This window comes from Copadichromis virginalis, linkage group LG17, assembly GCF_057382275.1.
Source record: "Copadichromis virginalis isolate Kocher_CV1m ecotype Utaka linkage group LG17, C_Virginalis_male_GT1.1, whole genome shotgun sequence".
Taxonomy (NCBI): Eukaryota; Metazoa; Chordata; class Actinopteri; order Cichliformes; family Cichlidae; genus Copadichromis; species Copadichromis virginalis.
This window is the reverse complement of record NC_140634.1, coordinates 9,260,892-9,332,980: the sequence shown is the minus strand read 5'-3', so window position 1 is coordinate 9,332,980 and position 72,089 is coordinate 9,260,892. Positions and strand designations below refer to the sequence as shown.

Genomic DNA, 72,089 nt, shown 5'->3' with positions numbered 1-72,089 from the left:
TAAAAACTCACTGAAAAGCCTTCAGCTAATCCAAAATGCTGCAGCAAGAGTACTGACAGGGACTAGAAAGAGACAGCATATTTCTCCTGTTTTGGCTTCCCTTCATTGGCTTCCTGTGAAATCCAGAATTGAATTCAAAATCCTGCTCCTCACATACAAGGTCTTAAATAATCAGGCCCCATCTTATCTCAATGACCTTGTAGTACCATATCACCCTATTAGAGCACTTCGCTCTTGCTCTGCAGGCCTACTTGTTGTTCCTAGAGTATTTAAAAGTAGAATGGGAGGCAGAGCCTTCAGTTTTCAGGCCCCTCTTCTGTGGAACCAGCTTCCAGTTTGGATTCGGGAGACAGACACTATCTCTACTTTTAAGATTAGGCTTAAAACTTTCCTTTTTGCTAAAGCATATAGTTAGGGCTGGACCAGGTGACCCTGAATCCTCCCTTAGTTATGCTGCAATAGACGTAGGCTGCCGGGGCATTGAGTTTTTCCTTTCCAGTCACCTTTCTCACTCACTATGTATTAATAGACCTCTCTGCATTGAATCATATCTGTTATTAACCTCTGTCTCTCTTCCACAGCATGTCTTTTATCCTGTCTTCCTTCTCTCACCCCAACCGGTCGCAGCAGATGGCCCCGCCCCTCCCTGAGCCTGGTTCTGCCGGAGGTTTCTTCCTGTTAAAAGGGAGTTTTTCCTTCCCACTGTTGCCAAAGTGCTTGCTCATAGGGGGTCATATGATTGTTGGGTTTTTCTCTGTATCTATGAAGCGCCTTGAGGCGACTTATGTTGTGATTTGGCGCTATATAAATAAAATTGAATTGAATTGAATTGAATTAAATACTTGCTCTGTTTATATTTAAATTTTTCAGTCTTAATAGAAACTGCATATTTCAGGTTTTAATTGTATTTCCAATGTAAATTACGTTATTTTTGCTTGTTAAGAGTTAAGAATGATAAACGTCACTGTCATTTTAAATCGATTATTACTTTTTAAACTCTTTATGTTCTTTATTGTGACATAATTGTGGTAAAATCATTTGTAAACTGTAAACACTGCAATAGTTACACCCTTGTTGCACACACTCCTTTCTACCCAGTAATGTTGTTGTCAATATTCTTGATATTTATTTATAATCACCTTTGTCAATCCTTGATATTTATTATTGAGTGATTTGTATATATTAGTGCTTTTTTCTTTTATAAATCTGTAGCATACTATGTTTTTAAATATTATAGTCTGTTTCTGTCACTGTTACTGTACTGGAGCAACTGTAACCCACATAATTTGCTTAGTGATTAATAAAGTATTCAGATTCTGATTCTGAAATACTGTAAGCTGTATCCTTCAAATTATTCAGCTATTTAAAATTAGTTCATACCACCTGTTTGAGCGGTGTGTTATTACTTGACAAATACAAAAATATAATACGTTTAAAGTAGTGCTGTCAATAGATTAAAAAAATTAACTAATTAATCTCACAATTTTCTGATCAATAGCCTGGTCACGATTACATTTTTTCAACTTTATATTTAACCTTGTAACTGACATTTATGCAATATAATGAAGTAAATGCACGATAAACACAAAGGATGTATGCTTAAATTCAAAGAGAATTTGAATTGTTTTCAATCTTTTTGCACAGATTTTCTCCTGTAAAATCCAACTTAAAAAAAAAAACAAACCTATATACTAATAGGTAAAAAAAAACACTAATATATAATATAAATTAGTGCTGTCAAACAATTAAAATGTTTAATCAGACTCATCACAGGGTTACTGTGGATTAATTCTGATTAATCACAATTAAATATCATTCATTTTTGTTCTATATTAATCGCATTTCATTTTGCATGAGCAAAAAGACTCGTGAAATAAAGGAAAATATATGCACACTTAACATGTTTATTGAACATTCATGTTAACAAAAAACTCTGTAAACACTTATCTCCTCTCTCTGTCACTCTTGGGGGGGCACTTCAACTCCTTGAAAAGAGGAACCAAAGCTATGTAAAGCGCGTGTTCTAAACAATATTAATAGGTCTGCAGTTTGTTGCAATCCACTTGACATTGTGTCAGTGAATATTTCCGAGGTAGACTTACTGAGTCCCCAATGCTCCGTGAGTGGTTTGTCGCAAGCTGGGTGACGCGTTAGCCAAAGTCCTAGCAGCATACCTGACTAACGTATGCTTCACATCAATGTGATATTTTAAGCTGGAAGTGCTTCGGTGAAAAGGAAATTCCTTCTTGCACAATACTTTATGTCGGTCGACTGTTCCGTCTTGTTATTTTTTTAATACTCAAATTTTCCATCGAGGGGGCCAATGTGCATTTATCATCTTCCATATTGAGTTGATTGGTTCAGCTGCCCGTCACTACCAGATCAACTCCCCATTTGCCCATGTGCGAAAGTAACTACTTGGACAAACTGCCTGAAATATGTTGACAGAAACATTTCAGGGATTTTGAGTCATTCTGCACTCCAGATGCGTTAATTGCATTAAAAATTTTGATCACATTGATTATGATGCCAGATTAATGTGTGTTACCGTGTTAATTTTGACAACACTAGTTTAAAGTCAAAATGTGTGTAAAGCACTTTATATACAATTCAATTCAGTTTTATTTATACAGCGCCAAATCACAACAACAGTCGCCTCAAGGCACTTTATATTGTACAGTAGATCCTACAATAATACATACAGAGAAAAACCCAACAATCATATGACCCCCTATGATCAAGCACTTTGGCAACAGTGGGCAGGAAAAACTGAAGGCTCTCCCTCCCATTCTACTTTTAAATACTCTAGGAACAACAAGTAAGTCTGCACTGCAAGAGTAAAGTGCTCTAATAGGGTTATATGGTACTACAAGGTCGTTAAGATAAGATGGGGCCTGATTATTTAAGACCTTGTATGTGAGGAGCAGGATTTTGAATTCAATTCTGAATTTAACAGGAAGCCAATGAAGGGAAGCCAAAACAGGAGAAATATGCTCTTTCTTTCTAGTCCCTGTCAGGACTCTTGCTGCAGCATTTTGGATTAACTGAGGCTTTTCAGGGAGTTTTTGGGACGTCCTGATAATAATGAATTACAGTAGTCCAGCCTGGAAGTAATAAATGCATGAACTAGTTTTTCAGCGTCACTCTGAGACAGGATATTTCTAATTTTAGAGATGTTTCCCAAATGGAAGAAAACAGTCCTACATATTTGTTTAATATTTGCATTGTAGGACATATGTTGCTCAGAGAGGGGCAGCCATCTGTTATGAGCGGTTGTGGTTGAGGGGAAAAATTCTTTGAATTTGATATTTTAATCGTTGTGTTTTAATTAGCTGTAACCTCCCCTGTGAGTGTTAGTCTCTTGTCTCTGTGTGTAATTAGTTCCGTTTTTATTTTGAATTTTTTGTCTCTTGTACTTTGCCTTTAGTTTTATTTTCATGTGCTCTATTATTTAGATTGAGCTCAGCTGTGTCTTCTTGCACTTATTCAATTCAATGTCAATCACAAAATCACAACAACGGTTGCCTCAAGGCACTTTATATTGAAAGGTAAAGACCTAACAATAATGCAAAGGAAAGAATGAAAAAGAAAGAGAAAGAAAGAGAAAGAAAGAAAGAAAGAAAGAAAGAAAGAAAGAAAGAAAGAAAAGCCCATGTCACAAACTGGAAATGAGCGTGCAGGTGGACCTAAGAGCAGACTCGATCGCTTGAAGTATTTACAAGATTTATTCATGAGAGGAATCAACTTAAACTAGAAAAATTTGCATTTCCTGCGAAAATGCAGTGTGGATGCCTTAACGGCTGAAGATATCTGCTGAAAAAAGCTGAAAAAGTTGGAAAAAAAAAAAAAAAATGCCCTGAGCAGGATTCGAACCTGGCCCACCTGGTCAAAGGACAGCTATTTAGCTCACTGAGCCAAACACTTTCTCACAAAGAAAAGGTGGGGAGATTGACAATTGTGCTAGCAGAATTTGGGCAAAAAAAAGGGGGTGAAAATTCTGCTGAAAAGAGTTCAATCAGCAGAATTTCTGCTGAAAAGAGGTGAATGAGCAGAATTCTGCTGAAAAGAGTTTTTTTCTGAAAACAGCAGAAAAAACTGAAAATTTTGCTGAAAAGAGTTGAATGAGCAGAATTCTGCTGAAAAGAGGTTTTTGCTGAAAAAGAGCTGAAAAAGTTTGGATTTGTGCTGAAAAGGGGTTAAAAAAACTGAAAATTTTGCTGAAAAGGGGTGAAAAAAATGAAATTTGTGTTGAAAAGAGTTTAAAAAAAGTTTAACTGTTAAGTGAAAGAAATGTTGCCATAAGCTGGATTTGAACCCAGGCCTCCCAGTCTGAGAACGGATGCTTATCTCACTGAGGTAAAACACAGCTCAGCCCATCATGCAAAATCAGTGACCACATTGATAATGTGTTCCATTCATTTCAATGGTCAAAAGTCATAACACACATCAGCAGAAATAGCAGAATTTTTTAAAGTTTAAACATAGCATTTCTGCTAAAACTTAGTATTTATACTAAATAATATTTTTTTCCTGCCAAATCATAGCATTTGTGCTGGAACACAGAAAGTTCCACCAAATCATACAATTTGTACTAAAACATTATTTATGATTTAGCAGAAACATTGGGACTTGGTAGAAATACTATGATTTACATGAAATACTTTGACTTAGCAGAAGTACTACAATCTAGGAAAAAAGTACTAAAGCATAGCAGAAATTCTATCATTGAGCAGAATTACTAGGATTTAGAAGAAATACTAAGATTTGGCACAAACACTGATGTGGCTCAAGAACCTTTATTGTGCAGTTATACTATGATTTGGAAGAAATACTATACTTTGGCACAAATACTATGATTTGGAAGAAATACTATGTTTTAGCACAAATACTATGATTTGGCTCAAATACTATAACTATCCTCGGTCAGAAGGAGAGGCTGACATCCAGGGATTAGATTACCACAGGTGGAGTTTATTGCGGTCAGATGGATGGTACAGGGAGGTATGGCATACAGTAGGAGGATGTGGAGAGGTGATATGGTGTGGTTTCTATGATTAAGAACAGGGTATGCATTACAACATGCATACAGATTAAAGATTAAGAAAACTGGTAACAAATTCCTCCACTACAAATCAGTCTGATGCCACTTTTTACAGGGTTCCCGTTTACTAAGGCACTACCCAAAAGGCGCCACAAGAGGGCACTCCAACACAAGAGATGACCTATTTACACTGATGCACTTAGTAAACAGCCCCTACTTAGCCACTACATAATACAGTGATATTACAGTATACAAATTCACACGAATACTATGATTTGGCAGAAATACTATGACTGAGTAGTAATACTATAACATAACAGATTTCCTAAAAAAAACTATTAAATTGCAGTAATTCTATGACTTGGCAGAGATACTACGTTTTAGCACAAATACTATAACAACGCAGAAATACTATGACTTAGTAGTAATACTATAACATAACAGTTCAATGTTCTTGCACAAATACCACAATATGGCAGAAATACTATGTTTTGGCACAAATACTGTGATTTGGTATAAATACTATGATTTGGCACACATACTATATTCCGCAGATACACTATAACATAACAGATATTCTACAACTTAGTACTAATACTATAACATAACAGAATTATTATTTGGGCACAAATACCACGATTTGGCAAAAATACTATGATTGGGTACAAATACTATGATTTGGCAATAATACTGCATTTTAACACAACTACTGAGATTTAATTGAAATACTATGATTTAGAAGAAATACTATTACTCCATACAAATACGATACTTTGGGATAAATACTATGTTTTGGTTCTAATACTATGATGTGCAACAAATACTATGATTTGGCACAAGTACTATGATTTAGTACAAATACTATGATTTGGCAGAAATACTATGACTTAGTAGTAATACTATAACATAACAGATTTCCTAAAAAAAAACTATGAAATTGCATTAATTCTATGACTTGGCAGAGATACTACGTTTTAGCACAAATACTATAACAACGCAGAAATACTATGACTTAGTAGTAATACTATAACATAACAGTTCAATGTTCTTGCACAAATACCACAATATGGCAGAAATACTATGTTTTAGCAAAAATACTGTGATTTGGTGTAAATACTACGATTTGGCACACATACTATATTCCGCAGATACACTATAACATAACAGATATTCTACGACTTAGTAGTAATACTATAACATAACAGAATTATTAATTGGGCACAAATACCACAATTTGGCAAAAATACTATGATTGGGTACAAATACTATGATTTGGCAATAATACTGCATTTTAACACAACTACTGAGATTTGATTGAAATACTATGATTTAGAAGAAATACTATTACTCCATACAAATACGATGCTTTGGGACAAATACTATGTTTTGGTTCCAATACTATGATGTTCAACAAATACTATGATTTGGCACAAGTACTATGATTTAGTACAAATACTATGATTTGGCAGAAATACTATGCCTTAGTAGTAATACTATGACATAAAAGATATACTATGGTTTTGTAGACATACTATGATTTTGCACAAATACCATGATTTGGCACAAATGCTATGATTTAGCAGAAATACTATGATTGGGTACAAATACTATGATTTGGCAATAATACTGCGTTTTAACAACAACTACTGAGATTTGATTGAAATACTATGATTTAGAAGAAATACTATGACTCCATACAAATACGATGCTTTGGCACAAATACTATGATTTGGCACAAGTACTATGATTTAGTACAAATACTATGATTTGGCAGGAATACTCTGATTTGGCAGAAATACTCTGATTTAGCAGAAGTACTATCTTTTGGTAGAAATTCCTGCTAAAAGATACTATTTCTGCGTTTTAGCAGAAATAATGTAATTTGGCATAAATACTATGATTTGGCATAAATACTATGCCTTAGTAGTAATACTATAACATAACAGAATTATTAATTGGGCACAAATACCACGATTTGGCAAAAATGCCATGATTCAGCACAAATATGATGACATGGCAAAAATACTATGATTGGGTACAAATACTATGATTTGGCAATAATACTGCATTTTAACACAACTACTGAGATTTGATTGAAATACTATGATTTTGAAGAAATACTATTACTCCATACAAATACGATGCTTTGGGACAAATACTATGTTTTGGTTCCAATACTATGATGTGCAACAAATACTATGATTTGGCACAAGTACTATGATTTAGTACAAATACTATGATTTGGCAGAAATACTATGCCTTAGTAGTAATACTATAACATAAGGGATATACTATGGTTTTGCAGACATACTATGTTTTTGCACAAATACCATGATTTGGCACAAATGCTATGATTTAGCAGAAATACTATGAATGGGTACAAATACTATGATTTTGCAATAATACTGCGTTTTAACAACAACTACTGAGATTTGATTGAAATACTATGATTTAGAAGAAATACTATGACTCCATACAAATACGATGCTTTGGCACAAATACTATGATTTGGCACAAGTACTATCATTTAGTACAAATAATGTGATTGGGCAGAAGTACTATGTTTCAGTACAAATACTATGATTTGGCAGGAATACTCTGATTTAGCAGAAATACTATGTTTTAACATAAATACTATCTTTTGGCAGAAATTCCTGCTAAAAAGGACTATTTCTGCTTTTTAGCAGAAATACTGTAATTTGGCATAAATACTATAATTTGGTATAAATACTGTGATTTGGCACATATAATATATTCAGCACATATACTATAACATAACAGAAATATTATGATTTGGCCCCAAAACCATGATTTTGCACAAATACCATGATTTGGCAAATATACTATGATTTTTCAAAAAATACTATGATTTAGCAGAAGTACTAAGATGTAGTAGAAGTACTTTGCTTTAGCAGAAATACTATGATTGAGGAGTAATACCTAAACATAGGAGAAATATTGATACACAGACACACATACACAGACAGTAAAGGGAACAGGAGTTGTTGAGAGTCTGGGCTTGGTATATGTAGGTCAGTTAAATTAGCTGCACCTGCTGTAGTCAGCCCTTACACACGCAGACACAGAGAGAGGTGTGAGTTTTCTTCAGTGTATTTCTGACATTCAGGATTCCCCTCGAACAAATGGCCATAATTTCCTAACCGTAGAGGCTAGAACGGTCATTCAGACATTGTTTTGTTCAGAAGAGATGGGGGAATCTTCAGGTCTTCATAATTCAGAGATAAAATATAAATTATTAAAGATATATGACTTGTAATACACTGTAACTGAGTAGAGGCGAAGCAAAAACTGCCTTGACTTGCTCTCAAACAACCTTTGGTAACTCTAAATCTATATGGAGCATCAAAATCATTCTTTCACCGTAAGAAACAGCAGGCTTTGGTGAACAGTCATGGAAATTTTCAGGGCTCTGTGGAAATCCATCAAAAAGATATGATGAGAGAAAAAAGTGACTCATTTCCAGAATTTGAAATCTGATGAAATCTGAGCGAGGGACAAATTTCCTACCCTCAAACAAGTCTAACTCATCTCAGAACGGTAATAGGTGAGAAAATAATTCTTGAATTGTGAGCATCAGGAGTGTCTGAAGATATACCGGGACAAGCCTCATGTCTTAACTTCGCTTCGTTAAGGAGATATGACAATTTGAAAATGCCTCTCATTAGAGAAATCCAGCGGTGATTTTGAACAAACTCTCCATTGAGTTTATATGGAGAGTTTTCTGACTTTGTGTTACTCTGAGGAGATTTGCAAAATAACTATGAGTCCCACAACAATGATAGGGACATTTTCTGAAAGCCAAGAAAAAACACCTACGTTTTGGTGTATAATCTGTGGGGCTTGAGTGGAAATTGAGCGAGTAGCAAGAAGTTGTTTGGACATGAAGAGAAAATTCACACAGTTTCACTGTCCCCTCTGAGTTAATTGCATAGCAACCATAGCAACGCATGTATTTTCTGAAAAATCACAATTTTGCAACTGAAGACTTAAAGAGAGATAAGATGAAAACAGTAGAAGATCTGAAAAAGCTGAATCATACAGGAATGGCCCAATCATTTGAGAACGTTTTAAAGTTTGAATGGAGTTTCTAGGTGAAAGTATGAGGCAGTAGTTAAGTTTCAAAGACAAGAAAGTTTTAGCAGAATTGTGGAAGTTTCCCATTCATTTCAATGGGACAAATTAAAGGAAAAAAGTGTAATATTTTAAAAAGTATAATAGTAATAAACACCAAAAGTCATAGCCGGCATAAGCAGAAAGAGCAGAACAGTTTAGAGTTTGAACGGTGAAAATAGCACAAAAATTGTGGAAGTAGATCCACGGCAAAAAGTGTACGGAAACACCCGGAATAATAAAGAATAAAGAGAAACAGGAACTCAATAGTGTGGATGCCTATTAAGGCATCCACACAACAAGAGCACGGTCATAAACATAAACTCAGCACAGGTGCTGTGGGAAACCAGGGGACAGAGAAACGGTCGAGCACGCGGAACACAAGAAGAGCACGGGCTGGAACTTCTGCAACAGAGGAGAGAGGTGTCACTGGACTGGGAAACGAGTGAGAGAGACAAGGCCAACTTTTACAGACAGGTAAGAGAGCGCAGGCTGTCATTAGCATCACAGTGGATTCTTTTGTCACACATTAGGTGATCAGTCAAACAGCTCTATTTATGGAATTCACATTGAGTATAGATGGATATTAAGAAATATAAAATTTCCACTACTGAATGGACATTAAGGATTAAATTCAACCGTAACTGTAGCAACAAATCACATCTGTTGTCTAGAGGCACTTCACATTGGAAGGCAGAGACCCTATACTATACATGAATCCCACCAATCAGAGAGCCCACTATGAGTAAAACAATCAACAACAGTGGGAAAGAAAAACTGTTGCAACCTGTGGTAGAACCAGGAAATCTGTTGACACGCATTAGGTGTTAGGGCAACAGGTGCAAGTCTTCAGAGCAGTGACAGTGTGACTTTCTTTGTGCATACTTTAAACTGATTTAGTTTTCAGTTTTCTTGTCAAAATGTATCATGAGTAAAAACCAATCCTTGAAATGGTAATGAAAGAGTATTGTCAGCAAAGTTGAATTAAACAAGTTTTATTTTGATGGAAGTTTAAGTTAATTGTTCTGATTTTTACTAATTTTTATTATTTTATTATTTATTTAAGCCAATTCAAAGAGAGATCCCCTTTCCTGGGATGGCTGGGGAGGTTACAGGAATTCTAGAATAGCAAACTTTAGAATAGGCCAAAAAAAAAAAAAAAAAACAATCTTTTCCTGTTAAAAAAAAAATGTAAAAAGACAAAAAAAAAGAAAGTTAGGTAATGTATCACATTTATATGATAGGTCCCCCAGCATTGGGTGCTTCTCTGGGACATTGGTTAAACATGTGTCCAAGACGTTCCGGCAGTGCGGAAGGAAAGAAAGAAAGGAGAAAAAAGATGAAGATGATAGTTCCAGTGATCCAAGCCATCAGTGAATCTTGAAGTGTGATGTGTTTTTTACGTGGGGATAGATGCTTGTTGAATTCCAGTTCCTTTTGGAGGAATGTCATGGTATTAAAGTCCCCCACATGAAGCACTTCATACAGCACCACTCCCATTTGCCACACCGTGGTGGGTCCAGGCCTGTATTTTTTGCGCCCGTAACATTCGGGAGGGGGTGTGAATAGGTGTACCTGATAAACAGACACAATTAACAACAACAAACAGCACAAATTGCTACATCTGTGAAGAGCAGGAGCTAAATATGTTACCATGGAAGATGCGGTACAACGATCGCTTCTTAGCAAAGCAGCTCAGTCCAAAGTCGATGATACGAACACGAGGCACATCTGAGCCGGTCTCAATCAGAATGTTTGAGGCCGTTTTGTGGTTCCCATTTGCCTGTGGGATCCCCAGGTACTTGTAGCTATCCTCCATGTCTGTAATGTTGCCTTCTGGTAGTTCGATCCCCTCATTTCTGACTACCTTCCCTCTCTTTGTTATCATACGACTACATTTCTCCAGTCCGAACGACATTCTGATGTCATTGCTGTATATCCTGGTGGTGTGGGTCAGTGAATCAATGTCTCGTTCGATCATGGCATACAGCTTGATGTCATCCATGTACAGGAGGTGGCTGACAACTGCTCCATTCAGTATCTTTAGCCAGTCCTGTGTGCGGCTTTTTGTCATTTACGCACACATAACATCCCCCAGGAATCAGTGCACCCCCTCCGGACCAACACTGCTCATCCAACATAAACCTGCCCACCTTATTAACCGGATGATGTCACTAGAAGGTGGGCTGGCCCAAATTTACAGAAGACTGAATATTAAATGAACTTATATAAACTTATAAACACCAATAAAACTATTCTATGAACTTTGGGGCCTTTTATACAGCCACCTCCAAATGTATGTAAGACATTTGCTCATCAATAAGGCAACAAAGTTCTAGGGTTGTGGTGAGTTCGATGCAGAGCTGTCCTCATCTTCCCCAGAGGGCAGCGCAGGGAGGACAACCAGTCTGGCAACTGGCTGAGTGTAGACTCTCTCCTTCACCTTCACGTCAGCTGACCTGATGCGTCCATCAGGGCTAGGATGAGTTTTAATCACCCTCCCCACAGGCCAGAGAGCCCTGGGAAGCTGTGGATCAGCGATAATCACCACAGAGTCCTCAGCCAAATCAGCTGCTGTCGATTGCCACTTCTGGTGAGTCTGCAGACTGGGAATGTACTAACGGATGAAACGTGACCAGAAATGGTCAGCCAAAACCTGGGAGTGCTTCCAGCGACAGCGGCTGAGGAGCTCATTCTCTGGGTATACTATCAGAGGTAGCGATCCATCCGGCCACCCCATCAGAAGAACATTGGTGTTAAGAACATCCAAGTGGACTGCCCTGGTGGTAAGGCACTTGAATATGATTCCCCATCTCTTCTTAATACGCTGACCAACCTTGACCTCAAACGGCCCAAAGCAGTCCATTCCCGTAGAGTAGAAAGACGGTTCAAATAGACGTAGCCGGGCTGCTGGCAGGTCTGCCATCCTTGGCACTGTAGGTCTAGCTTTCCACCTTTGACAATCAGCACAGAGGTGTTGGTAGCGCCGGACAGCTTCACGCCCTCGCAGAATCCAGTAGAGCGCCAAAGTTCTGCGAACACCCGTGAGCTCCTTCAGCTTCTTCCCACGTGTCACATTGTCGGCTGGATTCCTTCCAGAGTCGACATATCTCCAGGAGTGCCTGTCTGTCAGCTCTTGTATCTCGGCTACACAAGTGCCAACGAAGACCTTAAATCGGCAGGATTCAGACCTCAGCCAGGTCAGCACTGTCGTAGAATCAGACCACAGGAATGTCTGGTCGATTCTAAGGGTGAGCTCCCTTTCCAGCACTTGTGAGAGCTGTGCCCCACTGAGTGCAGCACAGAGCTCCAATCGGGGCATGGAGTGGAACCGCTTAGGGGCAACCCTGGAACGTCCCACCAAGAATGACAGATGCACTTCACCATTTCTGCCAGTGTCCGGAGGTAAGCTACTGAGCAATAAGCCGCTTCAGAGGCATCACAAAATATGTGTACCTCTCTCTGACAGCCGAAGGGGTCCACTTCCTTAGGCACATATGGTCGGGGAAGAGTAATTTCAGGTAGAAATTGCAGCTCTTCCTCCCAGGCTGTCCACTGCTGCATAAGCTCCTGAGGTAGGTGTGGGTCATCCCAACCCCTTTGCTCGTCCCAAAGATGGCAGATGATTACCTTCGCTCTGGTTGTGTAGGGTAAGATGAACCCTAGGGGGTCGTACTGGCTGACCAGGACCTTGTAGATATTGCGCATCGTGGTGACTGCATATGGAACTTGACGATGCTTGTAGCCTAGGACATCTGTGTGGAATAGCCAGCTCAAACCAAGGGTAGATTCTGGGGTATCTACCTTGTTCTGGGCCAGCCATAGCGCCACACTAGCAGAGCAGCTCTCTTCTGGTAAATGACTGATGACGTCACGTTCATTGCTGGCCCACTGTCGTAGGTCAAACCCTGCTGAGGCTAGGATGGCCCGTAACCTGTCGACAAGGTTCCTTGCCTCTTCCACGGTGGGGAAACTCTGAAGGCAGTTGTCCACATAAAAACACCTTTCGACTGAGAGTCTCACATCATCATCTGGCTGGCTGTTATCCATGACATGACGCTGCAGGGCGAATGTGGCACAGCAGGGGCTACACGTGGTTCCAAACGGGAGCACCTGCCACTCGTAGACTGCTGGAGGGCTCTCGTCGCCGATGTCTCACCAGACAAATCTGAGCAGGGCACGATCTTCTGGTAAGAGACGAACCTGGTGGAACATGCCTTTAACGTCCCCACTCACTGCAACTGCATGCTCTCGGAAGCGTAATAGAACTCCCAGAAGCGACGCACCTAAGGTGGGCCCAGGCAGCAGGTAGTCGTTCAAGTTCTGTCCTCTGTACTGAAATGAGCAGTTGAAAACCAATCGGTTCTTGCCATTATGGCTCACCATGTGATGAGGGGTGTACCACGCCTCCTGACCTTCTGTCACAGGTGTCCCAGAGCCACACTTAATGATGGAGCCAACCTTGATAAACTTCTCCATCTCCTCCTTGTAGGCTTCAGCTTGTTCTGGGTCTTTGGCCAGCCTTCTCTCCACACCCCGTAGACTTGACATGACAGCGTCTTTAGTAGCCTCCAGTAGAGGCATCCCCTCCCGGCGAAGCAGTGGGGTGGCATAGCGGAGTATGCCTTCAACCTCTATTCGGACAGTTCTGGTGTCCAGAATGCGTATGGCCTCTTGGTCTTGCCTTGAACGAGTAACAAGCTTCTCGTTTTGGAATGGAATGACGTTGACTTGCCATAGTTTCTCCACATGTTTCATTAACTCACTGACCTGAGGTGCCACAGTTGTCAGCAAGCACTGCTGTGGTTGGGCAAGCTGGCCAACTATACTTGCTGGCCCTTGTAGCGCCCAACCTAGCCTGGTACGAATAGCAGCAGGCCCTCCCGGAGGTCCCAGCCTGACTGGTTCAACGGGGGTAACCAGATGGGGATGATCACTGCCAATGAGTAGCAAAGGTTTCACATTTATCAAGGTGTGGATCGGAAGGCCAATCAGGTGTTTATACCTTTCTCTGAGTTGCTCCATAGGATAAGTGTGGCCTGCAAGTCCGATGCGTGCAGCAGTGAAGGCCCCAGCAATCTTGAACCTGGTCCTCGGCCTTGAGGGAGAGGAAACAGAGAACGACACTGACTCACCTCTGACAGTCTGCACGTCCTGCCTAATCGTGCGCAGTGGGACGTCCTCTGTGATCCCTTGCATGCCTAACTTCTCGGCAGCCTCTGGCAGAAGCATTGTCCTCTCTGACCCGTCATCCAGTACGGCATAAGTGCTGATTGTTCACTTGCCATAATGAATGCAGACTTTGACGATCTTTAGAAGGACTCTGCAGCCTTCAGTGGGTCTGTCTAGATACAGGATGTTGGTCGCCGCCTTCGAGTCACAGCTCACCACCGCTGTTGTTGGTGACCCTTTAAGTGTTCTAACATTGACATCATGCAGTACCTGCAGGTGCTTCCCTTGGCAGAGGCTGCACGTCTTTCTGAGATTGCACTGGGCCGCCTGGTGTGACCGTGCGCAGCGCCAGCACCTCTTGTTACTCTTTATCCAATCTGTTAGCTGGTACTTTGTCAACTTGGATACCATTGTGCACTGACTGAGGTAGTGCTCTTCCATGTTACAGAATGGACAGTATGGCTTGTTCTTACTGGCCACACAACCTGGCCTCACAGCCTGTGGCTTTGTCGTTACCTCCTCAGGAGAGAGTATGAGCGTGCAGCGTTTAAAGCGTGGAAGTAATGACCTTTGATTGCATAAAAAGTGACAAAAACATTAGTGTCCGTTGTGCGTGGGAAGAAAACTTCTTTTTACAGCGAAAAAAAACCCCTAAACTTCCAAGCAAGCACCGAGTGCGCCACGACGTAATGGGAAACTCACAGAGAAACTCGCGGATTCTTCCACTGACCGCTGCAGCACACCTGCACCAGGGTAAACCTCCGCCTACCCTACTCCTGCTTTACAGGTGAAAATAGAGCAAAAGGACCGCTAGTCTTTGACTTTATTTATTTTCTGCTGTGTTTTACTTGCATCTATTTGAAAGAGTGAGTGTAAACACACACAAAAAAAAATTCTTCCAGTCAGAGAATGCATATAATTAAATTTTTGCTTGATGCATAAAGTTAAAAGATTAAAACTAATAAAATAAGTTTTAAAAAGGGACTTTTCCATTTGATTACATTTTGTATGATGGATTATGTAGAAAAAGTAGAATTGGGCTGAAAGATCTAACGCTTTATCACCCATTCAGGTTGTAAATCGTGTTTTTTAAAAGTAACTAAGTAACTACGTAATTAATTACTTTTGAACATAAGTAATCAGTAAAGTAATGTGATTACTTTTTTGGGGAAGTAATCAGTAATTAGTTACTGATTACTTTTTTCAAGTAACTTGACCAACACTGCTAGGCAGTGGTGTTTCCTCAATTGGATCTGGCCACGGTGGTGGGGCAGGCCAGTCATCATCCTCCTCAATCTCTGGTGTATCACCCGGTAGCGGTGACTGCATTAACTTACTGGTTTGGAGAGAAGATGGGCCCTGTAGGCTCTGGACAGCTTCCACTAACTGTCTCATTTCTGCTCGCAGCGCCTTGAGTTCGACCAGATCTGATGACATACGTTGCTGGGTCTGCTGGATGAGGTGGCGCTCCTGATGGATATCCTCTAACTCTGCACTTATTTCCTTATTTGGATGTGTATAGGGGAGCACGAAGGGTAGAGGAGTAGAGGGATCATAGGCTTGTTCCCCATGCCTTCTCTCTGGATACAGCTGAAGGACCAATTAAATGTAGTGGAGATATCAAAGATGGCTGTGGCACTGATTCAGTCTTTGAGCACTACGGTCACCCCGGTGTGTCGGCCAGAACACCACTTAAGGCCAAACTGTCCCAGAGTATGAAAGAAGAAGGGAGCTTGAGGTTCCGTTTGAGGCACTTTATTGTCACCACTCAATTTCTGGGGCTGTAAACACAGCGGGTGTACATAGGTGTGTGTGTGTATGTGGCTTTTTGTCATTTACGCACACAGGCTGGAGAAACTGATCAGGAGGGCTAGCTCTGTGGTCGGCATGAAGCTGGACACTCTGGTGACAGTGGCAGAGAAAAGGACATTAAAGAAACTGATGGACATTATGGACAATGCCAGGCATCCTCTGCACACGGCCATTAACAACCAGAAGAGTCTGTTCAGTGACAGGTTGCTTCTCCCCAAGACAAGAACTAACAGACTTAAAAACTCCTTTGTCCCACACGCCATCAGACTGTTTAACTCCTCTCTGGAGGGGAGAGGGAGGGGAAACAGGAGGACAAAGGAGGGGGGAACAACTAAGCTGCAGTGCCTCTTCACCTCACTGTGCAATACCTTGTGCAATACTTTTGTAAATAGTCAACAGTGCAATAGACCTCAATACTTGAAATGTGCAATTCACTTGTATTTTTATTTTTTATTCCTATTTATTCTATTTATCCCCTTCGTATATTTTATTTATATTGTCTCTGTATTTATATATATGTGTGTGTGTGTGTGTGTGTGTGTGTGTGTGTGTGTGTGTGTGTGTGTGTGTGTGTGTGTGTGTGTGTGTGTGTGTATATATATATAATATTCTGTAACTCTGTAACTTCCGTCGGTGCTGTGCTTTTTTGGAAATCGAATTTCCCAGAGGAACCCACCCGAGGGATTAATAAAGTTCTATCTTATCTCTTATCTTATCTTACATAACATCCCCCAGGAATCAGTGCACCCCCTCCGGACCAACACTGCTCATCCGACATTAAACTGCCCACCTTACTAACCGGATGATGTCACTAGAAGGTGGGCTGACAGAAGACTGAATATTAAATGAACTTACAAACACCAATAAAACTATTCCATGAACTTTTGGGCCTTTTATACAGACCCTCTGCAGGTAATTGGTGGTCGCAGCTTTCCTAGGGGGATGGATGTATATATCCATCCATCCATCCATTCGCTTCCGCTTATCCTTTTCAGGGTCGCGGGGGGTGCTGGAGCCTATCCCAGCTGTCATAGGGTGAGAGGCGGGGTACACCCTGGGCAGATCGCCAGTCTGTCGCAGGGCTAACACACAGGAACAGACAACCATTCGCACTCACATTGACTCCCGCATTCAGACCTATGGGCAATTTAGAGTTTTCAATTAACCTATCCCCACAAAGTGCATGTCTTTGGACTGTGGGAGGAAGCCAGAGTACCCGGGGAGAACCCACACAAACACAGAGAGAACATGCACAACTCCACACAGAAAGACCCTGCTGGCGGAATTGAACTCAGGACTATCTTGCTGTGAGGCAACAGTGCTAACAACCATGCCACCATAGATGGATAGATATAGAGAGAGAGAGAGATATATAGAGAGATATAAATATATACATAGGTATATATATATATATAAACCGCCCGCAAGGGCGTGCTGGGTGTTTTTTTTTTTATATATATATATATATATAAAAACACCCAGCACGCCCCTGCGGGCGGTTTATCCTTCAAGCTCGGGTCCTCTACCAGAGGCCTGGGAGCTTGAGGGTCCTGCGCAGTATCTTAGCTGTTCCCAGGACTGCGCTCTTCTGGACAGAGATCTCCGATGTTATTCCCGGGATCTGCTGGAGCCACTCGCCTAGCTTGGGAGTCACTGCACCTAGTGCTCCGATTACCACGGGGACCACCATTACCTTCACCCTCCACACATCCTCTCGAGCTCTTCTCTGAGCCCTTGGTATTTCTCCAGCTTCTCGTGTTCCTTCTTCCTGATATTGCTGTCATTCGGAACCGCTACATCGATCACTATGGCCGTCTTCTTCTGTTTGTCTACCACCACTATGTCCGGTTGGTTAGCCACCACCATTTTGTCCGTCTGTATCTGGAAGTCCCACAGGATCTTAGCTCGGTCATTCTCCACCACCCTTGGGGGCATCTCCCATTTTGACCTCGGGACTTCCAGGTTATACTCGGCACAGATGTTCCTGTACACTATGCCGGCCACTTGGTTATGGCGTTCCATGTATGCCTTGCCTGCTAGCATCTTGCACCCTGCTGTTATGTGCTGGATTGTCTCTGGGGCATCTTTACACAGCCTGCACCTGGGGTCTTGCCTGGTGTGATAGACCCCAGCCTCTATGGATCTTGTGCTCAGAGCTTGTTCTTGTGCTGCCATGATTAGTGCCTCTGTGCTGTCTTTCAGTCCAGCTTTGTCCAGCCACTGGTAGGATTTCTGGATATCAGCCACCTCCTCTATCTGCCGGTGGTACATACCGTGCAGGGGCCTGTCCTTCCATGATGGTTCCTCGTCTCCCTCCTCTTTCTTGGGTTTCTGCTGCCTGAGGTATTCACTGAGCACTCGGTCAGTTGGGGCCATCTTCCCAATGTATTCTTGGATGTTCGTTGTCTCATCCTGGACTGTGGTGCTGACACTCACCAGTCCCCGGCCCCCTTCCTTCCGCTTAGCGTACAGCCTCAGGGTGCTGGATTTGGGGTGAAACCCTCCATGCATGGTAAGGAGCTTTCTTGTCTTTATGTCAGTGGCTTCTATCTCCTCCTTTGGCCAGCCTATTACCCCAGCAGGGTACCTGATCACGGGCAGGGCGTACGTGTTGATGGCCCGGATCTTGTTCTTACCATTCAGCTGACTCCTCAGGACTTGCCTGACCCTCTGCAGGTACTTGGTGGTTGCAGCCTTTCTCTTTTCAGCCTATGCAGCTGTGGGGCATTGAGTCATAGGCCTTCTTGTAATCAATCCAGGCAGTGCACAGGTTGGTCAGCCTGGTCTTGCAGTCTCGGCTGATTGTTCTGTCTACCAGTAGCTGGTGTTTTGCGCCTCTGGTATTCTTGCCAATTCCTTTCTGTGTCCCGCTCATGTATTGACCCATGTGCCTGTTCATCTTAGCCGATATGATGCCTGACAGGAGCTTCCATGTAGTACTGAGGCAGGTTATTGGTCGGTAGTATATATATACATATATATATATATATATATATATATATATATATATATATATATATATATATATATATATATATATATATATACATCCTGTATTTACTTATAGAAGTTGCAGTTTCACATCTCCAACATAGTCATAAGTACATAAGTAAACTAAGTTCTATAATAAAAATGAAGAGCTTTAAGACTCTTCTGGAACCTGATCTTAGGATCTTCTTGGCCTCTCACATTGTTTGCAACCATTGTTGGTTTAACCACACCTTTGCTAGCTGCACACTCTGAAGTGCCGTAAAATGGTAAATGGCCTGTATTTGTATAGCGCATTACTTAGGACCACACCAAGGACCCCAAAGCGCTTTACACTACATTCATTCAGTCATTCACCCAGTCACACACACATTCACACACTGCCGTATATCATATAAATGACATCAGTATGCCTGTGTGTGTTATTTTAATATACGTGCTGTAGTTCAGTTTAACTTCCACCTCCTGTGGCTTCATTTATGCATCACAAAGTTTGTCACTGTGGAAAAGATGTCTTCCAGTGAGTAAAAGGGGCTTAAAGTTTTTTCTCAAAAAGCCGAATGATTCAGTAAATTAGAAAAGTAAATTAGTAAAATTCAGGTTTTGGGCCTTAGAATGAGATTATGGCTTTGGTACTTTAGAACAACTGTAGTGTCTGTTTTAAAGTTTACTGAACTGCTGTTTTATATTTGCAACACCTTCTTTTGTCCTCAAGAGGGAGACTTATACCACATGTTAGATCTCCCCCACAGCTCTTTCCTTTGGATAGATGATTTAAAAACCTCCCACCAGTGACTATCAACTAACTTTTTCCCCCACTGCTGCCTCTCTCGAGGACCAGTGTCCAGCATTGAGAAAACTAAATTAAACCATTTCCCTTTTTTTCACGCCAGTATTCATTCTGAAAGCAATGTTTTATTTATTTATATTTTCAAGACTAATGGCCATTTGGTATTGATTCAGCCATCCACTTTAAAAGCCAGTCCATTCATTTTCTATCTCCCTAAGAGGCATAACGACCAATGTTAGGCTCCCCTGAGTCCATTATTCATTTTTTTTCTCTCACAGTAAGACATTTATTCATGCTAACGCAACAAGACAAATGCTAATATACCCACATATAAAGTGGTAACCGAAACTTGAGCAAGTAAGCTGGACTTGGAGGGAGCAGAGTCTGAGCTGATAGTGAGTTCTTGTCCTAAGCCTATTAGTACTGCTGGGGATACGTGGTGGTAATGATTGAAAGCCACTTAGCGCTGGTGTATTTACCAAGAGGATCATCCAGGGCATGGTTAAACAGGCCTGATGAATTAATTCAGTTTAATGTACATTGACAAGGAAAGGAAAGGAAAGGAAAGGAAAGGAAAGGAAAGGAAAGGAAAGGAAGTTTTTAAGTTGTCCTACTAATTCAGGCTCTCATTGCCTCAAGTCATTTCGAAACAAAACAGGGTGTGCCTCACGCAAATGTAAGGCAAATCCAGAGGTCAAACACCCGTGCTTTCTTTCCTTGCACAGTTTACATGACAGCCTTTTTAGTTTAGTTTTGTCCATTTTTGATTTATTGCTTAAATGGATTATGAAGACCTCGTACCTGTATCCACATATCTACTTTTAACAAAGAACTCATGCAGTATTTCCTTTTAATGGAGTAAACGTACACCACAACACGTGGTGCTGGATCCCCCTCTAAAATAATGTGTGTCTAGAAACACTGCCACATGTTATGCAGACATAAAGATGCCATCTTTTCTACAGTGTAGCCCAGCCATGGTTGGAACATGTCTCACATGACACATGTAAAACATGTGTGGCCCAACAGTGTGTGAGGAGGCACACATGCAGGTAACTGACTTGTTTCTTGAACGGTGCAGTATGGTGAGTAATATTAACCTGTTAGACCACAGTACTGTGTTGCAAGCGAGATTGCAGTATAAGTTGAATTCAATACAAAGCTGGGCAGGCAGCCAAGCAATGTCTGGTGCCTTGCCATCCATTTCCATGACAGACATAGAGGGCATTATGAATCACTGGCCAGTCATCTCATGTCTCAGGTACAACACACACATTTCAACTGGCAGTTTCTATGTCTATGATCACTATGCAGCTGACCATAAAACTTAAGGTAAAAAAAGTACACTTAGATTACACAAGACATTTTCCTGAGAGTAAATGATTCAAATCAAAATAAAGGATTGGTTCTTTTCTCTTTCATGTGTAGGATGAGCTTGAATCACTATTTTTAGTTGCTTTGCAACCTCGGCAAACAACAGATTAACTGGAAAAAGAATTTCTCTGACACATTTTAGAAATGTAATGTTTTCATCTCAACAGCTGAAATATGCACAGCCCTGGCAGCCTCTCACATTAAAAACTGACATACTGTTTCCAGTCCAGCTGTCAGGTAGGAGCACCCAGATGTTGCTGCTGCAGTGGCGTTATGTAAGCCAATGTAAACCAGAGATTTCCCTTGCAGTCACATGGGCAGAAACACTGAGCTTCAGTCTCACACACACATGCAGACAGATAGCAGATTATCTGCAGGATTTGCAGAGTAAATCTGCTCTTTTAAAAAGTGACATTTCTGTTTTTACTGGATGCAGAGCAGAAACACAAAGCACACAATGGGGCTTGTGTCACTGGTTACTCTGTACGTGATAGATGACGAGGCCTTAAAGGCAAGACGTTGCGCACACAGTCACTCTCGCCTGCTGCTGACCTAAAGCAGTCTTAATCCCGGGTAAATGCATATCGGTGGCTTTTGGCTTAGTTTGTCTGTTTTTTGTTTTTTTGTAAGACTGCCATCATGAAAAGTCCAGCAGAAATCAGATAAACTGTGTGCTGTAGACATTAGACTCACTCTGGCCACTTAAGGAGCAAAGGTGAAGGTACTGGGGATGATGCAAAAGCATGCAAATACATGGGCGTCTTTCCTTTTGACAGCAGGCCAGAAACAGAGGAGAGGAAATGCTTGGGCAGCTGCAGCTGTTCTGGTCCAAATATAGCTGCTCGAACACATTGATTACACAGGATCATTATCACTTGCCATTTGCTCTTCTTCACTCTTCATCAATAGAAGTATCATGTTGGTGCTTTCGATCACGTACAAAGAGCATGGTGCAGTCCTGAAACTTACAGATACATAAATTCTCAAGCATTCCACGTTAGGTATCATTTTCTCTCTATACATTATCGACTGACTGGGATGCAGCCAAGTATTCAAGGAGGGAGGGGAAGTAATGGATGGACTAAGATGACCTCACTTTATGTGAGATGCCTTACAAGAGAAAATCTGGAACAACTGGTAGTTGGGCAATTTTAGAAGAAAGAGATAAAGGATAAAAGATAAACCGACCAGTTTTTCCAGCTCATAGGTAGTTAGGTTTTACTTCAGGAGATGATAAATAAACAGTCTATTAAGATATTTAAGATACACTAGAATAAAACAAATGCACCTAAACACAATTTCCAGCTCCAATTCATACAAGATTCGCTAGCTGCCTAGTAAGCTACCTGGAGAACCTTGCACGATCCCTATTATACCATACATCTGCACTTTAATAGCACAGCTGAAATTCTTATATACACTATGAACTATGTGGAGTGAGGTCTATCCCGCACAGTATGGAAAATATCTATCCGGCTACTGTATCTGTCAGTCTATCTAGCTATCATTTTTAATTGCAGACAGGCAGGGGGCGTGCAAAGGCCACCGGAGAGCAGCCAGAGCTGTATCTGCACAGGCTGAGGCTGCTGGCAGAGGAAAAGTGATCGTGGCAGAGGAGAGATGTAGCAGCGCTGCTCGGTGGGACTCTGTGGCCAGCCGTCTGTCACTTCTTTTAAAACCAGAAATTGTTTTTGTCGGACATTACCGTGAATGGGAAAGATTGAATGCATCTTATAGCACAGTGGCGCCGTGTGAATGTGTCGTGTAATGCACCGAGAAGGATTGCCTCTCGGGGGAAATATTTATGTTTCGGGACGGTTTTGTTGGAGTAGCTAGTTGCTAGCGCTGGGCTAGCGACTGTGCTGGCTACTTGGAACGTATTCTGCAAGGATGATTCGGTGGATACGACAGCAGCTGGTAAATGAAACCGCACGTTCCATCTTCTTCATACATACCGCTTTCCTCTTATTAGTTCGCCACAGCAGCCAGTCTCCTTACGTATTGTAAGGCTTAGCCCGCGGAAAGCAGAATAAACTTTATTTAGAGAGCAAGCTAACATAGCCAATTGGCTGTTGCTGATGTGTTCAAAACATTCCATTTCCCCTTAGTGACAGTCAGGTGTAGGTTACGTTAGCTAACAATTACCTTATCTGCTAGCTGTCAGTAATAAAGAGTTTAGACCTCAACAAGAGACATTGGTTGAGTTCAAATTTGAGCTTGAGGTATAAGTTTGGTTCGAACTTTGATAGCATTTTAACAACTGTCGGGTGATTTCCGTTACTAAATGCACCTGAGAGTTAACTACCTTAACACTAGCTAGCTGGCTAACAACGTCAAACTTGGCAAAGTTATAAAGCGTCTCTGGCTTGCTTTTATCTAGTGTTAACGCACAACTTTCGCTTAGACTGAGCTCAGTTTCAAATGTTCTATTTAAATTTTGTTCAGGGGACTAATAAACTATCTTTAACTGAGCTAGTTAAGACGTAAGCCTCAACACTCGAGGGTAATAATTGACGTTAGCTTGTGTTATTTTAACTTTATTTCGGCCCACTTCTTTGTTCCCTGCTTTCCTTACATGATCTATATCTGTATGTATTATTTGAAATTGAACTGATTTGATTCGTCACACCGCATCCTGTTTCTGCTGTAATCACCTGTTGTTTGTCTGCAAACATGACGGTCGCATTGACGGGCGAAGGCATCAGTTAAACCACAATAGTGGCCCGTTTTGGTACAGTAGAAAGAACGAGTTCTGAATTATGGCTGAAGAAAGCTACAGTGTCACGGTGCTTGTGGCTGTAATCATGAAGGTCTGTGTGGTTATTTCACTATGTTTAAGCAGAGTTGGGATAAGAAGCACATTCAGTGATCGGCAAATGAGAGTGGCGTGACCAGTGGTGAAGAGCCATGTGAATGAGTGATTGCATATTATGAGATTAGCCACACACAAACGGTTGATGTCACCATGTCTACTGAGTTTAATCAGTGTTGGGGGTGTTTTTGACCTCTCCCCGCTCACTGTGCACTCTCTGTAGTTAAGGTTAAGTTAAAGTGACACTTATTAAATTTTATGAGTCATGCTCAGCTTCAAGTTTGCCTGTTTAAAAAAAATCATTTTTGCTTTTGGAGATTAAGAGCACCACAGAGAGTTAGGGGTCTATTTAGAAATGGTACATAGTCTCCTCCTAATTTAAGATAGCTCAGCTCATTTGACCCATCCCGCCTAATTGACCTGGCTGCTTAATTAAAAGTGTAATTAAAATGCACCTTATACAGCTGGCCTAATGAAAACGTTTGTTGAGGGGCATTAGTCTGACCCAAATATCAGCTGGACGGTAGAATGGGGATGTTTGTTCACTCATACTATTTATCAGCTCTTTCTGGTGGAATGAAAAGGGAGAGGGGGGAGAGAGATGTGACAGGTTTTCATTGTCAGTCTTGGTTCAGTTACACTATAAAACAAACCAGAAATTAAAGCATGAAGAATGGTAGCAAAAAAGCAAAGTCTTTGACATACTAGTTTGCAAGCCTGGGAACTGGGTTTTCTAGATGTCTTTATGGAGACTTAAAGTCTGTATGTTATTGCTGACAGATATTAAAAAGACTGGTATAAGTCTTCCTGAGGTTTTGTATATAGTTTAAGTGCACTATGAGAGAAGTATTTAATGAATTACCCTTGCTTTACCAAGTCACGTTAATCATGATATAATCATGAAAAATAGAGCAACTATCAAGAGCGCAAATGAGCAAAAGGAAAAAAAAACATCTGTCTATAGTACTCATCTGTAGTCCATTGAGCAAATGGGAGTTTCCTACATTTTTTTGAGTCTCATTCAGGCTCTTTCCTGGATATTGCTGCAGCAGCCCTTGTAATAATCCACTGACACGCAGCAATAAAACATCCTTATGTCACCCATGATAAAATATCATTCCTTACTCTCTAGCCCTGCTCTGACTACTCTGTTGCTGTGGGTTGTACAACAATATTTTTTTTTATAATATTTTATATTTGGTGATGTAGTCCATCAGTTTAGCTTATATGCAGTTTATTTTATTGTATTGCTGTTGTCATCAGTCTTATGTTTAAAACTAGTACCCACTGTACATGAGTACATACTGTTTATTGCCCCCCCCTTTCTTTTTTCTTTTTACAACCACCTCACTTTTTTGTTAACATTTCCATTTACCGGTAGCTCATCGCGTTTGATTAAGTGCCACTTAATCTGTAATATGACCCCTTGGTTGTGTTGCGTTGCCATTATTCAGGGCTGTTCCCCCAAGGCATTGTGGGACTTGTAGGCTTTATGTGGGGACTAATTACCTGTCAGCCTTCAAATTGATGGGGGTATAGAGTCAATGGATGAAAACAAGCTGATTTCAGCTTTATAGTTTTTAGTTATAAGCCTACTTTTATCTTCATTTTCAGTGGTATAATGTTCATTTTTCATACAATGTTCAAAATATATTTAATGCATATATGGTTACGTGAAGGTGTTTAACTCAAAATTGTGAGGTACACCTGGTAGTGGTGTTAAAAATTGAGTAAACCCAGCAGGAGTAAAAGTATCTGTTACTCATCTGTTACTTGTATCCATCCACTCTCAGATTGGCAAGCAGTTTTCAGACATTTGTGCTATAGAAATAGAATGTCATAAATTACTGCACTTTTCACTCTAGACTTTACCTTATGTGTTCGGCTTATTACCGCTGGTCCTCAAAACAACAAACCATGTTCAACTGTTTAGGAATATTTTATTTTAAAATAAGTCAACCTCTTCATGTTATGTCTATCCAAACAAATGTCTGCAGAGCCTTCATTAGATAAACTTCCTGCTGCACTGCAGAAATCTGTAATCTTATATAGCAGAGCTGCATCGGATCCACAAAATGCTTTGGCAGCTACCTTGTGAATTGAATTAGCATAAAATTAGTCATTTTTAAGCACAAATGCCAAGTTTGTGCTTTGTGCCAAATGTCAAAATTGTAACTTTTTCTGTATCATATACAAAAATACAGAATATCTTTTAGTCCTTGGACTGTTGATCAGGTAAATAATCCAAAATATTTCCATAGCCATAGTCACACTAGTGGTTGCAGACTGCAGCGCGACTAAAATTGTAGGGCGGTGAGTTGTATCTATTTAACTTTGGTATGTGTCAAGATGGCTAAAAGATGGTGTCGGTCTGTTGTTAGGTTGCAACTGAATGGGGGAAGTCGACAATTACGTGCAGTTTGTTTGAAGTGTCATTAGCTTAACGCTGAACTATAGAGAAAACGGATCCTGTTAAAGCCGTAATGCTGGACTTGCAGAAGCATCGACTGAGGTGCTTCTCTCAATGTTCTCTTTAACATGAGAACATGTTTGTTAGAGCTACGCAGGTTTTTGTGCATTTGGCCATCAGTCATTTTAACTGTAGTTATTGTTCACCAAGATATTAATGATTGGGTAACTTAAATGTTAGTTCCGTGTCGTGCTCAGGCAATTTCCACAGTTGCCTGAAAAACTGGGTGACAAATAGGAACAGAATAAATCTCCAGTAACTGTTGTCTGGATTGCTCACAGCAGTTGCGTAAAGGTGTGTTAAGCATGATGTTTGCACTGTTAAAATTTGTAACTGCTTTAAGCTCTCTGTAAGGATTGACTAATTTTAGTGACTCATCTGTTGCTTTTCTGCCTGTGGGGAATTTTTTGGCTTACAAAAGTTACTTCTTGGCCCCTCACCATCTGCAGTTTCATTTTCTTTAAAAAGAGAACATTAAAATATCCCTGGTTAAGAATTCACAGTGAGCTGTTGCTTGCCATTACTAATAAGACTAGAAAAGTTGCAATATACATATTGCATTTTTATACTACTACAAATAACACTTGTGCAGTAAGCCATTAAGTTAATGGTTTACTGGTTTAATTTAATCATTAAACATTTGTCTACTTTTTCATTCCAATCCAAGACATTTATTAATGCAGTGCTACTGGGACAAACAAGAAAACAAAATGCTTAATTCTACATACTTTCCAATCTCCAGTTGCCCATTAACTTGAAGTAAAGGACAAATATCTCACTAAGACAAATCCACCTTTTAGCTGATATATATATATTCATTCATTCATGAATGATCCGGTCAAATAGACCTTTGTTTTGTTTTTTAAACTGCTGCTCAGCCGTCAGTAAATGAGTGTTTGCAGACAAGTTGGTGTCTTCCCTTCAAACTACAGACTACTTAAATAATCTACTGTGGATTTCGTTAAGCCAATGGGAAATGCACTCCCTGTCTTGTGATCGGAGGATGCCAGGGGCTCAGGATATTTATGTTACTGAGCCCCAACATGTTTTACATGTGTAAACACACACACGTAAAACATCTTGGGGCTCAGTGCCTGTGTGCCCTTTCCTTAATTCTGCAACCACTTCTTCAAAATCCTAATTGGTCATGGTGTTACTACAATGCAGAATTCAGCTTCTTCGTGTACTTTCAACAATGCCTACTGAGCTGTGTATATCAAATAACTGTTGAACAACAGTTTCTTAAAGTTGCTGCAGTGGTTAATTGACCAATGTTTATATAATTTTATAAATGTAAATGCAGAAAAAGAGAGAGAGAAAATTTTCCCTCTTTTTTTCTCTGCCCATTTTTTTAAAGCTGTGAGCTAGGGGTTGGTGGTATAAATGGTATACGGTAGAAACAATATAAATTTGGCCAACGGTAGAGATTTTTACTATACGCTACCACAATAGCGCATGTTGATGGTGTCATCATCAAGCTGCGCCTGTTTTGGTCGAAAGCATTGCAGCGGCTGCAAACAACATCATCTGCAAATTATGCTGGGCGACAGTAATAGCAAAGAGACTAAGCACTTTTGGAATAAGAGGAAAGCCAAAAACTGCGCTTCCTCCACTTCCGTACCATTGATTCAATAATGCCGAATTCTCTAGCACCCGCTCTATTCCCGTGCTGTTGCAGTATATCAATGACTAACCTCATATTGTGGCTGGATCTCAGTTGTTCTCCTGACTGAAGTTTGGTCCGTGTATAGCATCCTGCTATGCAATTGCATTTGTCCCTAACCAGGAGAAACCCTCACGTTAATTTTTATCGAGTGGGAAAAAAGCGTTCATCCTTCAGCTTCACTGTGCTAATGTTATGCTAACGTAGCTGTTTTGCTAGCGATTACGTAGGACATCATTATATACCAGCTAGTCCATCTTTCGTAACCCTACAAACGTCACTGCTTAGTTTTCTGTCTTCATTTATGTTGGAAGTGATAGCAGAGCTGTACGTTTTAATTTTTTCAGATATCTCAGTCAGAACATGGCATATCATGTTTAGGTGGAAGCTAGCGAGCTAACTTCCTGCTAACTTCTAACTCCGTTGAATTTAATAAATTCTGTTTTCATGGATGCCTGAATGTTAAACTTAATTGTTACACCTGGTAAAGCAGCAATTCTGATCATTTTAATAAAGATGAAAGAATTTAGACAGTTTTTAACTCTCAGTGATGCCGCAATGTTCGTTTGACTTTGGGACCTGAAGCAGACAGAGGTTTTGGACCCAGATTACTCCACAAGGCTCCTGACTACGGTAGCCGTAATGCTCCGACAATCTATCAGGCGGTGCGGCTTCATAGCTTATCAAAGTCGTACTAAAACATTTTTGAGTGCCGTGTACTACATAAAATCTGTTTTGAGGTCAATAAGCACAACCAGAATTCATACATAAGGCGCACTGTCGATTTTTGAGAAAAATTAAAGGATTTTAAGTTTGCCTTTATAGTGTGTAAAATACGTTATACAGAAGAAAAGAATATATCGCGATATACAGTATATCATTACCGCACATGCTTCAAATTATACCGTGATATAGATTTTAGGCCATATCGCCCAGCCCTACTGTGAGCAAATAATACAAAAAGAATAAATGAAGAATACTGAAAATATTGTTTCCACAAGTGGATAACTGATTTGATGCCATCACCTGCATTGCCCATTGGCTGAGTTACTGTATGACAAAGTCATATGAGCTAAAGGCTAACAGGTGTTCTGTTATTCAGTCATTGAACTGCATGTGCTGCATTCATTTTCACGACGGTCAGATGGGAGAAAGATGAAGAGACTGAGAACATTACAAAGTGCTAATGGTTTACATGTGTCCCTGAAAAGAGGTTGATCTTTCTGGGAGTGTAGTGACGTAACCCAGATACATTCCTTTTTGTGTGGTCGGGTGTGCATATTGCGTCACTTACATTTGTGAATAATAGGAAACGCCTCCTTTAGTCATCTGTGTACAGCAGTTGGGTGGGGTTTGTCAGACCAGTCAGCGCCAGAAAATCTTAGAAATGTCACTTGTTGAAAAGTTCACCTTGTTTGTCATTGGTGTTATTTTTCTTACATGTTGAGGGTGTAGTGACTATCAAAGACCTGCCAGAATATGCTGGAGATTTGAATTGCTCAATCTGAATGTAAATATGTTAGAGGTACGTTTTAAGTTGCATGTTTATGAAATATTTGCAAGTGACTTTAAACAAAAAGTGCTGCTTTAAAAAGAAATGGAATGCTTTAAATGTGAAATTTTAATATGCAAGTAAAACATGAAAGGTTGTTATGTAATTATATACAGTTCAACCAGAGTATTTAAGTATGGAAGTTAGCTTTGGACAGATTTATGTTGGAGACAGATTGCAATTAGAACATGGCCTCAAATGCAGATGTCCTGCAGTTTGTTTATGCAACAGAGGGAATTATGAATGTATGGTGCACAATTGTTGCAGTATTATAACAATGTGTCTGAAATATATCAAAAACTGTCTAATCATATCCTCCACTTATATCACAAACAATGAGCAGACTAGCCGAGAGTCCAAACACAGCACTGTCCTGAACACAACACAGCAAACCCTGAAGCAGATGAGGTACAGCACGATACCTCATCGTTCTCACCTGAACGATATGTGTCGCCACTCATACAATACTGCCACGTAAGTGCCAATGTAGGAAGACAAGAAGTCAAAAGTGGAAGCAAAGACTTTCAAGCTTTTTGAACTGTTGCAACATCTCCCTCTGTATATCTGAGGGAGATATCTCTGAGCTTCTGTACTGAAATATTATTATGGCAGTAAAAACCAACATGATCATACCCTCGTGTCTTCAACCCAGATGCAGCAGCCATGGTAGAATACAGCAGGTCAGAAAAATTGAGGTGCACAATATGAACGTGTTTGTGTAGTTCTCAGTTAACAACAACATGGAAGTCTAAAGAGCTTGAAAAGCAGGTTGTTTTTTAAAAAAAAAGATGTTTTTCCTCATATTTAAGAGGCTTCTTCATTTCTAAGTCCAAGGTATTTATCTCTAGTTGAGGTTGTCGCTTAGGAAGTGGTTGTTGACCAACTATTAGTTGTGTCATCACATAAGCCAAGATGTGAAAAAAGGCATCGGCCATTACCATCATGATTTCGGGTCAAACCACTGTGACACCTTGCCCCACCCTATCGTGTGACCTATTGAGGTCACCTGATGTGAGTGGGGGTTAAGGCACCTGAGAATAGATCTCAAGACTTATCAGTCCAAAAACCGAGAAGATATATGGTTTGTAAGAGGAATAAAATAAACCATCTATGCCACTCACTGAACAGAGTTTGTGGCTTACGATACCAATGGTCAGTGACCTACAATCCAGTCTTGAGATCCCTTCCCATGTCCCTCAACCCCCACTCACTGATGACTATATCTTTATGGTAAGTGGGATTTACACCAGCTGTTTCTGATCTAGTTATTCATGCCTTACCACATTGTTTGCAATAAGGCTTGTCTGCATTCAAGTTGATGGCATTGCTTGTAAAGTTGTTTTGCTTTCATAAATGTGTTATGTTGTCTAACTGTCTGAAAAAGTGAAAATGATTTGACTCTAGAGCTGTGCGATATGACCAAAATTTCATGTCCCGATAACGATATAAATCACAAGAATGTAACATTTTCTGTAAATTCTGTGAATCTCGGGCAGCTCGACTTGCGCGAAGTGTTTCCAGCTGAGCGTCATGAACGTGGAGTTGAGTGTTTTAACTGATGCATGAAACGATACATTTTTTAGACATAAGTTGTAACGGACGCCTTTTTTTTTTTTCTTTTTTTTTTTTTTTTTTTTTGGGAAGTATTTATTACACAGCGTGCTGCGGGGAAAAGCCTGTTCTAACGTTTGAGTCTAAGGTATATTTTTAGCACCTGATGGCTCTTTTTTGCTTCTCATCCGTAAACATTCTGCAAACTCTTTCACGCGATTCAGTTTATTTTGAAAAGTCTCAACAGGATCTTGAGCTTTATTGTGAAAGGTTTACGTGGAAAAAAAACAAGCGGACACGCGATGGTTTTACTGTCGTGCATAAAAACAGGCACTTGTCCATCTGTAGTGTGGTTATCTTAAATATAAGAGAAAGAGAGAACTTAAATTAATATAGCCACTACAGTGACCATCAGAACGATGAAAAAATATTGCCGTAAACAGTTTATTTTGCGACACCACGAAATAAACAATAGCGTAAAATGAAACGATGGACGTTTTTATATCGTCATCCGATATATATCGTTATATCGAACAGCCCTATTTGACTCTATACTAAAACTAAAACTTTTACCAAGTTTGTTGCATATGGCTGGCTTTTCAGAAATTTGCTTTTAAATGGAAACATACAGTCATCATAAAACAAGGAATGCCACATTGCCATATTCTCACTCTTGATATGTGTATTTACATTCTGTAACAGTAGCGTCGTGTCTGGTATTGCTTCTCTTTCTGTCTCTTACTGTAAAATCTATCAAGCCCCAAACTAAGCTGTGCTGCACTCAACAAAATAACAGCCCACAGAGAAATCACTTTACACTCCCAACTATACAGCAGCTGAAACCACAATGAATAGAAGAACAAAACGTTGCCCCAGGTGGACTTTAGTGCGGTGTAGACTTGCAGTGGTTTATCACACCACCAACAGTATTAAATAACTTGGTTTAAAATAAGATCATAATATTGCAATGACATCATTAACTGCAATTTTATAGTTAGTGTGGTGTTGAAGTGATGATGTTTTAAATCTGGGTAGCTATACAGTTTTGTTTTTGTTTTTTTTAACCTTTCCTTACACTTGTCTGGTGTTTCTGCCTCACCCTTTTCTCCCTCAGGGCTTTGACCCCCCTCATCAGAGTGATACCAGGACAGTGTACGTAGCTAACCGTTTCCCCCAGAATGGCCACTACATACCACAACGCTTTGCCGACAACAGAATCATCTCATCCAAGGTATGTTACAATTATGATCTTAAAATTTGTGTCAAAAGTGCAAGGGGAAAAAAAACCCCCTCTTGATATGAACGCTAACATTTTGCAGTCACAGCAACTATGGCTACAGAAAAATTGTCATTCAGAGAAACTCTAAACTCAGTCTGGTTTCGGACACCAGTGTTGACCAGTGCTAAATACATTAGTGTGTATCTCTGGTGTGGTAGGAGAGAGATAAGCTTAAAGTGTGATTTGTTGATAACAGGATTAGCACAGACAGAAAACTTGTGTGTTGGTGAGAGGCTAGGTAGGTCAGCTAGAACACTGGCAAGACAAAAGGATAACAAAGAAAAGGAGCTAGGGCCTGCCTCCAGCAATCATGACTGTCATTGATTAGCTGGTAGATTAAATGATTGACGGGAGGGTTAAAGCACCTGCTTTAGTCAGGCATTGATTTGAAACTGATTTTGGATAAGGTAAATTCTGCCATTCGTGTGTACTCATACAGTTAGGTCCATATGTGTTTTATATTTTTCCTCTTTACACAGCAATAGAATTTCTTTCAATTAAGATTAGCTCGAAATGCAGAGCTTTGATTCAAAGGGTTTAACAAAAACATTGCATTAACTGCTTAGTAATCACATTTTAATATATGGTCCCCATTTTCAGCTGCTCAAAAGTTATTGGACAAGCAACTGACAACCAGTTTCAGGCGAGGCTTCATTATTTTATGTTAAATGGGGGTGACCTATATTGGCTGTTGACTCCAAATATTCAACTTGTATAATATAGCTTGTCAATGGAACTCCTAAAATGAGCTTGTGAGGTATGCGACACACACAAACAAACACACACCGTTTTTGCTCACGATCACGTTTTATTTATAATAACAATGCGTCGTGACAGCTCGTCCCAGTCCAGCCCTTTCAGGAGATGAGAAGAACTTCAGGAGGGGCCACATCTACAATCTAGTACAATAACCCAGGCACTAGCACAGGCATGTATGGGTGATAGTGGAACTGGGCTGCTAGTGTTTACTGATGATGTGACTGCTGATAGAAGCAGCAAGATGAATTGTGAAGTGTACAGGGCTATACTCTCTGCTCAGAGAGTATCTTAACACAGCATTGATGATGTCCATAGGATCCAGAAGTCATTGACAGCAAAGGATTTTCATTCAAGTATTAAAAATTCCTGTAATTTAAAATGATGCTTCTTTACTTCTGAGCCTATGGAAATTTGGGACTTGATTCAAGTCTTGATTGTTGGATTTTAAAATCCATTGTGGGTGGTGCACAGAGGTAAAGCTTTCATTCTTCAGAAACTTATGGACCTAACTGTCTGTAGCATTTTATCTTAATAAAGTAAGAGAAAGACTTAAACGGCACATTTATTGAGTAAATAAATGTGCAAATGAGCAACCAGTAATCAGTTTATCTGAAGAACACTTTAGCTCAGCACAGCTGCTGTACTCCTTTATCTCAAGCTCCAATTTGGAAATGTCAGTGAACACTCTAGCCATAGACAAGATATTTTACAGGGGTAATCAGAATATCATTTAACTATATTATTGTATTCATGTAAGGTCTTAAATATGGCCAGTATAAATACGACACAGTAAAAGTGTTTTTTTTTTCTGCTCTAATAAACAGTTGCTAGTACAGTAGTTTGAATACCTCCAATACACCATCTATGTATTTGCAATTCAATTCCTCTGTTTTACTTAGTAAAAAAGAACCTTTAGTAGCAATTATTCTGTCCCAGTAAACCCTGAAAGATGTTTTCTTTTTTTTTTATTTCAGTATACAGTTTGGAATTTTGTCCCCAAGAATCTGTTTGAGCAATTCAGAAGGATAGCAAACTTCTACTTCCTCATTATCTTCCTTGTACAGGTAACGATACACAAATGCATGTGAACACTCCTTGACGTATTTCCTCCTCTTAATACAAATGCCTGTGCTCGTTCTTGTGCTTCCGAGCATTGAGTGACTCATCGACTTCTAGGTACCAGAGCAGAGACTGGTCTGCCTCTGTATGAAAGCGACACACTTACTCACTTAGTAATATGTGTGTCTTTGCAGCCAGCCCTAAGCATTAGGCCTTCACTGTGCATCAGTCATTTTATGCTGAAGTAGGATTTGGCTTTCAAATTTTTAGCCTTCTGATTTATTCTGCACTGTGTAGTGAAGCCAAAGCAATCGCCTTGACTCTATTTCACCCACTCAACATGTCAGTGAGGCTGAAGTCACCTTAGCCTCAAATCACTGAGAGAGGGGCCTCTTTTCATCTAAGATGGCCAATTTGACCATTTAAAGATTGCTTTAGATGGGTTTCTAGATGACTGGTGAATTCTTCTGTTAGTGTAGCCATTTACAGAAAGTGTTTGTTAAAGTGTTAAGATATCTTTGATCTTTTCCTTGAGGCGTCTTCCTTTTAAGCAAAGTTTCACTTTACATTCAGTGTTGCTTGCCTAAAGCCTTTGTGGTTACGCTTGAAGCCTAACAAATGTTGCACATTTTCCTCACATGAAAAGTTTGCAGTGCAGTTGTTTTTTATGAACATGCATTGTTTACATTCATGAGTAATTATTTACTTTTTTATTTATTTATTGGATGACTACTTCCACCTGTAGATTAGTGCAACATAGGGCTGCTCAATTAATCGAATTTTAATCTAAATTACGATCTGGGCTTTCAACGATCATTAAAAATGACTGAGCCGATTATTAGCACCTCCCTCGTGCTTTACTCTCGCGCTGCTCCGTGTGGCAAATCGAGCGCACCTCTCTGCATGTCGAACACGCGTCACAACAATTAAGAGGACCCGAGGGAAGCTCGGAAAGCTAAGCAGAAGTTATTTGGAGAGGAGAGTGACTGCCGTTGGTTGAAAAGAGAGGTAAAAAAAACTTCAGTGGTTGGAAACATTATGGGCTCGCAGAGTCAGACGTGGATCAAGTAGACATAGTGTGTAAACTTTGCTACAGTGTCGTAGCTGCACCACAGAGCAACACTGCAAAGTTCACTAAACATAGATGTTTACATTTTTCATTTATTTCTTATATTGCAAACATTTGCACTGTTATCAGTATTTGCACACTATTTTATATTATTTTTTGACAATCTTTAAAGCCATTATTCAATACATTGTTATTGTTAAATAAATATCATCAAATAATTGAGATCTCAATTTCAGTGAAAATAATCGTGATTATCATTTTTGCCATAATCGAGCAGCCCTAGTGCAACAGTGTGAAAGAGTTGCCAGAAACCTGCTTATGAAACACCCCCCAATCCAAAACTAATATCCACTAATAAAAGCACTGCTCAATGGCACTAAATCATTTTAGCTTGGTCTTCAGTTTCACACACTTTGCTCAGCATTTCGTTGTGATTATTAAGACCAGGATATGGGGTGAGGAAATATAATATCCCAGTGACCCTGCTTACAAAGACAGTAATTCAAAAGTGTATGTGAGACTTGTTCTTATCTGATCGTTGACCTTTAAGGGAAGTTATACGGGTTTCCTGTTTATGCACATTGGCCACTACTTCTGTCGTATTTTTCAAGTTGCTCGTTGTTGCAAAAACCACTACCACTTTTACAGTCCCTTTTTTTTAGTTTGGCATCATCTCTAAACTCTGTTTTGTATTTTTCTTTGAAGTTAATGATAGATACGCCAACTTCCCCAGTAACCAGCGGCCTGCCTCTGTTCTTTGTGATCACAGTAACTGCCATAAAACAGGTGAGAACATAACCACATAGCGGCTTCCTCTTCCTCATGAAAATGTGGAACAAACATGCATGCGTCATCAATGATTATTGTCTATTTGTAGGCAAAGCTCAAAGCTTTTGTTGTTGTACAGAGCACATTTGAAATTATAAAGTATTGATTGAGAACATTTGAAGCATTCCTGTTTCTGACATTAAACACGTTTGTTTAGAATAACTTGCTAAATTTGGCCACTTCTGTTGATCAGTTTCTAGTAGTGCCACACATGCCACACACACAACCATAGTGGGTAAATAAGATTATTTTAACCACCTGCCATCTGCAGTTTGTAACTGGTTGTGTTTCACAGGGCTATGAGGATTGGCTGAGACACAAGGCTGACAATGAGGTGAATGGGGCTCCAGTGTTTGTGGTTCGCAGTGGAAGTCTGGTGCAGACGAGATCCAAGAATATCAGGGTAAGATCATCAAAGTTGTAAAGGACCTTAATCACGCCAGTTATTCCAGTTTAGAAAGAATTTCTTTGGTCCAAGAAAATTATGGTATCAAAAAAAGCTTTTTGCAACTCCTAACGACTCGTAACTAACTTTAGCTTGGATGTTAAAGTGTCATTTCTTTAAATTTGTTCCCATCTAAAGCTTATAAATTCACTCTAACACCTAATTTCCCATGGTACAGTATGCAAACACTCAGAGACCTGTTCAAATAAACCCTGAAACGGTGATATGATTCTGTTCTATGTATAATTGTATTTGTATAACTAGCTGCAGCATTTGCCCTTCAAACACTGTGTCATTTTATACCTCGGCTTGTCTGGTAATGGTGGTTGTGTGATGATTATAGGTTTTTCCTGATCTTATCTGACACTATGGAAACACTGTGGGTTGCATGTCTGGGGTCATCACTAAAGACATCACTAAATGTGTACTTTAGTAAAAGAATAAATGAATCACTTGAGGGGTTTTTTCCTCACAGGAAACTAAGTGCCAACAGGAGTGAAATTGTTTAATCTAATACAAAGGATGACTAGTTGCTTTGTGTTTGGTGACCTTTCAGAGTTAATTGTCCTCAGTCTATGGAGAACTACATCTACTTCTAACCTGCTACTCACAAACAACATCTAACTGCATAGCTTCTATTAAATAAGTAACATATGTAGTGTTGTATTACTCTGAAAAGACAAAAAGCTAAAAATTACAAACTGTAATCAAAGGAGCTTGCAAAGAAAAGCGTCTGGACTTCTTTAAGTTGCTTGAAGACGTTTCACCTCTCATCCGAGAAGCTTCTTCAGTTCTAAGGTCAAATGGTGGAGAGTCCCAGATATAAACCTAGTGGGAGTGACCCCCTACAGAGGGACAAAAGGACCCCCTGATGATCCTCTACTCGCCTGAGCCAAGGTGTGAAACTGGGCGTGGGTGATTGGGACCCACGCCCAGTTTCAGAGGTCCTTTTGTCCCTCTGTGGGGGGTCACTCCCACTAGGTTTATATCTGGGACTCTCCACCATTTGACCTTAGAACTGAAGAAGCTTCTCGGATGAGAGGTGAAACATCTTCAAGCAACTTAAAGAAGTCCAGACGCTTTTCTTTGCAAGCTCCTTTGACAACGATGACCTGGATGACTGAGAACCTTCACAGACATACAAACTGTAATATAACAATTAAACATATTGTCTAGAGTGTGAACAATACAGAGTTTTTGTTTGATTTCTGTTCCCACACAAAACATTTGAAACACTCCCAGCGAACTAAAATGCTTCACAACACTTCACTAACCAGTGAGAACGCTCAGTACACTTCTTGGCCAGGCTCTGGAGTAGTAAATAACGTGGAGAATGTACCTCTAACATTTCCATTTACCTAGGCAAATGTTCAGGCAAAACTGTATTCTTTACGTCTTTATGTGGTACTCTACCACATCCTCAAAGCACACCTGACTACAGGACGGCGTGTAGATCTTGCAGCGTGCGCCTAGTACCTGGGTCACATTGACATCAGAACACATTGTCACAATACAAAAACGGCTCTGGAGCTTGTTTAGAAGCAGAGTGAGCCAACATCCTCCAAAGGGTCCAACTGTGGGTGTTTTCATGTACGCTAAAGAGCACAGAGGTCAAAAACAACCAAAAATAAACACATTTGCAAATTTCGATAATAGTTGCACCCCAATCATTTTTAACTTGCCTACAATATATATTTCTTAACAAAGTCATTTAGCTATTTAGTTTTAAACATTTTTAGATTTCTAAAATATTTGTTTGTGTGTGTGTGTGTACTTAGGAGAAAAACTATCTGTCTGAAAACGTGTGATAATATTGCCTAAGTGATGCTAAACGTATTTTAACTCAATTAAACATCACCGTAAATGTGTGAATACAATTATTTGACAATCCAACTGAAATATAGTGAAAAACTGAACAGACTTTACCCTGTGCCTGCTTCTGTCTATCCATCTAGGTGGGAGACATCGTCCGTGTGGCTAAAGATGAAACGTTCCCAGCAGACCTGGTGTTACTGTCATCAGATCGTCCAGATGGCACCTGTCACATCACCACAGCCAGTCTTGACGGAGAGACCAATCTCAAGGTCTGACAATAATATGAGTGGTGCTGTTAAACATACTTGGAGGTGTTTAAATCTCTTTAGCTTTGTCACTGAGTTTTCAGAAGCTATTTTCACCTTCTTTTCTTTATCGCAGCTCAAGCAAATACTAGATTTTTGCTTTGTTGAAGTGACACTTATATATTTCACTGTATATTTCTGTTTGGGTCATTTAAAGTATTATTTACATAAAAAACAATATTGAATTTCAGTTGTTGCAAACGTGCTGACATGAATGCATGGCTAATAACCTAGTCAGGAAAATGTGAAACCAATTTTATAAATCGTCTGTGATCTGAGTCACTGCAGTGAGTAATTTTTTTGTTTTGTTTTTTTTTTTTTGTTTTTTTTTTTGCTTTTCCTCTCATTTTATCCGTGAGTTTTCACTGTTTTTTCTGTTATAATTTTCCCATTGCTCATTCAGAAAACCACATTTGTCCCACTTGAAGCAATGCTTCCCAGCCATCACTAATTAACCTGGTGTGTGTGTGTGTGTGTGTGTGTGTGTGTGTCTGTCTTGTCTGTCTTGTCTGTCTGTCTAGACCCATTACTCAGTGGCGGAGACATCAGTCTGCCAGTCAGTCTCCCAGCTGGAGGCATTGCAGGCTGTGGTGGAGTGTCAGCAACCAGAACCTGACCTATACAGGTAATCGTCAATTAAGTGTACAGATCCTTCAAGATAAATCTAAGGGTATATTGTGTGGATTCAGACAACAGATGTTTAAAAAAGGTACTTAGTCCCATTAAACCACATAAGAAAAAAAAGCAACAGCAACTTTTTCTGGGTAACTAAAGCAGTCAGAGGGTTATGTAACAATTTGAAAAAGCTGCTCAGAAAAAAACATGTTTACCAAACGTCTGAAGAAAATCTCGTAATACATGAACAAGGCATCTCTCCATATGTGCAGGTGCAAAAGTAAAAAATATAAATGGTTGCAAGTGCAGGTGGATACTTAAATCTGAGGAAGAATTGGCAAAAATCCAGAGGTATGAGGGCAGATGCACCAGCTTGGGTTGTGTTTGGGTGGAGAAACCTGATTGAGTATACAGTCTTAAAAATTCCACTATGATAGCAACCTTTCCTGTCTGTTTGAGAAACTAAAATCTGAACTGTTACCATTTTTTTTTTTTTTTTTTTTTTAAACTATTAGAGAGGAATGCACATTGTGTCTGAAAACCTTTTCAATGTGGGATCCTATTTGATAAAGTAGCTCAAGAATTGCCTGCGAGTTAATGTTCAACTTGAGGTTGGTGGATGAAAAAAAACCAAAAACAAAATCTAGCCAGGAAATTATTGTCACAAGACCACAGCTGAACTTTAAATGTAGGATGAAGATTACAATAGACATTCAGACTAATCGGTATTTATCAGTCATAAGATGTAAAATGTTTTGTCATGCTTGGACAAATGGCTTCATTATGTAACTCTCCATAGGCCTAATTTATATTCACAAAGCACTGATTTATGTTGACTGTCCATTAGGGTGTTTTTTAGATCTTTATTGTAACTTGTCTTTTTTTTTGTGGCATCTTGAATGTAGAATATATAGATGCAGTATTAGAGGTCCATTACATTTGCTGCTCATTATCACAAAATGCATAACAATAAAAAAGAGAGCTTTTTTGTTGTCTTTTTGGGAAAATGCATTTGTTTCTTTATTATTTTTATTGTTATTATATATTATTAAAATTGCATCTGTCACACATTGGGTCGATATAGTCTGACCAAAATTTAATCTCTGAATGTCAGCTTTCTCTGGCATTTCTATTTGTCATTTCTTCTAAGTGCTCTATGAGTCACAAAGCTTCCTTAAGCTGCAGAGGCATTAATCCAATTACTTAAATATGTCAGAGAATGGTGGATGAATAAAAATATAAACATAGGCTTTAAAGTAATTTGGTCATCACAGTGCATGTAAGTCTCAGGTTTTCTGTCCTTTCCTGAATTTTTCCTTTTACTTTGTGCATACGAACAGAGTATCCTGTTTGGTTTATCAATCCACTTAACTCTGTTTTTTCTTTCTTTCTTCTTTTTCCCAGATTTGTTGGTCGTATGACGGTGACTCAGCATGGGGAGGAGATAGTTAGGTGAGATGAGTTTTCTGTCTATTATAGTACCAGCTATAAGCACAAGAGCTAAGGATACAGCACCATTAAAAGAGAGTGAACATAAAAAAATAAATGAAAATTGTTACTTAAATATGGAGACTGTGCATTCATTGTAAGATGCATAATGTCATTGGATACAGATACAGATGTATTTTTCTCTTGTTTGTATTTGTCAGACCGCTGGGTCCAGAGAATTTGCTGCTGCGAGGGGCCAGGTTGAAAAATACTAAAGAAATCTTTGGTGAGTCAAAATAAAAGGAACAAAAATAAATGGTTCAGCAAAGCACAAACTTCACGTAAGAATGAGGCCGATTAAGAATTCACATTTTTCGCTACATTTGGAAGTATGATTTACCTTTTTGTGCTGTTGCAGGAGTGGCTGTTTATACAGGCATGGAGTCCAAGATGGCACTCAACTATAAATGCAAGTCCCAGAAACGCTCTGCCGTAGAGAAGTAAGCTATTTTATTATTGCTTTTTAAGATGTGCTTAATGAAGTCTCCAACTTAATATTTCCCAATGTTCACGATGTCAGGTCCATGAATACCTTCCTCATCATCTACCTGATCATCTTGCTGTCCGAGGCCATTCTCAGCACCATCCTAAAGTACGCCTGGCAGGCTGAGATCAAATGGGACGAACCTTTCTACAACCAAAAGACAGAAGCGGAGAGAAACAGCAGTCCGGTTAGTCTGCTTTGTTTTCACGACCAGAGGAATGCATTCTTATTGATCTGTTTTTGTGAAGACTGCAGGCTATCGGCTCCAGAGATTAGATGAGTTGAGATTTTAGTTGACATTCCACTTCTTCTCTCTGTTTACATTTGCACCCTGCGCTGTCCTTCACTTTCTGATCCCCGTAAAAAGGGGCCTATAATGTAATGTAGATGTAAGTTAATTAATGGTAAAGATTCTTTGAATTGACATGCACAGTACGTCTACAAAACTACTTGTGTTAGTGTTTCTAGATTTTGTGACAAGACACTAGAAAGGAAATGCCTGTCACTGGGCCAGCCTATCAGCCAACCTGCCAGCAGTAATCAGTCACGGGGAACAATAGCCCTTATGTATTGAGACAGCAAGAGATTAAAAAATAAAAATAAAAATCATAGTTGTGCACAAGCCGTCCTGCTTCCTGGACACCCAGGAAAAAAACCTAGGAAATAATAAAGCTCTTGTAAAGTCTGAACTCTTTCTAATATCCCGGTCCAAGGATAGCTAAACTTATATTTGTAATATTAAATCACACATTTCTGAGAGTCCTTCTTGTGTCTATAATGCAGACAAACGTATATCTAAGTCATTAATTATAATTTCTTTATTTTAATTAGCATGTTAGTCAGGCTCACATAAAGGCTTATACAGTGCAAACATGGCTTTTAATAGCTGCTCATATGTTCAGTCTGTGCTCCTTATCCTTTCCTGTCAGTTAAATAATCAGTCCCTTAATGTCAGTGAATTACCTCGCCTACTTTGGTTTCATTATTCTGTATATGGCTGAGATATATGTAAGCGAATTTATTGAAAGACAGTCTTAATATTCTCCTGCATTTTTTTGTAATGCTTCTCTCATACAGTTTATATAATTTCTCTTTCTTGCAGCAGTGCAAACGACTTGCATGTATATAAATTTACTTTATACTTTTCATTGTACTGCTCTCTTGTCCTCTCTTTAAATAAAAAAGAATCTGTCATGTTCTTTCAGATCTTAAAGTTCATCTCAGACTTTTTGGCTTTTCTGGTGCTCTATAACTTCATCATCCCTATCTCGCTCTATGTTACTGTGGAGATGCAAAAGTTCCTTGGCTCTTTTTTCATTGGCTGGGATTTGGACCTTTACCATGAGGAAAGTGACCAGAAAGCTCAAGTCAATACCTCTGACCTCAATGAAGAGTTGGGACAGGTATGAAAGAGGAATGAAGATGCCTATGTATGCATATTACAAAGCACACCCTGAACATGGATATGCATGGATGTCCTGCTGTATCATCGGAGTTTTAGTGTTGTATATAAAAATAGCATATACTGTAAAATATTTTACATTTATATGAAATATCATGAATTTTTAGTAATTTAGAAATATGAACCGGTTTGAATCGGTGAATTACGTTTATGTACATATTCAGTATACAGCATACAACTATGCCGACTTTAATGGTTAGTGTACTTCTGTGAGCATCTGTGTGTTTCTGTTTTTCAGGTGGAATATGTGTTTACTGATAAGACGGGCACACTAACAGAAAATGAAATGCAGTTCCGCGAGTGTTCGATTAATGGAACCAAGTACCGGGAAGTTAATGGCAAACTTTTACCAGAGGGAATGACAGACGACTCGCCAGATGGTTCTATGCCTCCCCTGGTATTGCATATATATATTGCAGGCTTGGTTCTTTTCTTTTTCTGTTTTTTTTTTTTTTAAATAACATGCTGTGTTTGTATCCATCAAGAAAAGAGAGAGAGAGAAAATAAAAATTTATGTCTCATCTTTCCTTCCAGATGGGTGACGAATTGTTATTTCTCAAGGCAGTGTCACTTTGTCACACAGTTCAGATCAGCTACGACCAGTCAGACTGCCTGGCTGTGGGAGGAGACCCATTCTCCCATGCCAACGGGGTCTCTTCCAGTCCCATGGAGTACTACGCCTCTTCACCGGATGAGAAAGCTTTAGTAGAGGCAACAAAAAGGTAAGGTGACACTTGAGCTTCCTCTTCTGCAAGTTTTAGGTTCACAGGTTAAAATTTATGCACAAAAAACAGACTGACGAAGTTGTTGCTGTGCGTTGTGATGTTAGACATTAAGAGCTGGTGGTTGCACCGGACTGCAGAGGTTGCGACACAGGAAATGTGTAAATTGTAGTCTGCATCCCAGTAATGCCACAACAAAACGTCTTAAAGGTCTTTATTAATTTAAGGATTCCTCAAATCTTAGTCTTCTTTAAACTTTAAAGATGAGTTTGGTTTTGTCTGTGCCTTTCTAGATGGGTCAGTGATTGGCACTGGCAACTCACAGCAAGGTTTGTTCAAACCCCAGCTGGGGTCCTTTCGTGTGGAGTAAACACGTTTTCCCTGTGGCAGTGTCACTTTCCTCCAGATACCAGTGACATGCATGTTAGGTTAATTGGTGATATCCTAAATTTGCTGTGGATGTGATGTAGAATAGGTGCAGTCTAAAGTGCTGAGAACTGGAAATATGCTATATAAATGAAAGTGTATAAGAATCCTTGCTTTGACATGATTCATACTGTACTGATTGTGTTAGCTGCAAAGGGAAATTTGGTGGGGGGGGGGACACTGAGGTTGGGCTGCTGACCACTTGTTCCTTTCAGTGTTGCAATAATACTATATGGGCAGCAATTCAATATCCAGGAAGCGATTCAAAAACCCAAGCTGACCACTGTGGGAATATGTCCTGAAAGGGCAAACGCAGTATTGTGAGCACATTCTGCTTTGCTGCTTAAACATTAGGCAGCTAAAGAAACTGGAATCAAAACACCACCTCTAGATCTACAAGAAAACCTTGATAAATTGATCATTTCTGCATGTAGCTGTTTAGGACCAAGCTATGGTTTGCTTGTCCACGAGTGTTTTAAGGTCTACTTGGGTCAGACTGACGTTAAGTTCATCGTTGGACGTTTAGCATAAGGCTCTGTTTGGATGTGTGTGTTTCTGCCCATTTTTATGAGAGCTATGTGAGTTCGTCCAAAGAGAACTGCAGTGCATCAATTGCACATGCGCCGGTCTGGCAGACTTCCAAGTGGGCTTAAAGGAAGCATAACCGGAATGACTGCCTGTCTGTGCTGTCTGTGTCGTCATCCATTGTAAATTATAATTTGTACCTTAAAGTAAATCCACCCATTGATTCAGGATCCTGTTTTGCAGGATCACCCTATGAAACTGGAAGTCCAGACAGTAGAGTTCAGTGCTTAGAGTGTTTTGTTTTTTCTGCTGCAAAACAGCTTTTAAAAAGTTTCTAATGCTGTGTAAATTTCAAATAAAGACAGAAAGCAGTCATTTAGACTTAAATTCCATTTATTCAAAGTACAGAGAGAATGGATGGATAACTGAATGAATTATGTATTGATTCGGTGTCCTGAGAAAAATGCTACAGCTTGCAGTTATAGGTAGTTGTTGTAAGATGTTAATATAAGTGCTGGGGTTTGTTTTATTTTATATTTTTTCTCTCTCAGGATTGGAGTGGCCTTCTCTTGCAGCAACGGAGATACCATGGAAATCAAAACTTTTGGCAAGTTAGAAAAGTATGTCACCTTGTGCATTTTTAAAATCACAAATAAGATTACAGTGGATTGTTGTTTTTCTTAATCTCACTCAGGAGATATTCCATGCTCTCATAGTTTTTAAAGTAAAATAATAAAAAACCTGCAGCCAAAAAATAAATCGCCCCTGTTCAAAACGAGTAACTAATCAATGTCTGACGGGTCTTTGTTTGGACACTCAGGTATAAACTGCTCCATGTACTCGAGTTTGATCCTAACCGCAGGAGGATGAGTGTCATACTGCAAACTCCCTCAGGTAATACCACGTTCTTCAGCTGAGCTGTACGTTTGTTGCAAGTGAAAAAAATGAAATTAACCATTAACAATAAAAACAGAAACATTGAGGAGTTGATAATATTCTAAAATAAGCGAAAAATGGAACGCTTATGTTTACAAGTATAATATAGTAAGTTTTTTTGTATTTTATTTTATATTTTTATTGAAAATTGACATTTTAATGCATATTTAGCGTATATGTTCTTGCTGTGTTGCTTTTCAAGGAGGCAAAGTGCTGTTCACCAAGGGGGCGGAGTCTGCCATTTTGCCTTTCGCGACTAGTGGTGAGATCGAAAAGACAAGGCTGCACGTTGATGAGTTTGCCATGGTAAGATTTTTGTTATTTATTTATTTGTTTGTTTGTTTTCCTCTCTAAATATTAACCAGATGCTTATATTTTCACAATCATGATACAGATTCATCACCCCTTAAGCCCAATATTTTTGGGGGGGATTTTTCATCTGTTGCAGAAACACATTTTTTTTTTTTTTTTTTTTTTTAACCATTGAAGTCACACACATCAGCTGCACATGTATTATTTAATAGGATACAAATGACTTACCTGTCTAGAGGTAATATGATTATCAATATGAAACTTCCCGATATCCCTGTGGTCAGATGTCTGAGACAAAGTTGATACATCTGTCTTCAAAAGAAACCTTTAAATATATATATTTTGATTTATGTCCTCAGATTTGTGTCTGTATGTGTAGGCCTGACATTTTTCAGTGTTACAGTGATTACTTTTGGCTCTCTGTTCCCATTACATTGTAAATTCCTCGCCACAACAGACAGACACACACACACACACACGCACTGCCCTCACATCATGCCATCATACGTCAGTACCCAGGAGTCGGTGGGTTGATTTGTGGTCATCTACCCCTTAGGCTCGCTCTGTGATTTAGAGTCAAGCTTTAATAATTTGTTTTTCTCGTCTTTCTTTCTCTTTGCTTCTTTGTTTCCTGGATTCATTTCTTCCCATCATTCTCTTATGATTTTTTTCCCCAACCTTGCCGACATTTGACCTTACCATCTACCCAAACGTGGTGTCTCATTTTATCCTTCATCATTTTATCAACCTTTCTTTTGATATTTCTTCTTTTTCTTCCCTGTTTTGAATCATTTTTCTAAACTCCATTCTCCTAATTTAATTATAGAAAGGTTTGCGAACCCTGGTTGTAGCATGCCGCCACTTCAGTCCGGAGGAGTACATCGATGTGGACAAGAAACTAAACAGTGCCCGCACCGCGCTGCAGCAGAGGGAGGAGAGACTGCAGGAAGCCTTCAGCTACATTGAAAAAGACTTGCAGCTCCTGGGAGCAACAGGAGTGGAGGACAAGTATGGAGACTCAAAACATAAAATAAAATATCTTGACATTCTCATCACATTCATAACCCGTGCTAATCAATACAGAAAGGATTTTGCATTGAGTATCCACACCTAAAACAGTATTAAGGACAAACACAGTCTCGCTAAACTAATAATACACAAAGCAGGCTTTTGATGTGTGCATTGAACACAAAGTAATAATCTACAATCTAGGCTTAAGTAGAGTCAAGTGAACTAGGTAGACTCAGGTCTTTTTTTTTTTTAATACAATGTTTGCTATAAATTAAAGCATCAATTCTTTTAAATCAAGAAGAAATTGTTTAATTTGGTCAGTACAATCAGTACACTGAAGTACTGTGGTTTGCTTTTCCAAACACTTGTGTGTAATCTGAGTCAATTTTTAGGAATGTGGGGTTAAGATAATGTTAATTGTAAGTGTTGCTCAATGCTACATGATTATGGGCATCAAATTAGATCAATTTAAACAACTGACCACTGTACTATTTGAAGATGGTCAACTTTAAAAACAGGATGCCATTGTACAGGAGTAGATGATTTATGTGCCACACAGGCTTCTGGATTTTTTTTCTTTATGCTGGCCAATTTCAGTTGACAATTTGTCCGTCCACTTTGGTGATCGAGATCTGGATACCTGAGCAGCTATTAGATAAAATCAAGAACTTGAAGGACCAGTAGGCTTATGCCATGGCAAAACATCTGTCACCCATCCATCTGTAATTTATCGTGGTTGAAGACACTTAAGTTTGTGAAGATGTTTCACCTCTCATCCAGGGGTCCTGGTTATTTAAAGTGTAGTTGGGTTACGTTAAGGGTGAAACCACTCTAAAGGTGCCAATATACCCTCCGTCGTGGCAGGAAGCCGCTGCAGTATTCTCATAAACGTCAGGTTTCACCACTCAGACAATATCGCGTCATGCGCTCTAATAAGGAGGCGAAGTTGTGAAAACCATCTCCCACACAACAAGCAACGCGGTGAGCATAAAAACTGTGAGACCTTGCCCCGTAATGAGCTGAGGTGTGAGTTGACCCATGCCATTTTTTTCACACCTTGGCTCATGTGATAACTCGCAACCTCAAAATGGGACAACCCCCTCCGGGGATTAAATACATTGCACACACCACCTTTTGGTTTTAGAACTGAAGCTCCTTTGAGAGATGAAGTGTCTTCTCAAATTGAAAGAAGTACAGTTGCCTTCTTTTTAAAAAATCTTTTATTCAAGCTCTTAAGACTACCATGACTAGGATGAGACCTTACACAGACAGGTATTCACCTAATTTGGTCTCAAGGTGTAATGGTTAAGTCCTATTGGTAGCTTTACCGGCACTTTAGACATTTTTGCAAGAATCACTAGAATCACTTGGTCAGAGATTCATTTGTCATGTTTATCACTATTTGTGAGCCTTCTTGAGTTCTCAATGGATTTGAAATCTCAACAGTTTGTGCAGTACAGTGGTCCCTCGTTTATCTCAGGAGTTACATTCCAAAAATAACACGTGATACGTAAAATCTGCGAAGTAGCCAACTTTATTTTTTACAATTATTTTAGATGTTTTAAGGCTGTAAAACCCCTCACTACACACTTTATACACTTTTCAAAGACTGGCATGGACGTTTTCACACTTTTCTCTCTTGTTTAAACACTCTTAAAGCTCAAACCTTTGTAAAAGAAAATGACCAGTATTATAGAATGAAACCAAAGGCAGTTGCCTTTGACGGTGCAAAGCTTTTCGTCGACATTGTTGTGTTGGTTGGGGAGAAAGCTTACAAACATACAGTACAGCGCTTCAGAGTCACACTGCTAGCGATCAAAGATTTATGTAAATTTGACAAGCTGAACGCATTCTGTACTGTACAGAGACACGGCACGAGATTGATCGACAATGGTGTACAGCCAATCAGGACGCAGAACACAATGCGCTGTTTAAAAAAAAAAAAAAAAAAAAAAACATGGAAAATTGCACACAAAAAAATCTGCGAAACTCCGAGGCCACGAAAGGTGAACCGCATTATAGCGAGGGACCACTGTACGCCCAACTGCTGACAACAAAACTCGGAATCTTATTTCTGTAATTCACACATTCCCAAAAAAAAAAAGTAAGTTTTGAGAAATGGACATCATCCACAGTGGATCAAATCTGCTTGTGTTTTGTTGTTGCTGTCTTAGGCTTTTTTTGTCATGGGCTTCCACCCCCCCCAAAAAAGAGAAAAAAATTCAAAACTGAAGAAACACACAGGAAAAACAGACAGATAAACACAGTGGGAAGATTTTTAACAGACAATAAATAGTCAGCAGGGAGAAGAAGACGTCACCTCACCGAGCCTCTCTGGAAATGAATGTTGATGTGTGTTTGCAGCCGCTCGCCATCTGCTCCTCACATAAGCCTCTTGCGTCTCCCACTTTGTTTATCTTTTTGCTCGCTCTCCCTTTTTCCCACTGCTCTGCTTCTGTATCTGAAATGAGATCCTCCCGGGGCACGGATGTTCACGGTCAAAGAATCTCCTCTGGTATGGAAGATGAGATGAAGGGTTCCCTCCAACATCTGTGTAACATGAAAAATGTAATGCCGATTGGCATAAAAATATTAGATCAGATCAACTGTCTTTGAATCTTTTGAAAAATAACTGCAGCGAAAAACACAAAGTAGTCAGTCACCCTCTGCTCACCAGTTCTTGCTAACCCTTCAGTAGATGTGTTAAATTATGAAGCTTAGTTTGATCAGTTCCATCAAGTTACCCACACTTTGTCTGCGTTACCTTGGAGACCAAAGTGTTTATTTTCTCTCTTTCTTGTATCCCTAGACTTCAGGACAAGGTCCAGGAGACCATTGAGGCTTTGCGACTCGCAGGAATCAAAGTATGGGTGCTGACAGGGGACAAACATGAGACGGCAGTCAGTGTAAGCCTGTCCTGTGGCCACTTCCACAGAACCATGAACATCCTGGAGCTCCTGCAGCAGCACTCTGATAACGAGTGTGCTGAGCAGCTCCGCATACTGTCCAGGAGGTAGGTGTGATTCTGCTGAAAGTAATGATGTTATCTGACAGCATACATGTTGTTTAATTTTGTGTGTATATATATCCCCCTGACCTCATATTGTGTTCTTTTTTTTTACTTTTTCTCTGTCTGTTCGCAGGTTAAGGGAGGACCATGTCATACAGCATGGATTGGTTGTAGATGGAGCTAGTCTGTCTTTAGCATTGAGGGAACACGAGAAGCTCTTTATGGAAGTGTGTAAAAACTGTTCAGCTGTGCTGTGCTGCCGCATGGCCCCACTGCAGAAAGCTAAGGTATTGTTGTCTTGTAAGCATTTTTAATTGTTTGTGGGTGGATGGGGTTCCTTTGTTGTTGTTTTTTTGGGGGGGGGTTTTATGTTTGTTTGTTTTTTGTCTCTGCAAATTTTCTGAAGCTCACCTGTGATGCCATTGTTACTTTGTTATGTCTAGGTTGTGCGTCTTTTAAAGACATCTCCAGAAAAACCCATCACCTTAGCTATTGGGGATGGAGCCAATGATGTCAGTATGATACAGGAAGCCCATGTGGGCATAGGTAAACACTTAGCTCACGTAGATACAGACTGTATTGTCTCACATGACATGGTATTAGTGTTCTGCAGTGTGATCTCCAGTATGTCTGTGTCTCCAGGTATCATGGGGAAGGAGGGTCGTCAGGCTGTGAGAAACAGCGACTATGCAATTGCCAGGTTCAAGTTCCTGGCCAAACTCCTGCTGGTCCACGGGCACTTCTACTACATTCGAATAGCTACTCTTGTACAGTACTTTTTCTACAAGGTAAGATCTAGAAAGAGACTTTCTACTTCCGCTGTAATTGTTCAGTCCCACTAGAATGAAAATACAAGACACATTCCCTGTGACTAAGAGAAATCGGTGTGTTTTTATTTGTTTTGTTTTTGTTTTTTTTAATTTAGCAAAAAATTGCATGTATTTGCAGTAACTCCTTTAAGTCAAAAAGGAATTGCACAGGTTGCCTGGTGGGAGTCAACCCAGCTCCAAACAGTGGTGCTCTGCAATCATTTTCAGATTGGTGAAGGTTTGCAAAATATTGCTGTGTAATTTATAAATGCTCACAAATTCAGTCTCAGTCTGAGTGCAGCTGGTCTGTGATGCATCTCTTTGCAAAAGAAGACTCTGCCTAATTGGTTGCCAAATGGGTGTATTCTGGTTATTTTCCTATCTGAAACAAGTTTGCACAGGGCCTGTTTTTACATTTTCAAATAACAAATCACTTATCTGTGGAGAACTTCTACATTTCTGTTCAGGAGATTTGGTTGTTCTCTAAATGTGAATTCTGTGTCTATAGATGGCAACAGATTTGCAATTTTTGCTGATTTATCCCAGTTATTTGCTGTGTAATTGCACGTAATTGCCAACTTAACCCCATTCAGATAACAGACTGACTCTTTTATTGTCATTTTATCATTGTCGTGATACAATTACTCACTGACTTGGTTCCCATCTTCAAAGACACCATCTCAAAGGCAACGGGACTACAGGTTCACTGCACACAGTCACAATAATTTAGCTTGTGCCATGGCCTCCAACCACTGTTTCCCCTAGTGTGACCGTAGCATAACTAAGAGCGTGTTCAGTTGTGTCTCCTGTCACTGCAATATTTTTAATGTTTCTTTCCTTCACTCTGTCTTTTCTAGAATGTGTGTTTTATCACGCCGCAGTTTTTATACCAGTTCTTCTGTTTGTTTTCACAACAAGTAAGTCTCACACTCTCTGTATCTTTGTCTTTTTAATGTCAGTGGTGTTTTGGTCCTAATTTTGTGCTCCGCTTTACCAGCGTATCTTATTAGGTATCAGATTGAGTGCATTTTTATAGATTTTTTTTCTTTTTCGATGTCTCTTGTAGTGAATCTGTGTTAAATAAAAACGAAAATGGATCTTATTATTTATAGGCTTTAAAATTAAGAATCAGAAGTCTATTGAATTTCTGTCTTTTCAATTATTTATGTAGCATGGTTTTGGAAGCCAGTCCCAAAATATTATTAACCATGTAACACTATAGTTTTTACTGGGAGGCCATATTATAATCCTCTTGCCTCATCTTCTAGTACAGTGTGTGTGTTCCTACTCATTTGTTTTTCCGCTTTGCTCCAACTCTGCTCCGCCTCGCTCCCTGATATCTTTAAGGTCTGTTGAACAAGTTGTGGATATCAGTTCTTGTTAATGGGTCATTGATGAGTGAAATGCTGTCTCTGTCCAACCTAGACTCTGTACGACAGTGTTTATCTGACACTGTACAACATCTGCTTCACCTCGCTGCCAATCCTTGTGTACAGTCTGTTTGAACAGCTGGTCCATCCGCATGTATTGCAGAACAAACCTGGCCTGTACAGGTGAGCTTATATGTCATCTCTAGGTGAACACTACTTTGTATATTGTTTTCTGTTATGTCATCATCTATATAGACAGTTGGCCCACTGTTTCTTTTTTTTGTGTGTTAATTGGAATTTTATGTAATGTTTTTAAATTGGCTGTTAGCATCTAGATGCTGCTTGTTACATAAATCATTTTATTTTTCAGAACTGCTAAATTGCAATGTATTTATTTATTCATCACAGTGAAACATGCAACTTTGCTTGGATCCTATGAATGCTCTTAAGGATTATGATTAAAAAAAACCTTTTATTTATTTATTTTCTGCAGGGATATTAGCAAGAACTCTCTGCTCTCTTTCCGGACCTTCTTGTACTGGACTGTGTTGGGTTTCTGTCACGCCTTTGTCTTCTTCTTTGGATCCTACATACTAATGGGAGAGGACACCACACTTATGGGCAATGGACAGGTATGTGTTTTCATGCTCTATGATGCTGATATCAGTCAAATGTTAGTTCAGAGCAAAAAAGGGAAAAGTAGCAAACTGATACTATAGAGTAACCATTCGTGATTGCATCTTGTTGTGTTGCGGACATTAACGGGACTGTTTACCCGCTGGTATTTTTGCACTCACGTCTTCCCTTCATCTTGCACTTTTCTTATCTGTCTCTTTGTCGTTCTTTTTGTTTAAGAGCATAACAAATCTTCCCTTTTCTGTCCTGCTGCATATCTCATCATCTTTCTTTCTTTCTGAAGTTTGGTATTTCCGAAAGCACTCACTTTTACTGCACTCTCTTGGTTGTCTTTTTCTTCTGTCCTTTGTTGATTACGCCTTTTCCCTTTTGCCTTCATGCTGTGCATGTCTTCAGATCTTGCGAGCTAACAGGCAGCTGGTAAGAGTCTGCTCTACAGATGAATGCATGTCTTCTTAGGGAGCTAATGAGAGAACTCCCAGAAAGATTTTCTTTTAAGTGAAATATTAAATTATTAGTAATGATGCTATTCAAGAGCATGAATTTAAGTGGCTAGTCTATAGCATTTACATTAGTGGTGTCTTGAAATATGCTGAATCAACTCATAGTAGAGTTACATGGCTTGGTTTAATCATTTCCTACCTCTCCTGTACCCTTAATGGCGATTTTTGAGTATATACAGTATTTTACAATATATTATATTTTGAGTTTGATGACCATTAGAATAGAATAGAATTTCTGCCTTTTTCAAAGCGTAGCTGCATAGGCAGAAACCATCTTCACTAACATCTAGTCAGATTTTTCTATAAGTAGGTAGATATCAGTTAGGGGACCGAGTTTGTAAAAGATTTTAGTTTAAATCATAATTCTGAAAGTAGCGAGCACAAACTTGAACTGTATTCCTATCACAGGTCCAGAAATGGTGTTTACTCCCCTGTGTGTCACTATTAGCCCTCAATGTTCGGACACCAGCAGGGTCCTGAACTGGCTGGCAACAAAACAATGTCTCCCACAGCTCTCAACCTATAAGTAGAACAGTGGAGCTACTGATGGTACTCACACAGTTGGAGGCCGAGGTCTTATTTTGGGCACCGTGATGCCAAAACAACTTGTTAACCAAGGCTACAGTCATAGTGAACTTGTCTCTCTTTGCACCACATGTGTAGACTAAAGCTTGTCAGTGATCCAAGGGAACAAGAGCAGTAGGGTAACAACGTCCCTTATACAGATGCGAACACACAGTCTGTACATTTATGCAAAGCTTCTGTTTTCCCCTCCTCATGAAATCATTTTCAGGAAGTGCCAAACTACATTGTAATGCTGTTTATTATTATTAACTGAAGTACTTGTATGTCTGTTTCTGTAGATGTTTGGGAACTGGACATTTGGAACACTGGTCTTTACTGTCATGGTCATCACTGTCACGTTAAAGGTAAATGATATCAAATATTATACCCTATCAACAAACCACTGTACTCTTTCTGAAGAAGCAGTTGTGTTTGGAACGTTTTGTAATGTTTACGACACTCATGGTTACATTTGAAGCTTTCAGAGTAATGAGTGGTGGGTTCATATAATAGCAGGCACTCTCCCAGTCAGATTTGTATGTATGCTACCTGCTGAGAACAAAGCAGCAGGAAGCCAAGTTATTCAGTGAGTGTAAACAAGGGCTGGGAAAGAAGTATCCAGTGACACATCTTCAGCTTAGCTGGAGTTTTGCTTACATGTAGGAATTTATAATAAGTTGACAATCTGACACTGAAGTACATCAGCAATTTATTTTTGAGTGTTTGAGTCTTTTCTCATGTAATGCCCTCTAAGGATGATGGCTGATGTTTGCATAGCAGAAAGCTGAGAAACGCATGCAGTTTCAAAAGGAGACATTTGTATTGTCAAAGTCTCGTTAATGAAATATGTTGAAAGATGTTGTGATGAGGATGATGTCAGTGGCCATTAATTCGAGAAGATAATTTATCAGTGTCACCTCAAGGTCTCTCTTTATAGCACGGAGGAAGATTGCTGTAGTTTATTGATGCACTGCCTGTCCCTGGATCCATGTTTTACACCCATTTTTCTTTTCCTCCCCCTCCTGTATGTGTGTAACGTCAGCTTGCATTAGAGACTCATTTTTGGACGTGGATGAACCATTTTGTGACATGGGGCTCAATTGCCTTCTATTTCATCTTCTCTCTCTTCTATGGAGGCATCATCTGGTAAGAACACCTTCTTGGCAAGTTCTTTTTGCTTCTGGAAAGTGATGCTTTTAAACTCAGTTACTTCCTGTGTGCTGTATGTTTATCTCAAATAGGTCTGGGCAACAGGAACAAAAAAAAAAGCTCTTACCACTTTTTTTTTCAGGTTTTTTTTCTCATATATATTAAACATTTAAATATTATTTTCTGTTAGAAGCTGAGCATGACAAATGTACAATACACAGAAAAATAGAACAATATACAGATCTGTAATTCTGTGTGTCTACAGTCATCTAAAATATTAATTCTGACCAATAAGATGATTTATATAGATTCAAACAGTTTTTGGGGGGAACAACACCAAAAATAAACAAAGCTTTCTGTATATATCATCAGTAAAAATTCAGGAATCTTTCAAATATAAAAAAGAGAACATAAACTAAAGTGATATATTCACACAATTGTGGTGTGCTAATGCTTCAAGACAACAATCCATCCATCCGTCCATCCTTTCACTTATCCGATTCAGGGTTGCGGGGGCGGGACTGGGAGCTATTCTAGCTCCCGTAGTGCGAGAGATGGGGTTCACCACGTGTAGGTCGTCAGTCTGTCGCAGGCCTAACTGTCAAGTTTTTCTAAAATATATAAATAGAAATGGTTTGAGAAAGCACAAGAAGCACAGGATTGAAATGCATTGTTTTTGACCACAAATCCGATCAGGTGGTGAAGTATGATAGCTTTGCAGATCTCTCTACACTCCTGTGTAGCTGGGACAGTGCTGTCTGAGAGAAATGTTTACAGCTAGTTGAACCAGCAGCTTCAATCAACATTTTCAACTGTGCTTACTTGCATCATACAGATTACAATAAGGTATTGCATTGTGCAGGTAAACAGTTAGCTGTGCATGGTGTAAGCATGTCCTTGCTTCAGGTGCTTATGTGGCATTTATGTGGAAACGTGCTTTCAACTCATTTTGCAATGTATGTTGCTCTGCTTCTTTATCAGGCTTTAGCAATGTCAATGGAAAATTGTATTTAGTAGTCAGTATAATCTTTTAGTGATATAAGTTTGCTTATGGTAGGATGCTGTTTGTAGTTATTTGTATTAGGAAATGTTTAACCATGTATACTTAGAAGCATATAATTAATTGTGTAGTGACAGGATGTGTGCACCCCAGGAATGCACCCCCACGTCCTGGGAGCATGAGAGCTCGTACCTTGTCTTATTGCTTTACGGTAGGATTAACATAGCTATGTCTGTTTTAGTTTAAGTGCTTCTTTACATATAGATGAACTGTTGGACTTTCCAGACCAGCAGGTTAAGGGAAGTTGTTTATGGGGCCACACTCTGACCCCACACACACACATACACACACATACGCTCAATGGAGTATAAAATAAAGACCGGGGCAGTTCTCTCACTGGAGTCTCTTAGAGTGGAGGCTGCCCTTGCTAGCAAGAAGTTCTGTGTGTTTCTCTTCTCTGAGTCTTTACTGAAGAAGTGTTTTAGAACATTTTCCCTAACAAGCAAAGTCCTCAGATTCTTCTTTTGAATAATAAGCTTGTCCTTTTATGGCTGTCATGTTCACTAACGCTGCAGTAGCACAAACATTAGCACATGTGCTGCTGCCAGCGGCTCCTCCTACACTGATGTCAGTGTTCCAACCATGTCCGTCCCCATGATTGGTTTGACAGGGTACTATTCTCACTGGCCTCTCGTATTGTCTGTGAAAACATGGATGTAGTGAGTTCTATCGGCTTTATATTGAGCATTGTCTCATATTTCTATTGAGGGAAAAATTACTTCATAATGACTATTTTAGTGTTTTATTGCCCAGCCCTGATGTCAAACTATACCTCACACTAGAGCAGGGCGATATGACCAAAAGTATTTATCACGATATAGATTTGAAAATTTGCGATAACGATATAATTGACACTAGACAAAATACTTTACAACTCCACAATTTTATTAGTGCAAAAAAAAAATCAATGTATTTTCACTTAAACAAGCAGCTGTTTTTTATGTGCATTAAAGTTATATAAAAATTTTACAGTGCAAATGCAAATTCCTTGCTGACAGTTGAACCAAAAGGCATTTCCAGTGGAAACTGGCCGACATATCCTCAGCATAACCATGTATAATATCCACAAAACTTAAAAAGAGGTTATACACACACAACACGGTAATATTATGTCGAAGCACTGTACGTATCACTCCGCGAGGCTCCTGCCTATGATAGCCGTAATGCTCAGACAATCCATCAAGCGGTGCGGGTTCGTAGCTTAGCAAAATCATACTAAAACATTTGACAGATTTTCGAGCGCCGTGTACGACATAAAATCATTTCAAGGTCTGTAAACACAACCAGAATTCAAACATAAGGCCCGCGGGATTATAAGGGGCACTGTCGATTTTCAGAAAAATCAAAGGATTGATTTTAAGTGTGCTGTACTTTCCAAACAACATGGTAATAACGACGGCCCGCTAGCACGCTCTACCAAAAATAGTGCTTTGTTGTGTATCTGACGGACGAAAGCTAAACCAGTTCCACACCACTGAAGTTGCAGCATTTTTACAAACCAGTTCTGGTTCATCAGTTTCATTCAACGATCCGCTTTCACCCATGTCATACTCCGTCGCCGCCGTGCCTTTTTCACCATGTGCGTATGAAAACAAAGGCACTGCGCATGCGTGTTTTACCCATATTCTATCGCGATATTTAATTTTCTTGTCGTAGCCCAACATTATACTGGTATTACCGTGAACGGAATGATATGGCCCAGCCCTACCTCACACGACTGCTTTGTTTTTGTTTTTTCTGGTAGTCTGCTGAGTTGAACAGATCAGTCTCGACCACGTTACACAGGCCAGTGAACTCACAGACTTGCAGGAGCCATGCTGATAATATTGGACCATAATGGATATTTGTAGTCTGACATCTGCACCAGTCATTAAACTCTGGTGTCAGGAAATAATGAAATTACTCTAAGAGCATGACTTCCAACTGCCAGTAAAACCTGAATTTATGGTGAACAGGGCAGAGTTGAGGCTGGCTGCCCATCTCTGTTGCTGTTTTGTTTTGTATGATTCTTTTTTTTCTTTTTCTTTTTTTGTAAGGCTAACCAAATGTTACTGTTGCTTTTGGACAAACTGGCTTGTAGATGTTTTCTAAGCATAAAATAGACATTGTTTCCTCTCCCCTTGCCCCCTCAGGCCATTCCTGCACACCCAGGACATGTACTTCGTCTTTGTGCAGCTGCTGTCCAGCGGTTCAGCCTGGTTCGCCATTATCATCATCGTCATAACTTGCCTCTTTCCTGATGTGTTGAAGAAGGTCTTGTACAGACACCTGCAGCCCACCAGCACTCAGAAGAGTCAGGTAATGAGGGGAGGAGGTGCAGGAGCAGTATTATAAAAAAGAAAAAAAAAAGTGGAAAGTATGAATGTGAGATGGTAAGACATTTATAGGTTGTTGCCTGTGAGCCAGTGCTGGCCTAACTCTGTACTTTCTCTGGTTCACAGCAGCTGCCTAAGTGCTCTTTTGTTCTACTTGCTGTTTGGACTCTACTGTAGTTACTGAGAATACTTCACCCACTTCTCTGTTTTCACTTACATTGAAATCGTTTTAAAAAGGGTGAAAGCCAATGAGAGATGACAGTATTCTTAAGTAGTTAACAGACTTTGAGAATAAGTCAGATATTGTTAGTTTATTACCAGATCTATGTAAACAAGTCTAAAAATGGTTTCTGTGGGTTTGGGGTTTCCTGCAGGCTCAGAATGAAAAAATTGGCAAAAGGGCCGAATGCTTTCCAGTAGTTAAACTTGTGTGTCAAGCGTTAGATTTAATACATATTCCTACTTGTTTCACACAAAGGGAAATTATATTTCCCGCTATTTGAAAAGAGCCTGGAGGGAAGAAATAAACTAAAATGCCACTGAAAGTTAAAATGTGACAGAGGCAGGGAGGAGAAAAGGTTCTGCCCATCGTGTTGTTTAAATGAGCCTATGTGGTCACAAGTAATCAACTTGGCAGCACAAGAAGGACTTGGTGTTTATACACACATTGCATGAGTCGCCTTTGATCACAGACACGCAGACCAGCTCCACACTGTGCATGGTCACCTTTCAGAGGACCCACACTGTTGCTGTATTGATTTGTCCAGCTGGAGATTGTTTATGTTTTAGTTTAGACCCTTCTCCTTTGAAATTTGTCCAGTCCTACATGGAGTTTGTATTTTCTGCTCTAACCTTTGTCCTGTTTTGTCTGTGTGTGCGATTCTGCGAGTGGGTTTGTGGTAGTGTGTGTGTGTCTGTGAGAGAGAGAGAGACTTTGATTTTTAACCTTTCTGTGTGTCTTCATCCTATCCTCTGTGTGCACTCTCCTGGTGTAGATGTATTCCAACCGTGTGGCGATAGGTGATGACTTCATCGCTCTGCAGCCTTTGTCCAGAGCCAAGAGCCAGCTGGGCAAAATTAGGTAGAGGAATTGAGTGACTCAGCCGTGGACTTAAAATACACCCAAAACAAAATTCAGAATATTATAAGGAGTGCCTTATTCAAATGCAATATTCTTGTACTGTGTGTGTACTTGTATTGTGATCCATCTGTACTTATAAATCTATATTTCTATGATTTGTCAGCTATTAACACCGAGTTGCTGCCCTGCTTTTGTAATTGAAAACGTATCAATTCTTACCCTTTTTAGGGAGCTGTTCTTTGATAATGTGGCGTGGCCTGACAGTGAAATCAAAGCATGCTGTGCACCTCTCTTCACATTAATTCTGTTTGGCCAAAAATACACAGCGTAGTAGTTAAAATCCTGTACACAGCACACTGCAAAAAGTCCGTAGAAAGTAGAAGTATTGCTTTATGGAATAAGCACTCCTGTGTAAGATCATTCATACAAAACTCAAATGTTCTTTTTCCCAGGTCTCAACTTTATTTGGTCATTTTTCTAACACTGGCAGTACCACAACTGCAGCGTTGTGTACCGTCAGTTTTAGAGTAGGAGCCTTTGTTTCATGCCTGTAACTGCATGCCCTGCACAAGCCAATCAGCATTCTCTGTGACTGGGATGTAGAGAAGATATAAATGTGTGGTTGGAGATCATGTCGAAGAATCGGGTTCAAGCACTTCAGCCGCTGCATGTGTTGCATTTTCAGTGAGAGACTGATGTAGAGAATGCGTTCTGAGACCACTTTCCACTCCTGCCTGTCACAGCATGCCGCTGTCATTACCCCACCACCCGCTGCATGTACAAATGGATAAATGAATGGGGGAGAGAATGAATGAATGCCGAATCACCTGTGAGGGCTCGTAGACTCTTGACTCTTTCCCTCAGCGCTCATAACGTAAGGGGAAATGTGTTGGGGAGGCGGCTCTGATCGTCATTCTTTATCGCTGCAGCTGGTCAAACCTACCTCTTGACCATCAGCAAGTGGTCTTGTCACATGAGCACAATCTGGAATGCCCCTCACATGTTAAAGTGACACATGAATCAGATGCATGGTGCAGCCCATCAATCCACTACTTTTATCTATATGGCATGGTCACCTATCTCGATGTATGCTCAACTAAAACAACTCAATCTAGGACACGGAAACGCCCTCCTTAGCTCAGCGTTATCCACCTGCATGGTTTTAGGCAGATCCTCAGGGCAAGACTGCCACTCCCACAGCTGCATGACAGACTCTTGAACTGGTTTGGACTGTTTTGTACAGCAGCATGTTGCTATGAATGAAACCCTGTGTTGTCTCACGTATTTTTCATTGATTGAATTGAAGATCTTGCTCTTTCGTAGTTGATGTCACGATAAAAACCTGTAAGGAAAATGCTAACAATAGCATAAGCTCTCTTTGATAACACAAAGGCCAAAGAGCCAAATTTAGGGTGGTTCTCTCTTAATGAGTGAACATGAGCAAATGGGGAGTTTTTTATTCTTTTTAACTGTCCAAGGTGAGCAAATCTTTGGTTGATACAGAGGTCATATTTAGTTTTGCTATTATTACTTTTGTTATGAGCAAGGATCATGAATTTGTTTTGCTTCTGCATGTTTTTATAGCTTGCTAATTTGTATGGTTCCAAGGTGGGTGGGAGGAAATGTCACTTATAAAAACAGTGGGCTGGATTTACTGTTCATGCTAGTTTATAGCACACTTAGTCGCTGGTTTATACACTATCAAAGTAAACTGAATCTGCAGGATGTAGTTAGTGGGGCAGATAGATTGGGTTGCAAGTTGCTTTTTGTCCTCACTGACAAAAAGCCTGTAAGTTACAGTAAAGTTGAATCAGTTATCTGAAACTGTTGTAACAGCAACTAAATGTGCCCTCTATGACAGTAGGGTTTATTGCCTCTCTCGTTACAAGTTTTAGCTAGGCGTACCTAATAAACTACCGTCTGAATGTGTTTCGGGCTGCTTGTATGTAGATAAAGCTGGTCTCATCTCAGAAACTAAATGAGCAGAAACCAGCTATTGATTTGGAGAGCACAGGTGAGGGTACAGAGCACATTATGCAAAACAGATTCACTCAGTCTGAGCGATTTGTTGATTTTCTGCGTTCAAAATCTTAATGGTATATTCATGTTAATGTGCTGCATAATGCAGTATGTTCAGCTCTGCTGAGATAATTCTGGAACTATTCAGTTTCCTTTTTTTTTTCTTAATTAGATTAGATAGAGGTAATCGTAAAAGAACCCAGAGGGCTCTCTAGGGTTTACTGTTGTTTGCCTACTCTGCAGCTCTGATAGATTCAGCAGCAGGTTAATTGCTTTGGATTCTAATAGATGTGCTTCTATCTCTGTTTCCCTCAAGATGCTTGTCATATGAATGAAGCTTCTTTCTGCTCATTTGTTGCCTAGTTTCACGGCCGTTTTTGAGCGCACTGGCCGTCTAGCCACTGTGCTTAGTTGTCTTTAACTTTTGTAGGAAATGAAGCCCTCCACTAGTGCCCTCATCAAAGCCCTTTACATTTTCTAAGACTTATTTCACTTATTCTCAACTAGTGATTTCTGATTATCTCGCAGTCCTAATTAAATTGTGATTTAAATGTGCAGCAGGGGACTTTGAGCAAAAAGCAGGAAGCAGCTGGGCTTGTCAGCTCTTCTGCTTTGTCGAGAAGGTCACTTGTGAAGGGCTTTAAGAAGGAGCGGCGTTGATTTGGCCTCTCGGTATGAAGAAATGTATTCGAGTACACTGTAGAGTGAAGGTCAGAAATTCCCCCAATTAACTGGCCCCCTATAGTGCAGCCTGGACTGGCTCTTGACCAAATGATCGCTTGCTTGCTGACTAATGAATCCTCCAGTTAGTAAATAAGCAGCACTGGAAAACATATCCACTGTACCTCAAATTGTTTTCCAGCTGTACGAGACAAAAGCTGATCTGCATGTAAATCAAAATAAGAACAAATATTTGATACATTTAGAAAAATTGCACAATTAATAAAAGGTAGCAATTATTTGATCCAATCATCCAAATCGTTTTGTTTCAATAAACACCTAAAGATTGAACATGAGATGAAACTGCTAAGAAGGATGTGTTTTGCAGTGCACCTGGTTTGCTTTTTTAGTGTTCAGCCAACCGTCCGCAAGGTTGACTGTATGACTAGCTAGTGGGGCTCACTGTAAGCATCTTGTGTCCTTCAGATGGAAGAGGGTGAGGGTTCAGTCGGCCCAGAATATGACCCTGTTAAAGCCCAGCGGAGCCCAGGGGAGGACAATTGGCACCTGCTAGCTGCTTATCCTCCCCCTGCTGCCCCCGGCCCAGACTCATGCTCCCTTAGGTAGTACCGTACATGTACTTCACTTCCATCTGCCCCCCTCCTTGTACAATCACTGCCTGGGCATCGTCTTCACCTGAAGACCAACCAACCCTGTGCACCCTTTCATAGCTGCACTCAGTTGCACAACCTGCAGCCCTTGATCATTAACCCATAACTGTTTGTCACAGCTGCTCCCACACAGCCTTTTAACTCGTTACTCAAATAAGATTCCTGTTTGTCTTTGTGTCTGTCCCACGTTGTATATGAGTGACCCCATGCTTTCCCAGCCAGTCACAATTAACTTCATCCTTCCCTTACCTGTCAGTGAATAACACAGTCCTTCCCTGGCCAGATGCGACTGACCCTGTCCTCCCCTTACCCAACCATGATTTTTTTTACTCATCCTTTTCCCAACCCGGTCTCAATTCACCCCTCACTGGTTTCTGATCAGGTATGGGTTCAGAGTTTAGACGCAGAGAGAATGCTGTTGGCATGCTGACTTTGTCTTTGCCATGTTTTCATCTCATACGCAGTGATATATCTTTGCTTGCTTGTAAGGGTTTTACATCACCTTTACTTCCTTTTCAATTATGACTTTAAATATCTTTTTTCCCCATTAGTTCCATAATTTAATAGTTTTTGTTTCTGTGAGTTATTTTTGTGAGTGCTAGAAAACAAGATTATTCTATCACGCAGATTGACGTGCACTTTCTTGTTTCTCTTTAAAGCAGCAAAATGCTGTGCTCAGTAACAGGACAGAAAGCAAGAACGTAGTTGAAAGCTGTAATTAATATTGTGGTAAGTCAGCCAGAGGATGACGTCAACCATACAGCTGTCACTGAGGCCTTGGCTATTTTAATGGCAAAGCCTTCAGCTCTAGCATTCATTTTTCAAAAGGTTTACATGAGAATTATTAATCTTACAGTCTGGTCTTCTTTTGATCTCTGAATTATGTGACTGCCTCTTTCTTTAGAGGTTAAAAAATAAATAATAAAACCCAAGAGTTGGTTGAAAACACTGCAGTGCTGAATTTGGCTCTTTGTATTTACAGGCTCTGTGATGACTCATTGGTTCTCCACAGGTTGATGCAGGGGTTCATTTGTTTGAGTAAGCAAAATCATTATTGTTAGTTAATCTAAAGACAGACTCATATGGTGCTGTCTACTTAGAAAGGATATTTCTCCAACAGATAATCAGTAGAATAAGGTGTGTAATGTTCATAGCTACAGCTGTGGTTGTGCTTCTTTTCCTGTTTTCAACAGCCCCAGCTTTTCTTTTCTTTTTTTCAATAGACAAAACGCTGTACAATAGAACCTGAGTCTAAAAACCAGACATTTATAGTATAACCTTGGAGCACCTGACAGTGTCAGAGTAATTCATATTCACCGTGACCTGTCTTTGTTTTGCTGTCTCCAGCGAGGAAGCAGAAGTTTGGATTCATGCCTAGCATGTCTCCAGTTTCAGCTGCAGAAAAGCACAACATCCATAAGTGAAAGCACACTGGAATCCACGGGTCACTTACCCAGACACAAATGACTGTCAGCATTACCACATTAGAGGGGACATCGTGAAATGACCGCGTTTAGAAACCGTTTTGTACAAAAGCCAACTTTGGCGATATCTCAACTTTCTGATTCTGTACTATGACACAGTATCAAACTGTACCTGTGTGTTACTGGACCTTCAAAACAATCAAAACCTTTTTTCCTCAATACTATTAGCATAGTAGATTTATGAATTATGTTCATGTAATACACAGTAATAAATGGGACCTACACTTGAGAGGTAGTAGTAGGGAACACAATGCCAGCTGAATAAGTGCAACTCTACACCACTGTCACTTTTTCCTCGTTGTCTCTACTGCATCACCTACTGCCAGGTGCTTCCTTAGGTCAGCAGACAGGTTTCTCATTTAATTTAGCTTTATCTACGAGTGCACCACTGGCTCACTGAGCAATCTAGTTTTAAAAAAGTTTTGTTTGTTTGTTTTTTAAATAATCCCAAAACATGTAGTCTTGCAAAAAAAGTCCACTTAATAGAGAGCCAGCCTGAGCATAAGGAAGTAGAGAAAATGGGCTTATGGTTAGTTTATGTTAAATGTTTATGTTGATGCTAAGTGATCCATCACAGATGCGACAGCCTAGCAGAAAGACCTGCGTTGAGTTTTCGAGGCTCTGGAACAAAAAGTCATCTTTCCTTGAAGGTTTGTTTTGTAGTCGTAGTCTAATGCCACAGCTTCTGCTCTGTGAACAAAAATCCTCTGCTGAGGTGCACAAGGAGGAAAAGAATAGCTTTGGGTGGTCTTCATTTGCTGCAGATGCTACACAGCCTATCTTGTGTAATGCCCAGCTACTATCAGGAACCTAGAATAGAACCACTGCAGGAACTTTATGTATTTAGCATTTGATATTTGGTTTTGGCACAAGGCCGAAGACACTTGATCTGGTTTAACGTTGCCCAAAAATTATACAGCAGATCATTCTTAAGTTTAACTACAAACATGTGTTTTTTCTCATAGGATTTTGTTTTGTTTTTAAGTATTTATTTACCACATTTCAATCCCTGATGTAGCATGTTTTGAATGTTTTCCCTTGTACATCACTGTTGCTGTGACAGCATGCAAAACATCATCCTCCAGTCACTCTTTTCATACCAGTCACCCTGAATTGTTTTGGTTTTGATCTTTCTTTGTTTTCTTCTCTTTCTCCACTCAAATCTTGTTTGTTTTTTTTGTTTTTTCTCTCCTTAATTTTCTGTGATTTCATTCTGTGCCACCTTTTCATTTTTGTTTTATTCACTTTCTCTCCCTCTGTTTCTGCGCTTCTTCCACTTTTTGCCTTCCCTCCAGTCTCTACCAGCCTCCCAGGTGCAGAACCTCAGCTGCATGGAATCCCTGTGCTGCTACCAACAGGGGCAGAGCGGCTGTACCCGCCTGGCCCGCCTCCTGGAGCAAATGACTGGACGCTGCAAGGCCAGCGCCAACAATTGCCACACATCCAGCCACAACAACAGGTGGGGAAGACTACGACATCGAGAAAACGTGATTTTGAATGACGAACCCTCGGCACCTCTTGGTGTCAGAAATCTGGGCTTCAGTCCCGACCGTTGTAGCCCATAATGTGACTGCAGGTCAACTGTAAGTCTTGTTCAGATTTATAGTAATTTGAACTTCGTGGTGGGGAAGCTGGGCTCCAGGTGTTCCTAGAGGCTGGTTTTAGGCTGAATCTTTGCAGGACTTTGGGACAGCAGCCAAAAGAAGGAGTTAGAGGCTGAACATATGTGGATCAAGCCATCATGGACTGCACTACTATGAGTTTCTCATTTCCATCAAAGTCTGTGTTGGGAGTCTGGAGTCTGAACATTCTGATTAACCAGACAGAAGGGTGTGCTTAATGTCATATCCACAGAAATGCATCAGTACTCCATAGAACCAAAACCACAGGGTGATTCTGATGGCTGTGCTGTCTTACAAAGCATGCAGGTGTGAATGTTTGGCAGACTAACAGGGAGAATCTGGGTTACAGTATTATTTATTAATACACGATATACCGGTGTCCAGCGGGTCTGTCTTGTGTAACCCACACTTAAGGGTTTGTCTGTCTGTATGTTAACCCATGTGTCTGTGTCCTAACAACATGCTATGATCTGTTTGTCTTGTCTGTCACCCTTTCCAAAATATTCTCCAAAAATCACCTGGCAGTGAGTCTGATTAATAACCAAGGAATAACTAAGGTTTCAAGGAATTTTGCAATGCGCTTTAACAGATAACCCGAGCACTGTATTAAAGTCTGTTTGTTAGCCTTGTATTCACTAACAGGCCCTATTTTTCATTGGAAAGCTACTCCACAGACAATGGTTAACTTGTCCAAATAATAATGTGGATTTAGATATTTCTGGGACTGATAAGCTGTCAAAAACATTTAAGTGGGAAGCCGAAGCAATGAGATTGAACAGTAACTGCAATGCGAGGTCTTTGCTGCAGAGAGAAAATGAAATATTCCAGTTTACAGCAGAAAATGAGCATTTGATTATGCAGATTTCTTCAAAGCTGCAAGTCCACTTTGTGACAAAAGGATGATGAAACGGAAACAGTTTGATTATCTCTTTGTTTGTTTGTTTTTTGGGGGGTTTCAGCTTTAACAACTTCAGTTTATCGGACTGCCCAATCTGCAGTTTCACTTCTGTTGTGTCTTTTCACCCGAACCCTGGCGACTCTGTGGGGTCATCGATTTATCGACTGATCAGCCCTCTCTGCTGAGCGGTCATTATTTGTTTAAACAGCTTGGGACCCTCAGTATTGATCGCACTGAGTTAAAAGGTGTGTGTGTGTGTGTGTGTGTGTGTGTGTGTATAAAGGTCACGACAGCATGCAGGGCAAATAAGGGATTCAGGGGTCTCCCCGTAGCCCGCATGGGGACTAATAAATGACAACGTCTTATGTGAAGAAGTTGTTTTTAATCTCTTTGAACATTCTCATAGTAAATGGCCTGTATTTGTATAGCGCTTTACTAGTCCCTAAGGACCCCAAAGCGCTTTACACATCCAGTCATCCACCCATTCACACACACATTCACACACTGGTGATGGCAAGCTACATTGTAGCCACAGCCACCCTGGGGCGCACTGACAGAGGCGAGGCTGCCGGACACTGGCGCCACCGGGCCCTCTAGTAGAGACATTGTTCCTGGCTGCAGTTACATCTTTCAATCAATAACCTCTGGTTTGGCATCAGATGATCACGTTAGACTTTGCTTCAGCTGGTGAGATGATAAATTGGGTCCCATGCTTTAATATTTATACCCTTCATTATTCCCTCAGCCGTGGGGGGGGTTTCTACCATGAAATGTTTTAGCAGATCTGATGTCAGGGTCATTTTGCTGAAGCCCCTTTGCTTCAGGGAGAAACTGCCACTAAATGCATGATTCAATTTAGATGAATTTCTTCCTGTGGGAATGATTGATTTTTGTTTTCTGACCTTGGCACAAACCAATCAGTCGTATTCTTCCAAGTAAGGACATGGCTGCCAGTTTGTTCTCGCCAAAGAATAAATAATGAACATCTAGAAAATGCTTTGCCTAGCTGTGCTTCATACTGTAAATACAAAAAAACAAAGTGGAGTAACAAACTCGTAGGTGATTCTGCAAGTTTATTTTCCTCCCTAACCTAGACGTTCCTCTTCTCGCTCTTCTTCACCTTTTGGGTGTGATGGCAAAAAGCAGGAAACTGCAAAGAATGCCTAAACAGGTAGTGAGAGCCAGCTAATATTTGGCCTTAATGCTAGGATACTGCCATAGAGGAAATGGAATATATCCACCCATTCCTATATTCTATACTTAATGACTGGAAGGGACATATAGCAAGCATATGTAGTACTTATATAATACATGACGCATTTATCTCATATTTATTGGAAGCCCAGTTACAGTTGGCTGCTGTACTTGGCCTGTTGCTGGCCAAGGTTAAATATTTTAGTGACAAAGCAGAAATTTTTTGTTTTTGGATTTGTGGATTTGGATTTTTTTCTGGAAGTTTTAGGGGAAAAATGCAGGTTTTATAACAAAAAAGACTTCCTAAACAGAAAAAGACTGCTTAGGACACCAGAGGGGCTGCTGGGATGTGTAGTCTCAGTCTCAGTTTTGAGGTGGGGTTTTTTTCTCTTTTCCCTGCTACGTCCTCCAATCTTTTTCTATCGGATCCTGAAGCCTTATTATGCTTCTGAGAAGAGGCCATGATTGAAGGCGTGCTCGTTTTAAATCCCATGGTGTTCCAGTTGGGTGGAGTTATCGTCCCTACAGGAACAAAAACATGAATGCCCAGTGTATCTTGTTGCATGGGGGCTGCTGTTGCCTGTGAGTAGACAGCTGAGCATGTGACAGCATGTGAGAGCGCCCCCAGTCAAACCATTTGAGTCATGAGTCTATTTAAAGTCCCTGGGTGCCCCTGTAGTTTCTTTTCTTCTGTTTAGCAGGTATAAAAACAGTTGTCTTCATGTTGGTGTTAGACTAAAGGTTGAGAGATATACTTTGAGTAGTAGACCTACTGACATCTTTTGGGGGGGGTGTTAGGTGAGAGATGCAGCAACTCTGAAGTTGGACAACATAAAACAGTTGATTTTTGTAAAAGCTGTCCACACGTTTCAGACGTCACTCGTTCCGTCATGTGAGGTTCAGATGTGGTAGCCAGGCTTGGAGGTGCTGTTTGACGTCAGTGGATGCTGAGCTGTGGTCTCTCTGTTACTCGCTCGAGCTTTGAGGCGGAAGCTCTGATCGTGAACTCTGGTTCAGCTTTGATGTGAGTCAGCACATTGGAGGTTGGTGTGTTGTGACTTAAAGGCGTTTCAAACAGTGTTTGCTGTGTTCATGTTTTTCTGGTCCCACATAAACCAAATGGATGAGACTGTATGGAAGATTTGTTTGTTAGATATTTCCAAAGGAGTCTCAGCTCACCAAGCTAATAATAGGGAATTGGCTGTATCTCAGTCATGTCATATAACGTTATGCACTGTATGTGTTTGTGTTCAGTACTAAAGACTAGCAAATCCACCCTGCTGTTGTATATTTAATAGGCAGGATATCAGATGCTGATGATTATTTTGAAGCTGATAAATAATGAAAGAATGTTTCTGATGCTTGTTCATAATTTTATTTCTCTTTATGATTCTACTCATGAGTTGAGTAGCTCAAGTCTCTCCCCAGCTCCTCAAAGGGAAAACACAGGTGGAGAAAACAGCTAAACCTGTCTTAAACACATTTCTGGAGGCAATTGTTAGAAGAAGCACATCTACTGTATGAACCTGTATGAAGAACCCTAGTTGTAATGTTGAGTGTCAGGCTTGGCATTTTATTCTGGTATCTAATTCAGTTCCAGCCAGGATCGTGCCATCTTTAAAACTGACTGATGGTGCGTATCCACATGGGTGTTATTCTTTGTGAGTGATCACCCCAATTCCCAGCACTGGAATCTCGATGGGAGAGCCACGATATGATGATTGGCAAATACTCCAATAAGGGTGCAAACACTGACGTGTACTTGATTGGCTGTTTGCTCCCACCACAAACATCCTAAAGTAAATATCGCTCTAAATGGCACAAGTAATGGGTGACATCACCTTGTTTTTCATGAGCCCCGCCTCTTCATAGTGTAAAAAGCTACAGCCACAAAAAGATTAATGAAAACATCCCATTATTAGGGACCCCAACAGGTCAGAAACACCAGCAACTAGAAAAACACTGCAAAGCACACAAAATGCAAACGAAGTGGGAAAAAATACAATGGAAGTAGGAAAGAAAATCTCAAAAAACACAGAAGTGTTTTGGGGAACAGCTGTGGAAGTGACAGAAACCAAAACATGCGATGCACCGAGACACGCTTAAAAGAAGCAGAGGATTCCTGTGAGGGACAAAATAGATGCTGTAGATGCATGTTTGTCTCCCAACAACACTTCTGTTTGCTTTGTTAGGGTGTGTGGGGTTTGTTTTCTTGCAATGTGTTTGACCTCTCGGGGCCACCGTACAGCTTTGGTAAACAGTTGTGCCTTCTTTGGTTCAGTCACTGAGTGCAGGACTTCTAAATTGTGGGCCGTTGCTGATAAAGATTAGTGCGAGTTACTGAGGAGAGACTTGTGATACTCACTAACACCATCACACCATTACTAACCTCACTCATCACTCACTCTTCTCTGCTTCTTCCAGCCTGGTTGTGTAGATTGTAATCACCAACCTGTGGACAGCAGTGTAAGCTAGTGATAGCTCAGCCCCACTCTTACACCCACACACAGAAACCCACTTAGGCCAGCCTCCTAACCGTCACTCACCCTGCTGCCTGTTTTCAGGTCTTGGAGCGACACGGAGAACTTGTACTCCAACGATCGCAGCATCCTGACGCTGTCGCCCATCGAGGCCACCCACTGCTGACTCCCGGGGCCGCTGACTGTAGCACAGGGGGTCGGGGGGAGAGCCACCGCTCCATTATGAGTCATAATCACACCCCCCGCAACCTCAGCCACCATTTTCGAAACAATTTCATTTTAAACTCTGTTAATTCCCAGCAGGATGCAGCACTGCTACAAATGGGATAAGGATCCAAAGAACTCGTTTGAGTCTATGCTGAGAGGAACGTCAGATGGGAGCGAAAACTCTGAAGGAAATGGAACATGTGGTGCGAGCTATTTGTGCTGCTACGTGTACGCTTGAAGATCCGGTCTGTGTCTGAGCTGTAAAATGCCTGGATTCCTGCTGCTACTGCTAGCAGCGGATCTGCAAGTCCATCAAACTGGAAAACACCCTCCATAAAATCAGTTTTTAGTCACGTGAACTCCTCTGGAGCCCTTTCATTGTCAAAACAGCGATTTCTGACTGAGTACACTTTTTGCTGCGAGTGTCAAAGTGAGCATCCAGAGGATTTGTCAAGTCGACAGCAAGCCAGGATCATATACGTAGCAAAACATCCTGTTGCTTCCATAAACTGCTACAAAACTCTTCATTCAGACCTCCCACCACAGCCCTGCAGCATCCAGAACATGAAGCCTCATCTCTACCGCGGTACCAAAGACCAAAAAGGATTCCGACTGGAGTTTAAAAGGAAAAGTGTTTATTTTTTTGTGCCTGATTGTACAGAAGCTTATATTGTTAAAGGAGACTTGTTGTTGTTCATGCTGCTTTTGTCGTCTGTTCTGGCCTCTTTGTCCCCCCCACCCCTCCCAGTGCACCACTGTGAAAGAGGCCCAATGTTTTAAAAAGCCATACGTTTTTGAAGAGGTCAGATTATTGGAGGTACTGCAGATGGACGCTTGTGGGGGCTTGTTGTTAAATTTGTTCTCCTCGAATGCCTTTTGTCACCCAGCCCGGCGACCAGAAGCATCTCAGCATTAAAGCCCACGAGGTCTGGCAGAGTCATCCATGTCAGCTGCCTAAAAATACGTCCGATTTGACACCATTATTTTATTTATGCTTTTTCTGGTGAGGCTTTAACGGTGAGATGCTTTTCCAAACCGTGGCTGATGCACGTCGACCCAAGACAGCAGAATGTGTTAAAGTTCAGAGGGGAAAGGAAAAGCAGAGCATTTGCACAAATCACATATCAAAATTATTTTGTTGGGTTTCTTTCTTTCTTTCTTTTTTTTTTTTCATTGGGAAAAGTCATTGTCACCGTTCACATCTGAAACCATTTGAATCACATTTTTTGCTGTTACATTGTTATTTTATTACCCCCCCCCCCCCCATGTGTGTTTGTCTCCACCTGCTGTTGGAGGTGTGTGTGTGTGTGTTTTGTTTTTTCTCTGTTGGTTGAAGGAGGTACGGTCCATCATAGCTGTTTGTATGTATTTGAATGATCTCAGCGACCACCCGGCGCTACCACTTTTACTCATATCAGCGTATGTGCAAGCGGGATGTTGGTGTGATATTAAATACTTAAC

The 72,089-nt window shown here is 40.2% G+C and overlaps 1 protein-coding gene across 4 annotated transcripts; it reads left to right on the top strand.

Moving 5' to 3' along the window:
- The first annotated feature begins 22,835 nt into the window (after nt 1–22,835).
- Nucleotides 22,836–71,325, top strand: atp11b (ATPase phospholipid transporting 11B). 4 transcript variants are annotated; one of them, XM_085437605.1, is made up of 30 exons: nt 22,836–23,225; nt 32,471–32,587; nt 34,369–34,458; nt 36,228–36,308; nt 36,646–36,753; nt 38,751–38,879; nt 39,437–39,540; nt 40,935–40,982; nt 41,180–41,244; nt 41,377–41,458; nt 41,539–41,689; nt 42,708–42,905; nt 43,203–43,361; nt 43,499–43,686; nt 45,189–45,257; nt 45,458–45,531; nt 45,776–45,879; nt 46,712–46,893; nt 49,706–49,909; nt 50,040–50,193; nt 50,350–50,452; nt 50,549–50,694; nt 51,573–51,632; nt 52,141–52,268; nt 52,579–52,717; nt 54,088–54,153; nt 54,831–54,934; nt 58,130–58,295; nt 65,523–65,686; nt 70,506–71,325. In XM_085437605.1, the coding sequence occupies exons 1-30, from the start codon at nt 23,199–23,201 to the stop codon at nt 70,585–70,587; spliced, it is 3,492 nt and encodes a 1,163-aa protein (XP_085293731.1). In that variant the 5' UTR covers nt 22,836–23,198; the 3' UTR covers nt 70,588–71,325. The 4 variants fall into 4 exon arrangements, with proteins under 4 accessions (XP_085293731.1, XP_085293732.1, XP_085293733.1 ...); XM_085437606.1 differs by lacking the exons at nt 22,836–23,225; nt 70,506–71,325 and adding exons at nt 23,945–24,118; nt 59,308–59,393; XM_085437607.1 differs by lacking the exons at nt 22,836–23,225; nt 70,506–71,325 and adding exons at nt 23,946–24,118; nt 70,366–70,499.
- Nucleotides 71,326–72,089: the final 764 nt, after the last annotated feature.

Excerpts from the sequence above, each read along its gene's own strand:
- atp11b (XM_085437604.1), top strand. The coding sequence starts at position 24,068 with ATGGCTGAAGAAAGCTACAGTGTCACGGTGCTTGTGGCTGTAATCATG. Across the intron at positions 40,983-41,179 it reads CATGGGGAGGAGATAGTTAG|ACCGCTGGGTCCAGAGAATT; the intron begins GTGAGATGAGTT and ends TGTATTTGTCAG. Across the intron at positions 42,906-43,202 it reads TCAATGAAGAGTTGGGACAG|GTGGAATATGTGTTTACTGA; the intron begins GTATGAAAGAGG and ends TCTGTTTTTCAG.